This window comes from Solanum verrucosum, unplaced genomic scaffold (assembly GCF_900185275.1).
Source record: "Solanum verrucosum unplaced genomic scaffold, falcon-dt-bn FXZP01000042.1, whole genome shotgun sequence".
NCBI classification, from domain to species: Eukaryota; Viridiplantae; Streptophyta; class Magnoliopsida; order Solanales; family Solanaceae; genus Solanum; species Solanum verrucosum.
In genome coordinates this window covers 805,723-866,670 of record NW_026020230.1, presented here as the reverse complement: position 1 = coordinate 866,670, position 60,948 = coordinate 805,723, and the positions used below count along the sequence as shown (strand labels likewise).

The 60,948-nt window shown below is 30.2% G+C and overlaps 9 protein-coding genes and 1 non-coding gene across 10 annotated transcripts; 6 read left to right on the top strand and 4 right to left on the bottom strand.

Annotated features, from left to right (window-relative positions):
• Positions 1-10,798: 10,798 nt before the first annotated feature.
• Positions 10,799-11,499, top strand: LOC125831959 (zinc finger protein ZAT8-like). The gene has a single exon (XM_049511082.1). It carries the CDS (start codon positions 10,874-10,876, stop codon positions 11,378-11,380), a length of 507 nt encoding a protein of 168 aa, XP_049367039.1. The 5' UTR covers positions 10,799-10,873; the 3' UTR covers positions 11,381-11,499.
• A 2,549-nt stretch (positions 11,500-14,048) lies between these two features.
• LOC125831957 (zinc finger protein ZAT11-like) lies at positions 14,049-14,666 on the top strand. Its single transcript, XM_049511079.1, has one exon. The coding sequence runs from the start codon at positions 14,067-14,069 to the stop codon at positions 14,577-14,579; it is 513 nt and encodes a 170-aa protein (XP_049367036.1). The 5' UTR covers positions 14,049-14,066; the 3' UTR covers positions 14,580-14,666.
• Positions 14,667-15,897: 1,231 nt separating this feature from the next.
• Positions 15,898-20,224, bottom strand: LOC125831953 (ras-related protein RABE1c). The gene is made up of 9 exons (XM_049511076.1): positions 20,125-20,224; positions 19,850-19,942; positions 17,571-17,643; positions 17,348-17,448; positions 16,867-16,932; positions 16,588-16,685; positions 16,442-16,504; positions 16,274-16,366; positions 15,898-16,201 (listed from the first exon to the last, which is right to left on the bottom strand). Exons 2-9 carry the CDS (start codon positions 19,920-19,922, stop codon positions 16,118-16,120), a joined length of 651 nt encoding a protein of 216 aa, XP_049367033.1. The 5' UTR covers positions 19,923-19,942; positions 20,125-20,224; the 3' UTR covers positions 15,898-16,117.
• Positions 20,225-24,266: 4,042 nt separating this feature from the next.
• On the top strand, positions 24,267-24,905 carry LOC125831954 (kiwellin-like). The gene has a single exon (XM_049511077.1). It carries the CDS (start codon positions 24,267-24,269, stop codon positions 24,903-24,905), a length of 639 nt encoding a protein of 212 aa, XP_049367034.1.
• A 1,487-nt stretch (positions 24,906-26,392) lies between these two features.
• On the bottom strand, positions 26,393-27,172 carry LOC125831996 (uncharacterized). The gene is made up of 2 exons (XM_049511123.1): positions 26,617-27,172; positions 26,393-26,508 (listed from the first exon to the last, which is right to left on the bottom strand). The coding sequence occupies exons 1-2, from the start codon at positions 27,170-27,172 to the stop codon at positions 26,393-26,395; spliced, it is 672 nt and encodes a 223-aa protein (XP_049367080.1).
• A 5,523-nt stretch (positions 27,173-32,695) lies between these two features.
• Positions 32,696-35,986, bottom strand: LOC125831969 (NADH dehydrogenase [ubiquinone] 1 alpha subcomplex subunit 2-like). The gene is made up of 3 exons (XM_049511091.1): positions 35,865-35,986; positions 35,682-35,788; positions 32,696-33,170 (listed from the first exon to the last, which is right to left on the bottom strand). The coding sequence occupies exons 1-3, from the start codon at positions 35,948-35,950 to the stop codon at positions 33,067-33,069; spliced, it is 297 nt and encodes a 98-aa protein (XP_049367048.1). The 5' UTR covers positions 35,951-35,986; the 3' UTR covers positions 32,696-33,066.
• An 801-nt stretch (positions 35,987-36,787) lies between these two features.
• On the top strand, positions 36,788-37,762 carry LOC125831995 (dirigent protein 25-like). Its single transcript, XM_049511122.1, has one exon. The coding sequence runs from the start codon at positions 36,788-36,790 to the stop codon at positions 37,760-37,762; it is 975 nt and encodes a 324-aa protein (XP_049367079.1).
• Positions 37,763-46,782: 9,020 nt separating this feature from the next.
• LOC125831950 (protein SODIUM POTASSIUM ROOT DEFECTIVE 2-like) lies at positions 46,783-48,258 on the top strand. Its single transcript, XM_049511073.1, has 3 exons — positions 46,783-47,442; positions 47,773-47,848; positions 47,949-48,258. The coding sequence occupies exons 1-3, from the start codon at positions 46,915-46,917 to the stop codon at positions 48,128-48,130; spliced, it is 786 nt and encodes a 261-aa protein (XP_049367030.1). The 5' UTR covers positions 46,783-46,914; the 3' UTR covers positions 48,131-48,258.
• A 3,710-nt stretch (positions 48,259-51,968) lies between these two features.
• On the bottom strand, positions 51,969-52,042 carry TRNAR-UCG (transfer RNA arginine (anticodon UCG)). Its single transcript has one exon. It is a non-coding gene; the product is annotated as a tRNA-Arg (tRNA).
• Positions 52,043-58,606: 6,564 nt separating this feature from the next.
• On the top strand, positions 58,607-60,524 carry LOC125831939 (exocyst complex component EXO70H1-like). The gene has a single exon (XM_049511061.1). The coding sequence runs from the start codon at positions 58,620-58,622 to the stop codon at positions 60,522-60,524; it is 1,905 nt and encodes a 634-aa protein (XP_049367018.1). The 5' UTR covers positions 58,607-58,619.
• Positions 60,525-60,948: the final 424 nt, after the last annotated feature.

Here is a 60,948-nt window from a genome sequence, read left to right as displayed (position 1 = left end):
GGCTTTACACTGTCATAGGAAAAATTCAAACATATGGCCAAAGAAACCACAAGTGGTGCACTAATATAGTTTCCAACAATTATGGAGTTGGTGTATGATGGTCTATACATGTATGGGTCACAAGCAGGTTTACAACCAAGAAGAGGTAAATAAATGGTAAACATATAAAGTTTACATGTTTGACAATATGTGACTTTTCTATAGTTACCATTCAATTTGGTGATCAATCGGAGAATCTTTTCTCACTTATATATAATCTCATAGTCAGCTTAATGTTCTTTAGTGTAATAGCAGTAATAATGTACTTCTATTCCTGCTTCTTTCTTTTTATTATACTTTTGTCTCATTATCCTTGTTTAGGGGTTCATTATATTTGTTATATTTAAGTATTCACGTAGATGATGACATAAAACTATATGTTTGAGGGACATTCTTTGAAGTCATTGATATTTTGCTAACATAATCTATTAGGCCATCATGGCCAGCTTTGTCTGAGAATATGCGCTAAAATAACTTGTTAAAGCATGAATAACAAATATATAGACAGTGTATTCGTCATAGATTCATAAGACATAAACAATTTATTCATCACACGGCAAATTTCGTATACAAACAGGTTTACATGTATGGGTCACAAACAGGTTTACAACCAAGAGGAGGTAAATAAATGCTAAACATATAACGTTTACATGTTTGACAATATGTGATTTTTCTATAGATACCATTCAATTCGGTCATCAATTGGAGAATCTTTTCTCACTTATATATAATCTCATTGTCAGCTTGTTGGTTGAATATTTTGGTCATGATATATATATATATATATATATATATATATTACTACTACAAACAGATCTCTTTGTGCATTCCAAAAAAATACAAATAGTAACAATATATATTTTCTTTTCTGCATTTAAAATTCTATTATTAAGCAATTTGATAGTATTAAAAATTGCAGGTTGCACTATTGTGGAGAAAAATATTATTAAGATGTCAAATATTATTGAAGGGAGCACACAACACAAAAATAAATACAAGAAAAGCTCTTAGTTAGCCACCTCTAATATTTTTTCCCAAATTTTAGCTTACTTGTGGTTTTTCATAGAAAGTTTGTATGCCGACAATAACATATGATAGAGGAGATGACATAGGAAGAGTAGAAGACCGAAAACAAGTAATTAGATATGAAAATAAATGACAAGAGCGATATTCTATATATATATATACTTACAGCTTGTCCATGACAATGAACTCTTGAATTCGTTTTCCAGTTGCGGTCTTTGTTGAAGGACTACCATTAATGACAATGGCAAGTACATCTTGCATTAAACAAAAATAAAGAAAGAATAATTAGATCATGAGAAATATTCTATTATACTAACAATTAGATTTTATTTGAATAAATAATAATAATTAAATAAATTTATAAATACCAAATTCAAATTCTTTGGATTGATACTCAAAAGTGTGAAATGTGGTAAGAGTTAGTCGTGTTGGTGGTGGTAATGGATCCTCTGGAGGTTTGACCTCTTCAACTGGTTCAACAATGGTGTTTTTATCAAGTGTCCAAACGAATTTGTTAAGTGGATTTTCGTATCCAAGAGGTGGTAACTTTACATGTGCAACAGATACCAAGTAAGTCTTGAAAGGAGCAAATTCGTTTTCAAAATATGTTATATCGGTACTGAAAATAGTGGCCTGAACTTGATTCTCCTGTAAAAGAATTTGTAGAAAGTTTGATTAGTTGTGTAAAATTTAAAAGTTATCTTATTATTTTTCATATTATTAAAGTAAAACTATAAAATGATGGATTATTTAGTTAATGCAATTAAAGTTAGGTTTTTAAAATCAATAATATATTAATAAAAATAAATACCTCTTCATCTTGCAAAACTAAGACTTGGTATTTTATGGTTTTATCTTTGTTGTCCCTTGGTCGACTTTTATCAACAACTTGGACTTTACAGGTCCAATCTTTAGTGTCGGGAGTGATCATATTGATGGTATATCTTTGTGCCATGTTGAAATATCTGCAATTAAAATACATTATAAGAGGATAAATTAAAGGTAAATGTATAATGAAAGCAATATTATAATATACATAAACAAAAAAATAAAATATATATATGAGATTTACCATTGCAAATTAAAGCACAAAGTTCAAGAAAAGGCCTTCTCAATAATTTCATTATAGACAACATTATATGTTGAATGATCATCATTTTCATCAATTATAGGTGGTCTAATTAATACTTTAACATTGTGAGAACTTGTTGCTCTTGATAAAGCAACATACAATTGTCCATGAGAGAAGACAGGTTCTCGTAAATATATACCAACAAAATCTAATGTCTGTCCTTGAGCTTTATTTATAGTCATGGCAAAACATAATCGTACAGGAAATTGTGTTCTCTTAAAAGGAAGAGGCAATTTTTCATCTTCTGAAGTCATGAGTGGTATTCGTGGAATAAATACACGTGTATTTTTAAAATCACCGCTAGATATTGTTGCACTAATAACATGAGGTTTAAAATCATTACATATTAACCGCGTCCCATTGCATAAACCTTCAGAAGGATTTAAATTTCTTAATAACATAATTGGACAATTTTTCTTCAAAGTTAATTTGTATGGAGGTAATCCAGTAGGATTTAAAGTGTGTAAGAAATCTTCATATTCACTTTGATCCTTTGGATCAATAGTTTCATCTATAGCAATGTACACTTTTTCAGTGTTTGGAAATTGAGAGATCAACATGTCATTTATTTCATCAACAAAATCATTTTTAGTTGTTAGAATAGCACGAGAAGTAATAAACGAAGTTTTTGTACAACATGTGTATAAATCAGGATAAGTATTTCTAAAGAGAAGATTTAGAGATTCTTTTTCAGAAGTAAAAGGAATAATGAGGGAATGAGGAATTTCAATTTTTCCATGGTCATTTGTTTTTTCTTTTCCATCGCCAATTCTCATTAAATATTCACAAAATTCAGGATCTTTAGTTGCACGCATATTCTTCGATAACTGTAATTTTTCAAGTTGATTCCAAATTTCAGAACACAATAAACTTTCACGAATAAAATCTTCTTTTTTTCCACTACGAACGACAGGAAGAGTTTGTCTGAAATCACCACTAAAAACAACTATTTTACCACCAAATAACGTATTTGTTTCCATTAGATCTCTTAAAAGCAAGTCAAATGCTTCAACCATTTTCTTTTTTGCCATTGAAATTTCATCCCACACAATTAATCGTGCATCTCGTATTAAAGATGCTAGTGAACTTTGTTTACTAATATTGCAAGTAAAATTTTCATTGACATCAATAGGAATTTTAAATCGAGAATGAGCAGTTCGACCTCCGGGAAGAAGTGAAGCTGCAACACCAGAACTTGCAGTTGCTAAAGCTATAAATCCCTTGTGTCTTACTGTAGCTAATAAAGCACGATATAAAAAACTTTTACCAGTTCCACCAGGACCATCAATAAAGAATGCCCCAAATTTATTTGACAATACTCTATCAAGAATAATATTGTAAGCCATTCTCTGTTCAGTGTTTAATTTATTTTTTAATAATAAATCTTCCTCACTAACAATGATATTTCTTTCGTAATGAACTTCTTTAGCTTCTCTCGCTATTGATGAAGGTTTGATATATTCTGAAATTAGTTCAAATTCATTAATGTCACGACCCATTGAATGAAGAACATCATTAATGTAATTTAATACTTTATAACGTATTTCTCTTACATTTAAGTTTGAACTTTTTTTGAAATCTTCAGACATTGGATTTTCAAATCTTTCCCATAATTCTCTAGGATTTGTTGGATTACAATAAATCAATAACATAGCAAATAATTGTCTTAAACTGGATGACATTTGATAACTTGCTGCTTCAGACATGCATTCTACCAAATTATTAGCACAAAGTAATAGTTCTCTTTTTTCTGCAGCTTCTCTAAATGAATTATATTGTACTCCATTTACAGTTCGCAGATCTTCATATGATTTTGGCCCTCTTACGTTCATTAAAAGAAGTCTAAGATAGTATCTTTCTCCTTCGGTTGGATGGCATGTCACTACACGTCCAATAACATGACCTCGTTTACGACGTGTCCACATTTTATTTGTTGTTGACCATACAAAATGTTCTGGAAATTCACGATATAATAAATTTAGGTCCATAGCTTCTTTGTTTGATTTATTCATTAAAAAAAATTCAGTTAACATTGTTTTTCTTATCATGGGATTACTTGCAATTTTACTAATGTTGTCGGTACTTTTGAAGGAAACAAGTTGTTGTCCATCAAAATGTAGTTGTAGATGATATACACTTGGAGTCATTTCGCTAAGAGGAAAAGCGAATATTCTCCATGCAGCTTCAGGTGGTGATACCCACCTAGCAGATTGATATTCTTTTATTTCATCTATCTCTAGGTTTACATCATTAGTCTGTATATGAAATGCTATTTTATCATGTCCTTTACAAATGTATTTATAAATGTACTTAACAACTTTTATATCCGAACAAATCTCTACATTTATATGGCAGTTGAATTTACAAAGTAAATATGGATTGTAAGGAACAACCCATGAGTTATCAAGAAAGTGTCCTCTAATTTTCACACTTTTTCCTGTATTTCGCCTTCTATAAATTGGGTATGAATTTTTTCCTTTAATTGTTTGTTCTACAAACTCTTTAGGATACTTATTTTTACAACGTCCTTTTTTCTTCATACAAGAATTTGTTGGATTCAAATTACCACAAAGACCATGCATCATGTGTTGTGTAACAAGTGAGTATAAATAGGGATATATATTTTCATCTGGTATTTCAGCACATACAAATCGATCATATGCTTCTGGAGTTAGTAATTTGTAATTATCATTTAGTATAATAAGAAAATGAGCATGGGGAAGTCCTCGTTTTTGAAATTCTATTGTATACATAAATGCTGCAACTTTACCAAATATATGTCTTTTCATTATATCATTTTTTTAATTCTTCTACTTTTGCTCTAAACACTCTACTAACCAGATCAGGCCTATTTTGAACCTCATCAGTTGATATAAGTTTTTCTTCTATTTCAGGCCAAGAAGGATTACATGTTATAGTAAAAAATAATCAGGTTTTCCAAAACGTTGCACTAATGCAATAGCATCCATATATCGTCTACGCATATCTCTTGGACCTCCAGTAAAGCTAAGTGAAAGTATGTGTTGTTTTCCTATATGTGAAGCTTCTCTTTCCCCCTTACGTAAAACATCCAAAATTCCATCTAATACATCAGTTCTAATTAAATCTTGATTAAAAGAAGCAAAGTCTAATCGTTGGCTTTCAATTTTTATCCATTCATCTACTACATATTGTTGGAATAATCTTCCAGCATGTAAGACTATATTTTCATCATCTCTTATTTGAAGTTTGTAACAATAATATTCACGACAAGAAATAGTGCCTCGTTTGTGCTTTTCTTTTAGCATAACTTCGGCTTCCATGTTAAGCAGTCCATCTATTGAACACATATTTTGTATACTTGGTAGTTGTTCTTGTTCGCAATATACTTGTGTTGACGTTCTTGAAGAACACTTAATTTTCTTAATACCACAATGCCATCCACCTTGACCATATGGAAATAGCAATGGATATTGCAATGGATCATAACAACCGTAATAATAATTTACCAATTGACTTTTATCACTTTTTGTATATATTCGAATATGTGGTGTAGGAATAGAATTAGTAATATCTTGTTCTACCCATATTCCTGCAACTTCTGATACTGTTGGTAAGTTACATATACGCTGATCTAAGCCAGAATCACACTTAAGTGCAATATAAAAATCAGATAGTTGTGGAACATCTACTAAAGATTTTAAAAACATAGAGTATGGGTTAATTTTTAATATTTCCATCAGAGTTCTTACAACATACTCATTTAATTTATTTGAACATGCCATTCGATTTCTTAATTCATTTTCACTATCAAAGAAATATAATTGAAGATTTTTTCCTTTTTTATCGGTAGGAATCAAGTCATTGATGAAATGATACATCTGACCTTGAACCCGAAAAGTATAAATACCATTATTATTTTTTGCTAATTTTTTGTCATAAGTTACCCCAAGAGATGTGAAAGCAAATATATTATTGTACGTTCTAATATAAGTTCTAAAATGTTTTGATAGCTCTGTATTTTCCAAATAAAGGTTTTTTAATTCTATTGGAATCTCATGTGAAGTTAATTGAACAGAACCATTGCTACAACAAAATGCAGGCGGTTCATATTCAAATCTTATGGCTTTACAAAATTGACAATTTGATACTTCTTTTAATTTGATATAATTAGTTTTTGATGGCATAGTACTATCTATTTCTGATAGGAGCAACATGGGTTCTCTCATAAGATCAGAACTTTGTGCAACAGAAACCATGGTGGAATTAGAAGACGATGCAGTTGCCAAATTATTATTCATTGAACTTTTAGATAAGTTATGTTTTCTCATTTCAGCTCTCTTTGCTCGACGGCGAGCTAGAAGAATTTCTTTTTTCTCAGGTGGCATCAATCTGTATAGTTCACGTCTCCTAGCATTTCTATCCGCATTTGATTTTTGAAAAGCATGCACATTTTTATGGTTTATATTACTTAACATCTTTGGGATCAAAATAATTTTAGACAAAATAATTATCTGGTAAATAATAGTAATAATTTTAAATAAGGAATTAGTTGAGTAATACTTACCACACACTGAGAGAAAAGTGAAACACAGGTGGAAATTCTGTAAAGTTAAAATTTCAAACCATATATTAAATTAGATCTAATATAATAGACATGTATAATAGGAAAAACAAAATTTAAAAATGCTAAAAATGTAAGGCTGATTTAAATAGTAATGCAGTAGAGAATATGGAATTAGAATAGTAACAAACAACACATAGTTCTTTAGTTCCATTTAAGTCTAAATAATGGATAATTAGAGAATAGCAAACAAGAATTATTGTGAAATCCATGTACTGGAACCAAAGAACAAAGTTGCAAGGTTTCTATGACAACACTATATCAATTGGGAATTTCACTGCCCGAAAAATCACTTCCTGATTCATGCAACATTAAGAAAAAAAGAAAGTGCACCTTTTGCAACAATGTACTTTCAAACTATGTTGATTGAACTCTTCAAAAATGTCGGTGGGCGCATGTTAAATTCTCCAAATGTAGTATATTTTTGTAAAATCCGACATGTGTGCGACATTCAAAGTGAAGAGCCAATGCAACATAGCTTTCAACACACCGTAATATTGTTATTTTCTAACGTGGTTAATGAGGATTCATATAGCCGACCTTACTTGTTTGAGACTTGGGCATAATTGTTGTTATGTCCCTGCTGTATTGGTGTGTTAGGGTGTCTCCATAGATTTTCAGAGTGAAATGTCGTCTAGAAATGATGGATAATAATATGTTGCGGCAGAAATGTTGAAGTAGTATGTCAATTTTTTACTCTTCATTATTAAAAGAAAAATTAGTTAAGTTGTTTCCTCATTTAAATTTTAGTAGCTATATGAGTAAGAAGAAAAAAAAAAGGAAAAAAGATACATATATGAGAGAAGGACCAAAAAATTGATGAAGAACTTACCTAAAATTGGAAGGTCAGAAGACTAAACACACTTGATATACCAGGAAGATGAACTATCTGTGAGAAGAGAAGATGAATTATTTAAAGGTATGATGGAAATTTCTAGATACAAGATAATTTGTAATTGTGTGTTTAATATTCAGCCACGTGGAAGGGATTTAATGGACAAGTAAACTATTATTTTTTATACATAAAAAATAAATTAAATATCAAAGCAGAATGACAATTATACCCTTGAGATGTATCACTATTTCTTTACTATGAAGCATGTTGATCATATTTCTAAAGCTCATACTGAAATCAGGTTATTAAGTATCCTTTCAGGTTTATGCTCCAAGAATTTGATTTCTATTCTCCCATAGCATATATTAACAATGCATGTTGTAATTGACATTTCTGTAAGTTCACCATACTATCAAGTATTAACTCAACTCTTTTAAAAGTTCCCTTGAATTCAAGCCATATATCAGGCAATAAGAAAACAACTTACAACTCATTCAGCTATCTAACCTATGTCAAGATACCAGACGATGTGAATTAGAAACTAAGAACCAACGCCTTGCCTAAACTACCAGAAAAAACACTACACTCTTTTCTAGCTAAAAAGAAAAATATTAGTGCTAAACTCTTCCTTCATATACAACTTTTTCACCAACAATGAACTTCCCCATATTTGTAGCATGAGAAGAAAGAAGCATTCATTGTGCTTGTATATTCATATGCAGGTGTTTAACATTTGAATTGAAATATTTCTTGATATTACAGTTAAACAATTTGCACTTTTCTTTGGATTTATTTCAGCTTAGTATTGTATGTTTGTGTAAAGGTTAAATGTTTATCACTATGGTGCCTCCACCTTAAATGACCTTTGGAGCATCCAAAGAAAGGCAGAATTTATTTCTGCTCTTCATGGGCATGTTGCTACTCTTCTTAGGCATATGGTTGGTTCACTTGGTAAGATGACCTGTCCTATTGCTGTGAACTTGGTTTTGATTAATTTTTTGCCACAAATTTCGTTCTATTTTGCTCGATCCTACTTTTCTGTTTAAAAATCAGTTCATTAGCTGTTGCCAGCTGTAATTTTGGGAGAAAGGTTTCTTTCCAGTAATTCCCTTAATAAAACACTGGTTTTACTATTGCAGTTGTTGAACATGCTTATCAGTTGGGAAATGCAGCTCAGAAACAAACTTTTCTGATGGAGCTGTATTCCCTAGAGCTTCAGTTGTTCAAAGATTTGATCTCAGCGAAGGAAGCAAGGTAATTCCTAGCAGTTAGTGACAGCATGCTGCATGTGTACTTTAGACAATTTAAAAGTTTTCTAGGTTGTGATGTCAGGTTGGGACATGTTTTTTCTTCTTTAACAGGATATCCTTATGATATTTTTTTGTTTTACTCTGCTCGACATTTTCTCTTAAATATCGCCTTACTGTTGCTCCTTCATCTAATATTGTTCATTAAATTGCTAATCACCTTACTATGTGTATTGAAAGCAAAATTTGTTGTTAAAATTGATGCGTTCTTCAACAGGATATCCTTATGATATTTTTTTGTTTTACTCTGGTTGACATTTTCTCTTAAATATCGCCTTACTGTTGCTCCTTCATCTGATATTGTTCATTTAATTGCTAATCACCTTACTATGTGTAATGATAGCAAAATTTGGTGTTAAAATTGATGCGTTCATGTTGATTCTTTTTCGATAAATATACTTTACGTTGTATTCATATTTGTACTTAATGAATGCATTTATTTCCTAACTTAGCTGCCATTCACATTTTATGAACAGCTTCAAAAGGGTTCAGTTATACGGCACATGACCTCTGTACTTCAGCCTATTATGGAGAAAGGGATACTGGACCACTCAATTATACACTGGGCACTTGTGGAGTACTTAACTATTGCTGATAAGGTACCTCAGAAACCTTAATGAGGTATTAATGAGTTGGCTTATTGTGAACATCCCTTTATAAATTTAAGTCTGTTCCAAGACTTCTGCTGCATAAATAATCCAGCAGTTGTCAAGTCCAGACCTTGTTCGGATGATTCACACAAAGGATGGATCCAAGATTGGGATATTCTTTGTAAATAGAATAAAGAGAGCGATTAACAAAGGTTGACGAAGAGAACAAAAATAAATTTGAGCAAAATTTGAATGGAAATCATACCTGGAGTCACAGGGATGAAGAGAAGACGAAGAGAAAATTGTTGTTTGCCGTCGTCCGTCGAGTTTTATAAGTTATTAGCGTCTGTTTATTTGTTCTCTTGGGAGAAGAAAGAGAAACCGATACTTCTAGAGAGAAATGGATACTTCCAGAGTCCACTTTAATCTCATGCGTAATTACCTTTTTGCCCTTATATAAAGTCAAATTTGCTGAAGTGCCATTGATCAGGAGTAACAGGTTTTTTATATGAGGCAGCCACGTGGTATGCTTGAACAATTTGCCCTTTAAATGAACATATATTTACAGTTTTGCCACTGGTCGTCCTCTACTTCACATTTCTATATAATAGAAATAAAATAAAATAATATATAATATCGTGAACCAATTTTTTTAATCATTACTACAAAAAATAAAAAAATATATTGGCTATGCAATTAAAAACTTAAAAACTTGACTATCTAATCAGAAATATGCTACTCCCTTTGTCTTTGTTTATGACTCGCTTTTCTTTATAATCAGTCTAAAAAGAATGACATATTTCTATATTAAGTAATAATTTGATTTTAAAATCTCTTTTGTTGTCACACTAATATCTATCACTCATTTTAAAACACAGTGTCAAAAATCTTTCTTTTTTCTTAAAATCCGCATCAAGTTAAATTAATTCATATAAATTGAGATGGAGAAGGATATTGTTTTAGTGTAAGGTAAGCGTTTATGTCTTTTCTAGGCTACGTTTGCACATGCGCCTTGAAAGGAATGTGTCATGATTTAGAAACCTCATAGAAATTACTTGAAAAATACTATTCCCACTCATATTGTTTAAAAACGCGGCGACTCATTAATTTTTAAATATGTGACAAACTTAATCAACAAGAAAAAGAAAACAAAACTTGAATGACCCGTACTAATATTCAATTCCATATACAGCTTTTGCCTATATATATGTGAAATGAAACAAACACCAACAAAAGTATTATTTCCTACTTCTAAATTCTCTCATTTCTTCCAAAGTTTCAAAAACTTACTACTATACAAAAAAAAAATCCTTATATTTTGATTTTTGATTCCATATAAACATGACAACCATGAAAAGAAGCAGAGAAGATAATGGACAAGTGGAAGCAGAAGCCATGGCTAATTGCGCCTTAATGCTTTTGTCGCGTTTAAACAATAACAACAACAATAACAATGATTTTGCATGCAAGACTTGTAATAAACGATTTCCATCTTTCCAAGCCCTTGGTGGACATCGTACAAGTCATAATAAAAAGCCAAAATTACTCGGAGAATTTCTTGTTCAAACCAACAAAAAGAATAAGATGCATAAATGCTCTATATGTGGTACGGAGTTTTCATTGGGTCAAGCATTAGGCGGACATATGAGACGTCACCATGATGAAATTAATAAAATTACGTCTCATGAAAAGACGATGATTCCGATTTTGAAGAAGTCGAATAGCAGCAAGAGGATTAATATTTTCGGGGTTAACTTTAACATAAAACCTGATGATGATAATGTTGATGATTTGAAGTTATGGCCGATGGAAGAGGCTCCATCGCCCGTCTTGCGAATATTTATTTAAGTCAGCTTGTAATTCATTTTGATTAGGATTAGGCGAATAATTAGCTATTTATGGAATTATTTCCATTCATTTTGTTGTATATAATCCTTAATTAGTAATTATTCACTGATTATTTTGTATATGTTGAATCTTATTTATATATCACCCAGGATTAAGGTATTTACAAATCATGTGTTTGATTTTGTTGTTACCTTGAGAATATTGATTATTGGTATAATAACATCGAACTTATATATAATTCAATCAAATGTGATGCAAATGAAATAACTCAGATATGGGCGTATAACATACTCCCTCCGTTTCTCTTTACATATCGTCTTTATTAAAAATAAATACACCCTCTCCAATAATAACTATACTATTTTGAAATGTCCAACAATACTTATTCACTTTATAAAATCAATGGATAATTTTATACTTAATTTCTAATTTACTCTTATCATTAATTATAGTCATTTCTTTATTACATTTTTCAATTTATTGTAATTATTATATTTAAACGGTGATATGGTAAAATTGTCATTCGATAATTTCTTAATTAAGAAGTGTGCAAAGTCAATAACAGACAAGTATTATTGGACAAAGGGAGAATTTTTCATTTCACAATATCAACCTTGAAGGTATATATTTGACCAACATAGAAAAACTAAGTAAATTATCAATGTTCATTGGTCAAATTAGTTAATCAAAGTAAATTAATTCATGTTCATTTATTGAAAATATGAATTCAAGAGAAAATTAAATAAAGGTATAATGATAAACGTATCTATTTTATTAAGGAGCGTAAAACCTAAAATGGTGACAACTAAATAAAAACGAAGAGAGTAGAAGTTTAATTTTTTCCATTAAGTGGGTCCAGAATGTAACCATGGACATTAATGAAATTGCAGAATCACCACACCACATGTTACATTATTTACATTTGGAACGAAAATGTTCATATGTTTTGTACTTCCTCGATCCTTAATTACTTGTCCACTTTTGAATTGACACACTTATTAAAAAAATAAACTATTGATATAGTGAGTTTACCATTTTACCCTTGTTAATTATGAAAGTGGATGAATTAAAAACTTAAGATTTTCAAGAAGTTCTACATTTTTCAAAGTAATTAATTGAAGATATAATAGGTAAAATATAAATTGTACTTTCTTAATATGTTAAAATAGACAAGTAATTAGGGACAACTAAAAAAAGGAAAAGTCAACATATTTGTAGATAATATATACACAAAATAAACACACTATAGCTGCACCTAATAAACTAATAGTATGCCACATAGGAAAAGGAAAAAAAGAAACATATAATATAATCTATACCAAAGAATATTCTAAGTATTCCAACTGCTAATTGAAAATTACACACACTCTCTTAAATTATCTATCTTAAATTTTTTTACACGTTCCTTACGAAACATTCAATAGAAAAGCTAGTTTTTTACCATTCTACTATAATTTATGTCTTAATCTTTTGTTAATTTCACTCTGCCCTTAATCTTTTGTATTAGGTAAATAGTACCTTTTTTATGTTTTAAATGAGCTAATTAAATATTTTCCTCTTAACAGAAGTAATACTTGTTACAAATGAACTTACATTGAATGACAATTAAACTAGATCAATTTTTTTTAAAATAATAAATTTAATTCTTTTAAAAATATACACTAGAAAAAGTTAAATAAATAAATAATTTAAATAAATAGAGTAATTAATTATGAGATGAAAAATGATGTTGTTTCAAGCCTATAAAGAAACGTTTAATTGTCGTTATCGAGGCTTACATTTGCAAGTGTAACGAAAGCTCTTGGAAGTGTTCTAGAAACCTCAACGAACCCAAACTCATTAAACAACTTGGAAGTGCTCTAGAAGAAGCCAACATTAATATATTGGGGAAAATATTCACACATATATATTTTTTTTTCGTTCATCTTTACTTGTCCACTACATACTTAAAATACTTGTTCAATAATACTTGTCCAGTTTGAATTATTAAAAGATAATTTTATTCTCTTGTGTTTGTTTTACTTCAATAGCTAATACATTTCCCAAAACATAAAATTCAATATATTCAAAGGGTAATATAGTAATATTTCCTCTATTAATTATTGTTTCTTTAGAGCTTAGGTGTGTGTCAAGTCAATAGTAAACAACTATTATTGGACAAATGGAATAACTTTTATATACTTTGTTCATTTTTACTTATCTACTATATTGAAAAGAAATATTTATTTTTATTTATTCAGTTTAAAACATGAATTGTGGTGTAGAGGTGATATTATTTCACCCTTAACTAGATGTTTCGAGCGTCACCTCAAATTAGTCATGTAGTGCATGATCCAAATTTAATCGGGATAGAAGGTGAGAGAGTACTTCTTGTTTGTTGACCTAAAATATTGCCATTTCACACTATTGACTAACGCGTCAGCAACACCCAAGTGCTTATTTCAAATCAATTGGTTCCACTTGTAAACCAACTGTATTTCTTTGACTCACTCACTAACAAATTAACAAAGTCAAACAACATTACTTAATATGTCTCATGTTTCACACACGCAAACCTTGTTTTCCAACCTATTATATATGTGAAGCAACACCAGCCAAAGTGTATCATATTCTTAAACTTCAAACTTCAAATCTTTCTTTCAAACTTCTACATTTTATAATACAATTTGTAAAAATCTTCAATAATATGACATCCATGAAAAGAAGCAGAGAAGACAATATGCAAATTGAAGTAGAGGCCATGGCTAATTGTGCCTTAATGGCGCTTTTGTCTCGTTTCAATAACACTTCTTCATCATCAGATCATCATGAAATTAATGATTTTGAATGCAAGACTTGTAATAAACGGTTTCCGTCTTTCCAAGCCTTAGGCGGTCATCGTGCAAGTCATAATAAAAAGCCAAGATTACTCGGAGAGTTTCTTGTTCAAACTAACAAAAAGAATAAGATGCATAAATGTTCTATTTGTGGTATGGAGTTTTCTTTGGGTCAAGCATTAGGCGGTCACATGAGGCGTCATCGTGATGAAATTAATAAAATTACAGATGAAAAGACGATGATTCCGATTTTGAAGAAGTCAAATAGTAGCAAGAGGATATTTTGTTTGGATTTAAACTTAACCCCTCGTGATGATAATGTTGATTTCAAGTTATGGCCAACAACACCAATTGCATCTCCTGTTTTGCGATGCTTTTTTTAAATCCCTTTCCTTTAGAATTAGGAAATTTGCTACCAATTTGTTAATTCTTTTATGATGATATTTATGTCAAGATAAATTTACGATGAATTCTTTTTATCATCTGTTATTCAAAACTCACTAATTCAAATTTGTGTTCCTTTCTATATAAAAAAAATAATTCTAAACAAAGTTTTTTTGTAAAAAAAGGCTGAAGACCATTCGATTTTAATGTGCTTGATATGCCCTATATTGTTGCCCTATTATTGTCCAAAGATAGGTTTTTAGTTAATCTAAATAAATATGTTATTCATCGCTATGTCAAAATAAATTGGCAAGGCAAACTCTAACTGCACAAAGTTTAATTTAATTTGGTAATGAGATTTTCCTTTTTAAGATCACATATCTGAAACTTACTAATTCATATTTGCACTAAGGCCAAAGAAAAAGACTCCATGTCAAAAGTTTTTTTTTTTTTTTAAAAGCTCAGGAAGTCTCTAGTTAAGAGTGGACGGCTGGATCTCACTTATTTAGTAAATTGAAATCATGGATGGAGCTAGGTAGGATCGAGGGGTTCATATTCGATATTTCTTTGGTAAATAAAAAAATTATGTTGTTTATATATGATTAAAATTATTTTTTATGTATATATATAGTAGATATTTGAACCCCTTTGATTTCTTCAAGTGTTTGCTTTTTCATATTTTAAACAATTTAATGAAAATCTTGACTCCTTCAATGATAGAACTTTTAACTTAAACGTCTAATTTTGTGACATAACTATAAGAAGTAGGTAGATGATAACAAAAAGTTATACTAGGGAAAAGAGGTCAATAAAATCAAACTATAAGAAATTTTCTCTAACAATGTTTTACACAAAAACTAAAAGAGATTACTCTATAAGAAAACAAAACAAATAGTGAACTAACTACTTGTGTTGCACATATTTGAAGCCGTCAATTTTTCAAAAAAAGAAGTGGCATCTTGGAAAGTCATGTAGTGTTTGCGATAAGAAGTTGTGTCATTGTTGAGCTGGTTTGGGTTCCAATTCCATTATCGACCTGAAGAAAAGATACAAAAATTGGACTCCTCAAAGGTGTATAATCAGAATAGAATATTTCAGGTTGAAATATCTCTACATCATACACTCACGACATTCGCAGAATTCCGGCTCTATCCTCATATATTTCTACCATCAATTTGCTTTTCTACTGTCTCTACGTATATAACATATATAATAGAATAGTTATTGACTCCTATCTTACCTTTGCTTGGTCACTTTATCTTAGTGTTATAGTGTATTTACCTTTAATTGTTTATTATTGGTAATTATAGATTAAAGTTAGTAGTATCAAGTTTGAGGCCATAATAAAAGTTGTACACATAAACAGCTAGCTAGGTTACAGGTCCTTGAAAGCTAAATGAAGAAGGAAACTGGAAAGGTGTTAGCAACAAATAATAATAGTCAAACCTATGTTTCACACGTTAAAATTTCAAAAGAATGACCAATAAAGAAAGATATTACAAAGCTATCGCCCTCCAACTTCATATTCTAACCATTTTTATGAACCACAACAAGCTGATTTCTGGGCAGCTTGACCACCTCCAGCTCCTGCTTCTGGTTGATTAATCTTGAGCGTTGACGGCTGCAATGTCAACAATGAGCATACAGTATTTGGAATTTCCAAAAATATTTTAAGTATATTCAAGTTATTTACCTCGGCCTTGGAGTCTGTGTCTGCAAGCCTTTGTTTTATATCTCTTGCTATTGAGAAGAAAACTTGTTCCACGTTAAGATTTGTCTTTGCACTCTGCAGGTGCCAGAGTTATATTTAGTACAGGAAGACCTACCAGCATTTCTTTCTAGGCTGTTGAACCATACTTACAGTTTCAAAAAATTTAATTCCATACTCATCTGCAAGTGCTTGACCCTTTGCCGTAGGGACAGCCTACAAAAAAGTTCATATTGGCCAAATATTAGACAGGAGGAGGAAAAGTTACTGATAAAAGATCAGTCCAAACAAAAATCTACCCTCTTGCTTTCATCCATGTCAGCCTTGTTCCCTACAAGTATTTTGTTGACATTGTCTGAGGCATGCTGCTCGATGTTACGAATCCAGTTCCTAATGTCTGCACGTAGGATGAAACAATTATTAGAAACCATACACATGAGTATACTGCACAAATGACAGTAAACAGATAAAAGAGTTGTGGAATTATGCAATCCATTCACTTGAACCCTAAAAAGGGTGAGCATTCGCATATGAACTACACCTTGAGATTATAGGAGAATCAGGATAAAGAACCTTACTGTTAAAGGAGGATTCGTCAGTAACATCGTACACCAACAATATACCCATGGCTCCACGATAGTAAGCTGGAGAAATTTGTAATCAGAAAAAGAGAAGCTATAAGTACACAGGCAAACAAAACACAAGGATCTAAGGAGGATCATTTTTTTTCTTTTTAATACGAAAGCAATTTATTCATGAAGATGAGAAACAGGCACAAGGATAACAACTCGTAGATTTTGCAAAAATAATATGATAGAGAATATCAATTAAAACTGGCTCTCTTCATAGGGGGCAAGAGTATAAACGGTCACATGGAAACGCAGGGAAGAAACAAAAGGGGGAGAAAAACATCACAAGACCGAACTTCTCTAAAGAAGATTCAATTAAGAAAACAAAAATGGAATAGACTTCTCGCAGTCATACTGGCCAGACTCCTTTATAACAACATTGATGTAACACCATCAGAACTTTTATCAAGGAACAACCATGACAACATACCAGTAGTGATGGTCCGAAAACGTTCCTGACCAGCTGTATCCCATATCTGAAGCTTGATTCTTTTTCCATCAAGCTCAATGGTTCGAATTTTAAAATCAATTCTGACAAAATGAAATAGAAGCAAGCATTAAGAAATATTTGTACACAGAAAAACAAGGCACATGATTCTCAAGGGCATTCTGAAGCAATTACCATAGAAGTATAACTAAGAGAGAGAACTCACCCGATAGTTGTGATGAAGCTTGTGGTGAAGGAACCATCAGAGAAACGTAAAAGAAGACAACTCTTACCAACACCTGCAGTGCAGACATCAAAGAAACAATTGGTTATAAAAAACAATCCACAATCATTCTCTATAAAAGTCATGCAAAGACATTACATAACCTCCAAGTGCAATGAAGAGGATGCAGAATAAGAAGCTCAGAACTTCCAAGAGAAAAGGTGACTGAAAATAAGTTTACTGAAAAGGTACAAGGTAAGTTCCAATTCTTAACTAGCTTTAGGGTATACCCTAAAGAAAAGGAAAATAAATACCAAACAGAAGTTTTCATCCTACCTAGTACATAAAAGAAAAAGGTAAAAAGAAACATATGGAAGTGTTCCCGTCTTACCTAAACTTTAGGTGATAAACAGTCATCATGATTACCCCCACCTCACACACCACCACTACAGCACAAAAAATAGAAATGTTGTATGGACCAAGATCAACCAGCCAAGAATCCCAAAAGGAGAATAAAGGAGTTCTCTTGATCATAAGAGGAGAATATCATCTACTCCTACTGAGCACAGACATTACTAGTTATGTACAGAACAAACAGGACACCCAACAGATAAATTTGGCTACAGCATTCTGTCATACTTCAAAATCATGTTCTACCAATATGAAGATTTAAAACTCATATTTTATGTTTAATTTGAATGACCATAGAGTCATGGATGCAATAGATAAAGCAACATGGTGAAGTCTGATAGTTCTGCAGAAGATATTTGCTGGTAATGCAGATCATTTCTGAGCAGTTGAGGTAATCAGAATTTGGTTAGATACTTACGAAATAACTTTTTTAAGGTAAACGATTGTTAGTGAATAGCTAAAGTACCAACTCCTCAAGCTCAAAGGCCCACATATCAATTAACTTCAGAAACAACCACAAAAGCAAGCATTATTAAAGATTATAGCAACCAACTTAACCTGACAAGTATACACACTGACAGTATAAGGAGAGGATACCACATTTTCTCCATTAATCAGAGTCACAGTAACTGATGCAAACAAACGCCAATACCGTTGTTCCTGTTCTTATTATGCAGGCTGCTGACAGCCTAATCCTCCTCAAAGACATTGTTAATCTGTTCATAGTGTTATTTGCATCTATGGTACAAGAGAGACCTAGATAAAGACAAAGGTGATGGAGCAAGATGTAACTAAAAGAAAATTCCTTCGGCTTATCAAATCCACCAGCTTAGTCAGTCAGTGGACACTTTATAAGATGGCAAAAGCTAAAGAAAGAAGCTCATCCTGAGACTCTTTAAAACATGAATGATCCCAACCATTGCTTGATAATTCTTAATAACAAGCAATGAAGGAAAAACCTACCAAGTAAAATATATCCCTCGCCACGTCCACTAGATTGATAGACCCTGATAAATTGTCAATCGATCAACTACATCTAATTAGTTAATTTCCGTTGAGTCCTCAGTATCTATTCCATTCTATTCAGACAATTCATCATACTGAAATTATATTTAAGCTGGCATGCCTAGCACAACCCATGGCGAAGCCACAGCCAACTGGTGAAACATACTGTACAAACACAGCAAAAACATCTTTTTCCATATATATACATTATTAACGCTTGAATCTCCTTGTAGTTGCACAGGTAAGCCCACACATACAAATTATTTGAATGCACAACCCTCCTGGACTTAGGACCAGTTATGCAGTATGATGATTCAGCTGATTTCGACATGTAAAACAACAAATTCTATTCAGCAATAATCTGCTGTAATCACTGTTTCTCCAGTAATTATTTGTGTGGGCTCAAGAATACTGTTAACACTTAAAATACTGTTATAAATCCCTAGTCATGTCACAGGTACAAATATAACAAACCTACTAGTTAATTAACACCCAAATTCATTACCAAAAAATCTTTTTTTTTACAGAAATTCCTAAACCCGCTCATATGCAATAGCTCGCAAACCACGCAGAAAATGCAAATCGTACTAGGCAATCCCGGTGCAACAAGCTCAACTCAGACTCTTAGGAGTCATTACCGGAAGATCATTTGCAGAAAAATGAACCAAATCTAGAAAAAAACATAGACACATCGAAACCAAAATGCATTTTCTAAGAAGACGCTAGATCACAACATAAGTCAAATCACCGATCCGAGAAATGCAGCCATAGATCCACAAAAAATTAAATTACAAAAAAAAAAATGAAAATACAAATTTGTGATCTGTGAAAAGGGATTAGAAATGAAAATGTGTTACAATACTTACCACTATCGCCGATCAAAAGAAGCTTTATGAGATAATCATAGTCTGCTCTAGCCCTTGCCGGTGGTGCGGCCATTGAAGGATCAACAAAAGCTCCTAAAAGTGTTTTCCTTAAATAAATTCGTATATTATGAAAATTATATACACAAGAGCACCCTTCTGGATTCACAAAATTATTCAAATTTATAATGAAGAAAGAAAAACTGTAACGAAAATCAGATCAAAATCTACAGAACGAATCTAATCAATGATTTTTTTCAGAGAGATAAAGGGGTTACCAAACAGGTTCAGGATGCGATGAGGGTGGCTAATATGCGCACTTTGTGCTGCGTGCGCCAAGCAAATTGTTTGGGGGCGAGTGATCACGCGCTTTTTGATTATGTACCTCGTTGAGACCATTTGCTATGTAATGTGGTTGGTCGGGGATGTATATAAGTTTAGTTAGTCAAAAAATGAGTATTTTTAAGGTTGTTAATAGTTTGGGGAAAAAATTAATAATTTGTGTCAAGTTTAGAGGTGTTTCTAATACTTCTCTCTTAATCATATTGTTAAACAAGGTCATGTAAAACGTTGAAATTTAAAAAAAAAGTACGGTTATACTTGTTGAATCAAATAAAAAGAAAAATGAGACAAACAAATTTCGAAGGATTTTGGCATGGCGCATTTTGATTGGGTATTTGGAAAGTTAAATAAAACGACAAGGAATGTGTGCGTTGTGTATTAGAGGTGGAAAGTGTTTAATAAAGTAAAAAATGTAGAAAGATATTCGGTACAAGTGTTGTTTTGCCTTTTAATCTACAAGGAATAGTCGGCTCCATCTAATACAAACTACCTTCCACATGATTTGCCTTTTTAACTACTCTTAGTTTTAAATTCGAATATTCTTACTTAAACTATTAATCTTTCTTTTGTTTTATTTTTTATTGATTAACTTATCTACGTAATAGAGAATTTAAAAAATATAGTAGTTTGTATGCACAGAACAAGAGGTGGACATGTGGCACCAACAAAGGATGCTCAAGGATATTGGATCAGAATTTGGACTCGAGGATGTGTTCAGTGCAAATTGATTTTGATTAAATCTCTGAAATCACATAATAATCGTTATAAAGAAAGATGGAAAATCGTGACTCAAAGATGAAAAGAACTTGTGTTATGATAATATGACAAAAAGGACTGATACGTTAGATATAATCGTAATCATATAATTAATACCTTATTCGCAACAGAGAAATATTAGTTGGGCTCTATTAATGACATTTTCACATGGACAACAACCATTGTTCATAGTACTTTATGTTTTGAGTGAAACTTTCTTATTGGTTTATTATCTATAAAAACTTATAAATAGCATTTATAACACAATTATAAGTGGATCATTCTCTGAACAATACAAACCAATATACTACTTCCTCCGTCCACAATTGTTTGCAGGGTAAGGTCATGTACACCCCTCAAGAAAAATTTAATACAAGGTGTAATTTGACTAATATAACCCTACTATACCAAGAATATCAAAAGTCTACATAACTTTTCAATTGAACTACGTACACTATCATTAAGGGCAAAATTGGAAAAAAGTGACTAATTATTTCTTGATTGTTGAAATTGACAATTAATCTTGGACATCTATCTTTAGTATACCTGCCAAACAATTGTGGACGGAGGGAGTACTAGTTTTGTGCTTCAAGCCTTCTATATTTCATTAAGTATTTACTTCATAGCATTTACTATTTGAACGATCTCGAATTTGAGATCAACATCACCAGATTCAATGCAAACACTCATCATCGGAAATTTATTGTTCCATATAATTTTATTTATTTACTTATTTATCTTCGTTTTGTTCTTTATAAATATATTTAATTGTTAATAATCAAATGTAACAAGTTAAATCAAGACACTTATTTTTAACCTTACTACAAATTCAACTGTATCATTCTCCCGATAAACAAAAGTTATGAATGTTCAACTTATCGAAAATACAGACAGGAAAAGCTTCTTTCAATCTCTTGTCTCTTCAAAAGATTCTCAATTTTTGTATATACCCAACTAGCTACCATATTTTTATAAAAATTATACACCATTAAAAAAAGAAGAAGCTTGGCAGCAATATTAAAGACCATATAAGTTACGTCCTTATTACTATAAAATTAATTATGATGGTTGCAAACTTGCAATAAATAAAATGAGTTAAAGTAGTTGACTTTTGTATTACGAGTTTTGTGTGAAAAGTCAAAGGTTTTGCCTTGACAAGTTAATTAAGAAATTAATTAACTTGGGTAATTGATGCATCACTAATACAAATTAGATTGGGTGGATCTTGTTAATGTAATTATCTATTGCTCCCTAATGTATTTATTTACACCTTAGTATAACGTACTTTGCGTAGTTGAAAAGATTTTCTTACGAATGCATGCTTAAAAAAAAGATTTTTATACTAATAGCGATTGGATTGATTGTTTATTTATTCTAATATATATATTATATATGATTTATGCATATATTAGTGATGAATTTAAAATTTTCATTAAGAAATTTAAAATTTTAAAGAAGTAAATATACAAAAAAGTAGAAAATACAATAATAGTATGAAATATATTAAATGCGTATTATATAAATTGTTATTGTTTATCGAAGGAATTGAAATCATTCGAAACCTTTCGGACAGAAACTAAACATATAAATCAATCATAAAAACAGTTCTAAATAAATACACTTGTTTTTACTTAACTCCGCTCTTGACATATATTATATATTTATCGACTATTCTTAATTTAAGCGATTGCGGAAACAAGTGTTTAAATTATTTCCTCAAAAAATAATACGAGTAGTATTAAATAATGGACACATTCAACCATTTGTATGATTCAACGATTGGAAGGGGCAAATTGCTGTTTCCAATTATAAAACGACAGATTTTGACAAAACACACTTGTTTTTTTTGACGTTTTCTGGCAAAGGAAAAAAAACATGTAAAGCTAGTTGCCAGCAAATTCCATGTGGGGTTCATATATCAATAAGTCTCTGCTATTATTGACAAATTAAACTACACGATTTTGTATTCAAGAGGACTCGAACTTAAGACCTCTTAATTAAGGATGGAATGAGTGCTTACTACTCTACCACAATCCTTTAGGTATATTCTCTTCTTCTTTCTCCTTCAATTTAAATCGTGTGTTCATAGTCAATTAATTTATGGTATTACACAATGACAAATTCAAAATTTTAAGGTAGCGGATGTTCAACAACTATAAATGTAATAAGCTAAATATCATAAGAGCATACATATTTGAAACTTGACGATTAAAAATAATTTTATGAGCAAGTTATTGCTAATATTATCGTTACAAAAAATAAATAATCTATAATCATTGTCATGTTTTTATGGTATTTGTAAAATGATAAATAATATTATCATTATTATTTATAGAAATCTTACATTTTACGTAACAAACTAGACAAGTATTTAAAGAATCATGAAGTATGTACAAATTGGGTTTCCTTACAGAATATGTACACACTTGTCAAAATTGTTTATATATAGTAAAAGAAAAGGGAACTAATCAGTTTAGTACAAACAAGCATATTAACAACAGTAAAATAATAAAATGCGTAGCTAAGCAGGCATAGTGGTTCGACAAATAAATGACCTCAATAAAAAAAAAAAAAAAGCAATATAAAATAAACAAGGGGCATTATTATCTATATATATAAAATGAAACCAGGGAACTGGAATTTAGAACAGAACTTTGTGGTGACAAAGCATGGGATATATAACAAAAAACTTTGATTGGATGACAGCTTTTGTTATATAAGAATTAAAAAAAATACCAATAAAGGTACTCATGGTGAGATCGATAAGATCATTCTTTTAATATTCTTAATCATAAGTCTCAAGTTTGAGGTCTAACTATGTAAAAAGCCTCATTTGAGAGTGTTCCCCTTTAAATGTGTTTTACAAAACGCAATCAAATTCTACAAAAATATGTTACTTACTATTAGCAACACATGCCAGATAACTTTTTCACCAAAAGTTAAAATAAATATAAAGAAATTACTTAGCATTTTGTCTATGTTAGAATTTAAACTTGAGACCTCATGATGCTCGATCAATCCACTTCATTGAAGAATTTTCTTTTTAGAAAAAAAGAAAGAACGAGTAAAACTTATTCATTGTTGAACTTATCCAGATTCAGTTCATTTCAACTTAGAAAAAATTAATTTTGAACGAATAAATAACGTGCTTAGATTCAAGTCAATCCGTCCAATTGACACGTAGACATCTACTAGCCGAAATCACGACTAATCACAATATCATTTCTCCCTATATATATATTCATCCATTTAGACACTTTTCTTCACCCATCAACACTTTCTTACACATATAACCTTTTCAATTATTACAAAAGTAGCCACAATGTCCAATCTAGCCTTTCTTTCACTAATTTTCACCATTTTCATCTCCACTTCTAACGCCATTTCTCAATGTAACGGCCCTTGTAAAACATGGGACGATTGTGATGGTCAATTAATTTGCATAAACGGAAAATGTAACGATGATCCTAACGTTGGAACCAAAATTTGCAAAAGTAGCCCTCCTTCCGTCCCATCTCCAACTCCAACCAATACATGTCGTCCGTCTGGCACAATCAATTGCAACGGTGTACACCCAATATACCGTTGCTCGCCACCTGTCACCTCCTCAACGCCCGCTCAACTTACCTTCAACGACTTCAGTGAAGGCGGAGACGGGGGTGGTCCATCATCATGTGATGGGAAATATCATAACAATAATGAAAGAATAGTAGCATTGTCCACCGGATGGTTTGCAGGACGTTCGAGGTGTGGTAAAATGATACTAACTCGCGCTAATAACGGAAAGACCGTAACGGCTAAAGTGGTGGATGAATGTGATTCTACTATGGGTTGTGATGCGGAACATGCTTTTCAAAGTCCATGCAAAAATAACATAGTGGATGGTTCTATTGCTGTGTGGAGAGCTTTAGGGTTAAATACAGATTTAGGTATTGTTCCTGTCACTTGGTCCATGGTTTAGGCCAACATGGAGCGATCGTTACAGCTATGAATTCGATAGAATTCAGTAACTTTATATGTCTCAAATATATAATTCTTGAATAAGCGTGTCATCTTACATGTAATAAGATGTACATTAGAGTTTCTTAAAAATAATCAACTACGATATAATTTCAACTAATTGTATTTTTCTTTCATCTCAATTTATGTTGTGAAGTTTGACTTCTTCGTTTTTTAATATCATGGCATCACCCCCTTTGAATTTGCGAAACTACTTCCTCCGGTTGATAACCTAAGGAAGTCAACATATCCGCAACATGATTTGTTCCCGTAAAATAGTGCTTGATGAAAAGACTCTTGTCTTCAACCATCTATTTAATGTCTTTACTTTATTTCAATTTGTTTGACTAGTCGCTGAGTTTATAAAAGAAATAAATTCCCTTGAAATTTGTGGACTTAAACAAACCATAGATATTTTAGTGGTTATAGATAATCTTATTAAGATTAAAGTGAAAAGTTTAAAATTATATTAGTATTAAATATGAAAATGAGACATTTGTAGGGGGGGGGGGGGGGGGGGAGGGGGGACAAATTTATAAAAAGGAAAATATAATATGTCATTTAAATTAGAAGGGTGATATAGGGGATTGAATGAATTATGTTAATCACATAATTGTAATTCTTTTTGGTACTAATTAATTATGAGTATTGGTGATATAGGAGCTTTGAATCCTTTCAAATTAGGGAAGAGTAAGCCACTTTTTTTATCTTCCTCAGATTATTATGTACTTTTGAGTTAAGATGAACAAAATGCAGAAAGTTTGCTTGAATAAAAAAGGTTAGGTGATATAGCTTTGATTTTAACATTCCGCTACTTTAATTTTATTTTTATTCTAAATAAATCAGAAAAAATATTTATCTTTTTTTTATTATAAATTTCAAAAGTCTTTATGTCTATCTTAAATTATGCACCAATTATAGAAAGTTTGAAAATTGCAAAAATGCAAAAAAGGAGGACGGAGTGCAAGGTCATATTGTACTATCAAAAAATGGTATAATATTGAAATGTGTTCTTTAACTGACATTTATGCATTTTAATTTTGAATGTGCAAGGTACATAAATTTATATAGAATTGGACAATTAGACACATATGTCTAACGTGTTATGGAATGGAAGAAAGTAGAAAGAGAAATTAAAGAGAGAATGAATGATAACTCTTTGTATTGATTTTTTGTATTGATTCAAATAGAAGAGTACATCCCTATTTATAAACAATTAAGGAGAATCCTTATTAAAGGAGAATCCTCTAGATACTAAACTAAAATAAAACTAAATATTTTGCAATTAATGTAAACCCTAAACTTGAAAGGAAATTAAATACTATAAAATATTTTTAGACTAAAAAGAAAAAGTAAAAAGATTCTACCAAATTTCAACATTCCCCCTCAAACTCAAGTTGGTATATCTAACTTGAGTTTGAACACTTAATTATTCTTCAAAAATATCTTCTAATAAAATTCATCCTCACATTCTTCTTCTACTAGTAATGCTTGTGATTTATCTTGAGTGTCTTTGAACTTGCACATTTTTGTAACATGACATGTTTGTTTGCAACTTCCGTATACTGCATCAGATCTCCACCAACAGAATTTTTCCAAATGTGTTTTCTTTTTTCAATATTTGCAAGGAGGATAATCAACTTTTCTTTTTTGATAGTTTGCATAAAAGATACCTTCAACAATTTTATCTTGTCTGAAAGCTCTTCTTTGTTCTTGTGCTTGAAGAGCACTTATTTCAACAAGACAGATGGTAGAGAGATCTTTAGACTCTTCCAAAGCAGAGATTTTAGACTCAAATCTCTCGGGAATAGTTACAAGAATCTTTTCAACTATTCTATTATCTTTAAAATCCTCACCAAGCAACCTGATTCTGTTGACAATCAAGGAAATCCTATCAGAATAATTAGTGATAGTCTCACCCTCTTGCATCCTAAGAGATTCAAAATCTCTTTTCAAATTCAGAATTTGATTTTGTCTGCCTCGTTCACTTCCTCGGTACTCCTTCTCAAGTTTTTCCCAAGCTTCTTTTGCTGTCTCACATGCAATGATTTTAGAAAAGATTGAATCTGCAACTGAATTTTGAATTACAATTTTGGCTTTGTGTTTTTTGATTTTCTCTTCTGAGTGAAGTTTGATTTCAACATCAGAAGATTTTTCAGTGAGTTGTTGTATGGGTTTGTCTTCCATTACAACTTCCCACAAATCATAAGCCTCAAGATAAGACTTCATCTTAACTGCCAAATTTGATAATTTTCACCATTAAAGGTTTGTGGGGCATTGAAAGAAAGAGTATTGCTTGTCATGGTTTGAAAAATAAGGTTTAAAATAATATAGATTAAAAATTGGTTAAAAGTAGCCCTGCGTTAAAAATAAAAGCACGGGTTAAAATTGGCCCTGCGTTAAAAATAAAAGCACGGGTTAAAAGTGGGTTGAAAATAGATATGAATTAAAAGTGGTTGAAAGTTCTTCTTCAACGAATTCACAGATCCATTAAGATCAATGTAAGGCTCTGATACCACTGTTATGGAATGGAAGAAACTAGAAAGAGAAATTAAAGAGAGAATGAATGATAACTCTTTGTATTGATTTTTTGCATTGATTCAAATAGAAGAGTACATCCCTATTTATAAATAATTAAGGAGAATCCGTATTAAAGGAGAATCCTTCTAGATACTAAACTAAAATAAAACTAAATATTTTGCAATTAATGTAAACCCTAAACTTGAAAGGAAATTAAATACTATAAAATATTTTTAGACTAAAAAGAAAAAGTAAAAAGATTCTACCAAATTTCAACATAACGTAGCGTCTTACGTGTATTATATCATATAAGACACATGTATTACGCCACGCAAAAAATATATGCAGTATACACTTATTTTCTAGTTGTAATACAATGAATATGCACCAGTAACTATTTCAAGTTGATACATCTGAAGTACTATATAGCTGGATATTCTTGACGGATTGAAACTCATAAGAAAAACACGATAAATGATTTGAGACGAAGAGATCAGTATTTTCTCCTAAATAGGACTCCCATACCCTTTCTCCAAGAATAAAGATTAACCAGATATAAAATATTTATATTTATCTTATCGTAAAAGTAAACCCAATTATAATAAGTATGTTGTCGTTTTTTCCAAAACAATAAAACACCCAATTATGATTTAGAAATTAGGACAAATACCCAATAATATGTGAGTTTCTTAACAAATCAATTATATTCAAATCAAACTATGAAAATTGACAATTAAATTTGCAAGACATGGATTGGTTTAAAACGTGGACGATGGTTGTGTATCAATCGGTTCGGTTGGATTTATCGATTCAGTTTATCGATTTTCAGTTTTTAAATATGTTAAATCGATAACCAAATCAATAAGATATTTGTTATAGGTTTTCGATTTATCGATTTTGGTCTTTAACGGTTCGGTTTTCGGTTTAACCAATAAGAAAATGCTTTCAAAATAAATATATGACTTGTCCAACAATTTAACGCGAAATAAAAAGAGAAAAATCTAATTACTCATTGAGTGCAAAAATTCTTCTTAGTGTAGTAAAAGTATAGAAAATACTCACAATTCACAACCCTAGTCATTGCCTAACCCTTGCTGTCGTCGTTGCAAACCCTAGACAACGTCGTTCTTAGTTCTTTAGGTTTTTGACGTTGTGAACCTAAAGACTAAAGTAATACTAAAACCTAAAGGGTAAATACAGAGAGCAAGTTAATTAAGTAATGTTAATTGTGTAGGGTCATTAAAGTTATATTCTAATATAGTGATTATACTAATATTGTTTGTTTGATATTTATGTATGACTAAAAATTAAAATACTAAATTATTATATTCTTCATGGGTTATCGGTTAACCCAATAACCCAATATTAAAAAACCAATATCAAACCGATAACTCAATAAAAAAAAATTATAATCGTCATAAAGAAATCACATAATAATTGTCATAAAGAAAGATGGAAAATCGTGACTCAAAAATGAAAAGAACTTGTGTTATGATAATATGACAAAAAAGACTGATACGTTAGATATAATCATAATCATATAATTAATACCTTATTCGCAATAGAAAAATATTAGTTGGGCTCTATTAATGACATTTTCACATGGACAACAACCATTGTTCATAGTACTTTATGTTTTGAGTGAAACTTTCTTATTGGTTTATTATCTATAAAAACTTATAAATAGCATTTATAACACAATTATAAGTGGATCATTCTCTGAACAATACAAAGCAATATACTACTAGTTTTGTGCTTCAAGCCTTCTATATTTCATTAAGTATTTACTTCATAGCATTTACTATTGGAACGATCTCGAATTTGAGATCAACATCACCAGAATCAATGCAAACACTCATCATCGGAAATTTATTGTTCCATATAATTTTATTTATTTACTTATTTATCTTCGTTTTGTTCTTTATAAATTTATAAATATATTTAATTGTTAATAATCAAATGTAACAAGTTAAATCAAGACACTTATTTTTAACCTTATTACAAATTCAACTGTATCATTCTCTCGATAAACAAAAGTTATGAATGTTCAACTTATCGAAAATACAGACGGGGAAAGCTTCTTTCAATCTCTTGTCTCTTCAAAAGATTCTCAATTTTTGTATATACCCAACTAGCTACCATATTTTTATAAAAATTATACACCATTAAAAAAAGAAGAAGCTTGGCAACAATATTAAAGACCATATAAGTTACGTCCTTATTACTATAAAATTAATTATGATGGTTGCAAACTTGCAATAAATAAAATGAGTTAAAGTAGTTGACTTTTGCATTACGAGTTTTGTGTGAAAAGTCAAAGGTTTTGCCTTGACAAGTTAATTAAGAAATTAATTAACTTGGATAATTGATGGATCACTAATACAAATTAGATTGGGTGGATCTTGTTAATGTAATTATCTATTGCTCCCTAATGTATTTATTTACACCTTAGTATAACGTACTTTGCGTAGTTGAAAAGATTTTCTTACGAATGCATGCTTAAAAAAAAGATTTTTATACTAATAGCGATTGGATTGATTGTTTATTTATTCTAATATATATATTATATATGATTTATGCATATATTAGTGATGAATTTAAAATTTTCATTAAGAAATTTAAAATTTTAAAGAAGTAAATATACAAAAAAGTAGAAAATACAATAATAGTATGAAATATATTAAATGCGTATTATATAAATTGTTATCGTTTATCGAAGGAATTGAAATCATTCGAGACCTTTCGGACAGAAACTAAACATATAAATCAATCATAAAAACCGTTCTAAATAAATACACTTGTTTTTACTTAACTCCGCTCTTGACATATATTATATATTTATCGACTATTCTTAATTTAAGCGATTGCGGAAACAAGTGTTTAAATTATTTCCTCAAAAAATAATACGAGTAGGGGCAAATTGCTGTTTCCAATTATAAAACGACAGATTTTGACAAAACACACTTGTTTTTTTTGACGTTTTCTGGCAAAGGAAAAAAAACATGTAAAGCTAGTTGCCAGCAAATTCCATGTGGGGTTCATATATCAATAAGTCTCTGCTATTATTGACAAATTAAACTACACGATTTTGTATTCAAGAGGACTCGAACTTAAGACCTCTTAATTAAGGATGGAATGAGTGCTTACTACTCTACCACAATCCTTTAGGTATATTCTCTTCTTCTTTCTCCTTCAATTTAAATCGTGTGTTCATAGTCAATTAATTTATGGTATTACACAATGACAAATTCAAAATTTTAAGGTAGCGGATGTTCAACAACTATAAATGTAATAAGCTAAATATCATAAGAGCATACATATTTGAAACTTGACGATTAAAAATAATTTTATGAGCAAGTTATTGCTAATATTATCGTTACAAAAAATAAATAATCTATAATCATTGTCATGTTTTTATGGTATTTGTAAAATGATAAATAATATTATCATTATTATTTATAGAAATCTTACATTTTACGTAACAAACTAGACAAGTATTTAAAGAATCATGAAGTATGTACAAATTGGGTTTCCTTACAGAATATGTACACACTTGTCAAAATTGTTTATATATAGTAAAAGAAAAGGGAACTAATCAGTTTAGTACAAACAAGCATATTAACAACAGTAAAATAATAAAATGCGTAGCTAAGCAGGCATAGTGGTTCGACAAATAAATGACCTCAATAAAAAAAAAAAAAAAAGCAATATAAAATAAACAAGGGGAATTATTATCTATATATATAAAATGAAACCAGGGAACTGGAATTTAGAACAGAACTTTGTGGTGACAAAGCATGGGATATATAACAAAAAACTTTGATTGGATGACAGCTTTTGTTATATAAGAATTAAAAAAAATACCAATAAAGGTACTCATGGTGAGATCGATAAGATCATTCTTTTAATATTCTTAATCATAAGTCTCAAGTTTGAGGTCTAACTATGTAAAAAGCCTCATTTGAGAGTGTTCCCCTTTAAATGTGTTTTACAAAACACGAATTCATATTAATCGAAGTCCAATATGAATACCAGACACTGAATAAACAAGAACTAAATAGAAAGAAAGAAAAAGATGTGGAAAGACAAGTTAATGGTTGAAGCATATGCTTAGAAGATCCTCCCTCTACCAACCTTTTTCTATAGTTAAATTAAACCATCCATACCAATCCTTCTCTCTCTCTTTGAATATCACTCTTCTTCTTCTTCTTTTTTTCCCCTTAATCCTTCTATCTTCTTTCAAAAATGGAGGATCACAATGATGATGAAGATGTTGATGATCACATATTATTATCATGAAGTGACATTTTCTTTTGGGCAACTACATATCCTTTGGCAAATTTAAGCACCATGCTTAAGATCGATTCAAGACTATTTATTTAATTTAGAGATATATTTGTGTTTTTGTTAAGAGGAATTTTCTTTTCTCCTTTTCTTGAAGTTTTCCAAATATAAATGCACATCATGTTATTCAAATACTGTTCTCTAAGGTGCAAGTCTTTAATTAGTTATTTTCCTTGGTTTTTATGTATCTTGTTTGATGTATCATTTACAATAGACTTAGTAATAAAAGGAAATTAATATGTCTCAAGTCTCAATACTTAAATCTCCAATAATGTTTTAGATAGATAGATATATACTGTCTTATATTAAAAAAAACAAAAAAACTCGTGTCTAATTTTAGTCGTACATGATTAAAGTATATGTGAAAATTATCTTAAATCTCAATCACGTGTGTCTTCTTCAAATTTCAACAATTCAACACTCAAATTCATTTCAAATATAGCCCAAATTTGAAACATAAGTTTCATATAACATTAAGTATAAACTCCAATTATTAATTCGTCAAAACAACAAATCTAACAAACTCATCTAGCACCATTTAAATTATATGCCTAGATTTCAATTATACATGACCAAAACAGACGTTAAAATTTGCTAAAAATTCAGACACGTGCATATGGAAAAAGTAAGTAGTTAATTCTATTTCGATTTTGTATTGCAATTCCCAGCTGCCAAAAAAAAAAACTAAAACAGAGAAATGGATATGTAAACACAAAGCTAAAGGAACAAACATTCCTTCCATGTCAACATTCTTGAACTCAGACTGTATATTAACACTTTAGCTTCTGGAAATGAAAAAAACAAAGATCAATTTCATTTCCCTGGAAGAAAGTTTCTGTGCATCCCTACCAAAAGATAGCGGTCACAGACAGTATGTTCAAAATTGCCTGGGATAGGAAAGCAAGTGTATGTATTGCAACAGAGTCAGTTTCGGGAGCAAGAGTTTCGTGTCATGGACAGCAAACACTGACCAAGTATGCAACTGATGGAATCTCAATCTCATTGGATCAAATGCGCAACAACACAAAAAATGATGCTAAAAGGCTGAGAACATCAAACGCTTCGTTTTCCAAATAGTGAAACCACAGTAAACAAAATCCAAATATCTGATGTTGCATTTGGTGCTTGGACAGCAACGATGACCAAGTTGGTAAATGTTAATGTATATTCTAGTTAACTCATAATAACGGAGTGAACTAAGATTATTTTGAAAGTACTATGCTGAGGATACTCAAGACTGTTGTACAGATTTTATGTCATCATGATTTAAGTGATGCCCCTACTTTCACGAGGTCTTCAAGTGCCTTGGAGATCTGCTCCTCTGTCAATCCCTCCAGTCGGATGCCCCTTTCAACTCCGAGGTCTGTTACATATCAGAAGGTCCATAAGTATGTGAAGAATATGAGAGTACGAAATGGGAATAAACATCTCTTAGGATAACTTAGCAATTATAAGATGAGAATAAGAAATGTGAATAAACATCAGTTTGGATAACTTAGCACTCGAAGGTGAAATGAAATTTGTCTTAGAAAAATCGAATTTGAACTTCATCAACTTTGTCAAAAATTGGAAATCTGAAGGCCAAATACATAGATAGCCCCATAAAGTTGTCACCTTTATTTCATTTAGACACCTTAATTACGATCCTTATTTTTGAAACTGACACCTAAGTATATCTAAAATGCATCTATTGAACACCTCAATGATGTTTCCTACCAAAAAGAACACACAACAGATGTGGAAAAAATACCCAATTAAAGGACGACATGTGACTCTACTCATTTTACTCTCTTTTTTTCCCTATATTTTTCTTTCTTCTCCACTTGACACCCTTCCATTTTTTTTATGTTTGTCATTTTCATTTTCAAACTCTGCTTACTATTTCCGACCTCTTCTTTATCTTACTACTTCTCCACAAATTTTCTTTTCTTCCAAATAAATCTGGTCTTTCTTCAATTTCTTTTTCGTTGTTACCTCTTTACCGAAGATAAAAATGAGTTTACAAATTTTCATCTACACGTGTAAACAATGTAGAAGTACATTGACCAATTTTGCTTCCTTTTTAAATTTTTTTGCAGATAGTTCATTTTGCTTATTTTGATATAATCAGTTTAAGAAGTGGAAATAACCTAAGTCACTGCAAATGGGTTATTTATGTCTATAGTGGGGAACCATTAGAATTTAGAGGTATACAATGACGACTTGATATACCTTATCAATAAGCAGAACCTATTTTTTGTTCCTAGGTTCCAAAGTAATTAATTGTGATTCTAGGATCAAGTTTCGGTTATAAAGTTTGTTTCGAGAAGTTGCAAGCAAGATTCATGTAGGTGGGCTTGTCCATCAGGCTTGCGGACTTTTGCGGTTCTATTCCTGAACTTTAAACTCTGGCTTAAATATAATGAACCCGGAGATCAGAAACTAATTAATGAGAACCAACTGAATTTAAACCGATATAAATTTTCATTAAAAAAATTGTTTCATAAAAACTGGCAACACTGCTTTGTATTTTACTGTTTCCATGTCCGTTGATGGAGTTCTGGCAAGTAACTCAAATAAGAGAAAAGAAGAAAGAAAATTGCATTACACCTATTCATGTGCTAGACTCCAAGTGAAAACCCTCTTGTGCCACATTAGCGTAAGGTATTCAATAGACACATTTTAAACATAGTTTAGGTGTTTAATAGGTAACTATCTTAGTAGAAGTGTCTAAATGAAAGTATGAGACAACTTTAAGGGGTTGTGTATGTACAACAAGAACATACCCAATGTAATCCCATAAGTGTAGTATGAGGATGGTAGGATGTACATAGACCTTATCCCTACCTTTGTGGGGGTAGAGAGGTTGACAATGTATTTGGTCAAATCTAAGACTTCATCAGCTTTGCTTTTACAACTTAAAATTTTAAAGTATTACTGAAAGGATAAAGGATTAATGGCAAACACCTAAAAGACCAAACCACTAGCGAATTTTATCTACAATACTCAAATTTTGATCATTACCACTACTTTCTCCTTTCTTTCATTCTCTTCCACAAAGACCACCACTTCACCACCAAACACCGACTTTATGAAACCCAACTGAAACGTTTTCCAAAATTTAGCTATGAATCAGCCGCTTTTTCCAAGAAAAAAGTCTCCAAATTGGTGACTGTGTCTGCAAGTTTGACTTAGCCTGAGAAAACGTTGCATCTTCCCAAAAAATCAGCTTCTTCCCCTAAAGGAAATAGGTCGTGATTTTTCTTGGGACTTTTTGAGGAGAAAACGCGTATCGGCACCAGTCCATGACAAATTCTGGTTGTGACAATTCATTAAGGGATACTACTTCCACTTCAAACAAGAATAGCGAGGTGATAGGTTGTATGTAAATGACTTTTCCAGACAATTTTAGAGGGCAACTTATGTATTTTCTCTTAAACTTTTCATGTGTGAAATTTAACATCAATGTCCTAACCAGATCATATGTTAAAGACTGTTAGCCATGTACTAATCCATATACAAGTTATGAGTTTTAAGTAAAACAGCAACTTACTGAGATATAAAAATGCATAAAATAGGACAATTTTTCCTCATAATTGAACGAAAAAAATGTCTAATACCAATCATATACAATGAATCAAAGACTCATTTTTTTTAAACAAGAACTCAAAGACCTGCTTCATTTACCCCATTCAAGGCCTAAATACGAAAAATGAAAAACATAAACTAAGTAAATCTTACTCCCTCCGTTTCAATTAGAAACCTCTAATTCCAATTTTGGTATATTCTACGCAACTTTAATCTAAGACCACAAAACTCAAAAGTATTCACTATTTTCATAAACTCCGAGTCAAGTCAAAACCAGACAAATAAATTGAAGTCGGAGGAGAATTACCATATCTGGCCCAAAGCTGGGGCTGGATGGAAGTAGCCTCACGAATCAAAATAGGCAATTTGGGGTTATGAGTCTTGAGATCTGTGTAATTCTTCTCAATAAACGACCTGTTGAATATCAAACAAATTAGATAAAAAAAAATGTTGTGAAATAGGAAAAACAATAGAGAAATTAAGCAGAAACCTAGTTGCAGCGCTTTCAGCAGATGACGGAGAAAAAAGAACACGAAGCTCCTTCAGATTACGAGATAGATTTGCTCTCCACGCCATTTTTTCTTCTTAATTTTAAACTTTCCCTTCAACTATTTTGTATTGTTCTTAAAATGTTAGTTTTGGGCCATATCAGTTGGACTAATTTATAATGGGCCTTTTTCATTACATAAGGACCATATAACATGACAAACTTTTTTAGATATGGACCTTCGTCGCTCGTCAGGCATAAGTGCTAACTTAATTTTAATGTATACATAAATTAGTTTTGCTTATGGGACGAGAGTTTGGAATATTGAGCACGTTTGTTGTACTAATTTGAATTTACAACTTATGCTTGACAGACAATAGAGATCAATTTTATAAGTTTTGTCAATCGATAGGTAGACACAAAATCGAAGACCATAAGATGTAAGTCATTTTTGTAAATCACTCGAAAATTTCCCTGTCTAATCATAGCAATTTGTAGCTATGGTCGGAGTATACTCATTGTATATAAGTGTGTATAAAAACGCACGGATTATACACACATTATAACGCATAATGCAGATTTTTAGTCATCCTTATTTACTGATTTTCATACTTGACCCAAAAACACCAAAAAATGAAACTCTGCTACACCTAATCCACATTTGTAAAACGAAAAATAGTTTTGTAATCTTCAACAAATGCACTTGAAAAAGTGTGGAATGGTTATAATACCTAATCCTTATGATCGATCATTCATCAACTCCCTTTATCCTAATCATACTAAAAGTGTTCAAATCTCCTCCATTTTTTTTTGCATATATAAATTCACAATCAATTCATTGTTTTCATCAAATTCAAAAGAATCATTTTTGAAGCATCAAACCCCAAAAACATCTCTCTTCCATATCATTAATCTTTGTACACCAAATGACAACCTCGAATTTCAACCCTTTTCAACCCAAATCCATATTCACATTCCTTATCATTCTAGCTCTCACAATCCCCTCCACCACCTCAGCACGTAGAATCCTCGATGAGGAGCCCATCGTTGCACCAGACGCTCCTGATGATACTAATGAGAGTACCCCAGCTTCAGGAATATCTACCGGTGCTGGTGCTGGTATTCCAGCACCAGCAGTTGCAGCACCTGCAGTACATGCAGGTGCTGACCATCCTGCTACGGCTGGTGCAGCAGCAGTTGTAGCAGGTGAAGATGATCATATCTTTTCATTCTTCATGCACGACATTCTAGGAGGATCAAATCCATCAGCAATAGCGGTGACGGGTATAGCAACCAACCCATCACTAAGCGGACAAGTCCCATTCGCTAAGCCAAACGGTGCAGTTCTAGCAGTAGGCAACGGTGTTCCTGTCAACAACGGAAACAGCGGAATCATCAGCAACAACAACATTCCTTTTCTCACTGGCCTAAGCGGGACAACTCCCAACGTAGTCCAAAACAACGGTAACAATAACAACATCATCGGTGGAGGAAACGGATACCCTGCCTTAAACATGGCTCAATTAGGATCAGGAGTAACATTCCAAAAACTCATGTTCGGTACACTGACTGTATTTGACGACGAATTAACAGAAGGTCATGAACTCAACTCAGGGTTAGTTGGAAAATCTCAAGGATTTTACATTTCTAGTTCAGAAGATGGAACTAGTCAAACAATGGCATTTACAGTAATGTTTCATAGTGGAAGTTATAGTGATAGTTTGAGCTTTTTTGGGGTTCACAGAGTTAGAGTTTCAGAATCACATCTTGCTATTATGGGTGGAACTGGAAAGTATGTAAATGCTAAGGGATTTGCTACTGTCAAGACATTTCCAGCTGCAAATCAAGAGACAGATGGTGTGGAGACTTTGTTACATATTACTGTTTATCTTGCTTATTAATTTGTTTGTAATAATTTATTGCTTTTGTATTAATTGTTGTGTTTTGCTTACATGTTTTATTGTATGAATTTTGTTATTGAGCAAGCGTGTATTGGTGATGGTATTGACGGAGCTAGTGTGTATGTTATGGTTTCGATGAAAAATTGGTAATTTTAATTCAAAAGTTTGTATCTAGACTCAATAAAATTATAATCCCAAATACATAAGATTCGAATTTTGACTACATCGGATGTGCTAAACCAAAACCACCAAATTACTAGCTTCTACAATTTTTTGAGTCCAATATCAACTTGTCTTACAAAAGCCATGTTTTTGTACGGATTCTCTTTATTATTCTTTATTATTTTAGGGTGAAGTTTAGTTTTTATCCCTCAAATTAGTGGGGTTTTGGTTTTTTTTTTTTTCTTGTTTCTCATCTAGTGAAGAATTGTCCGTCAAAGTACTCTTAATTATGACATAATTTTACAAGGCAAAAAGGTTTAAGAATTCTTATCCGACATAAGTTGTGTAGTATCTAAATCATAATGCATAAGTATAGAAAACGTTGTCTTGTCTTGTATAAGTTTAGGAAGACATAACTTTGTGGATTGTGAAACTCAACTTACGTCTTGCAAGGCATAACTATTTGTGGGTAATGAACTTCTTAAGACATATTATTTTAAAATCGAACTTATGTCTTATAAGGCATAATTTGTATCTTACTTAAAATATTAAAGAACAAAAATTAAAAACAATCGAAGAGGTTTCGTGCGAATGAACATACAAAAGTTGCTTAAGAATTTAGATGGGCTATTCATAAATATTGCCCAAAACGCCAAAACAACTATGGAAACTTATGTGTATATATATATATTGTATATTAGATAACTTAAATGCTTGAAATGTAATTATAATGTGATAAAAGATATATTTTGATTAAAAAGAATATTGAACCGAAATTTGTATTTAATGTAGAGTTTAGTATTAAGCCTTTTTTCAACTATAAATCTGACCTCTGCTATTGTTTTTTTTTTTTTTGCTATATAATTCTCTCTTTTTGATTGGTTTAGTTACTGCAAAGTAAAGGTGTGAAAATGGTGGAAATAGAAATTTGGTATGAAAATGAAATATAAGAGAATGAAATTGGAGAATTTGATATGAAAGTCAAAGAGTAGCAATGTTAGGAGAATTTGGTGAGAAAATAAAGCTTAAGAGAGGTAATAGAGAGTTTGATTGTGTTATTCCAAGTAACAATCAAACCTTTTTCAAGTCTTCGTGTTCGTTCACACTATTTTTTTAAAATTAAAATAATTGCAGGGTCATTTTTACATATTGTTCATTACAATGTGTTTTAACGGCGGTTGAAAAAAACATTACAATCTTATTATAACGGTTTTTAAAAATAGTAATATTTTCATCATTAGTAAATACGATCTTTTTTATTGTATAAAGTGGTGGTTCTATAATATAACTCATACATTCATATTTAAACTTTGTCCTAATTTTACACATATATGTGATTTCTTGAAAGTTGTGGAAGTGATTAATCTCAAAATAAAAAGAGTATGATACGAAATTAATTAGTTAAGGGTACGTGGTGCTTAAGCAGTAGAAAGAGTAGGTCATAGGGGAACGGTTGGGAAGTTCTTGGTGGAGTTAAGAGTTCAATATTGGCCTACTCTTATTTATTAATTATGATTAGGAAATAAATAAAGGTAGGTCAAGTTATATATCTCATCGGTCAGTTAAAAATAATAATTATATTTATCAGTTAAATATATAAAAATGTATATTTTATTTATATTAAAAATTTATTGTTTATGTATATCATTTACTAATATATAAAAACATAAATTTATTATTATCGATTTTTTAGCTTATGTATTGTCAATTTGTAATCACTAACGTGCAATTCTACTTCAAAAAAAGTCAGGTGTTTGGTATGTTAAATCTCTGGAATCTTCTACCTTCTTCTCAGTATTTATAGGTTACATTATTAGGCTAAGATAATTTAAATATGTTGTTAATATGATGATGCCTTTCAAAACTTATTATAACTTTTTGATCTAATTTATTCGTTTTATTTTTCTTTTTAGTCTATTTTTAAAAAAAATATCTATTTTTGTATGGTCACTCTTAGTTTCCAATTTTTACATGTTATATTTAAGATTACAAAATTAAAGACCATTTTAGTACATTCTATATATTTTAGTTTTTGATTATAAAAATTTAAAAAGTCTTATTTATTTTTCTAAACTCTATACCAAATCAAAATCAAATAAATTAATTAAAATGAATAGATCTAGTATATCTTTATTGCAATTTGTACAACTTACATGTGTCATCTATTTTTGTTTTTTTAGTTATCAATATAGAATTTTTATGAAACTCACCTCAAATTCCCATAATCATCCAAGTATTGTTACTTCATATATTGTCCAAGGTCTTAAAGTTTATGTTAGGGGTGTGCACTAATCGGATTAAATTGAATATCCAAATTAAATTAAACCAAATTTTTATTGGGATTGGTTTTTGGTTTTTGGTTTTTCAGATTGGTTTTGGATTAATAAATTACTTTGTTTGATTTTTTGGTTTGGTTTCGGATTTTAAAAAATAAAAACCAAAATACCAAAAAAAACCGAATTATATATATATATATATATAATGTTTAGGTTTAGAATTAAGTTGGAGTTAACCACTTTTGTCCCTTTTTAGTTACTGTCTTTCATGATGATTATGTTTATATTTTATGTTTTAATTACATCTATAATAGGTATATTTATAAGTATTGTGTTTTAAGTTTTACTTATGATTTATTTTAGAAAGAATATTTAAGGGATTAAATATTATTACTTTAGTTATATATGTTATTAAGTATTGACATAACTGAATAACCAAATCGAAAAACGCCGAACCAAATAGAGAAAAACCAAACCAAACCAAATTTATTTTGGATCGGATTGCGTTATACTTTTACAAAACTAAAAATCCAAACCGAATAGTATAAAATCAAACCGAAAAATCAAATGCACACCCTAGTTTAAGCTGACAAAAAAAATTAAAAGAAACAGGTAACCATCGAATTCGACCTAGCTATTAAATATGGTCAAAAAACAAATGACTTTTTAAAAATAAATCAAATATAAATATAATATATTCATCTCATCAATACTTATTTGTCTACTTACCATTTTTGACTGAGTTTTTTTTAAAAAAAAATCTGAACTTGCTTTGACTTTTTAGCTTATCATTTTATTTGACTATATAAATAAAATAATATGAATATTTATATTATTCGTCGATCAACTTATTTTTTATCCTTATTAAATTTAGGTGAATAAATAATTTATTATTCACTTATATTTAATTTGATCCGCTAGATCTTTTACCACTCCTAAGTCCTAATCATAACTACTCATTTTTGTGTTTAACAAAAATGCATGTTTGTTAATTTGATATCATTTCTTCTGTATAATAATAATAATTACAGTTACACTGTAAATAATCAACCACCATAATGTAAAAGAAACAAAAAATAAGAGGTGAAACACTAAGTCATGAAATTAATAAACCAAAAGAAATGTAAAAAAGGTGGAAAAAGAAAGGCCCCATAGCTTTATTAGCGTGCTCAAACATCAAATTATTTCAGTACGACCCACGTATTAATGCATATTATTTATATGTACTAATATTATCTTATTTTAATTAGAAGTTGGATATAAAAATTTACTAATGAAATATTAGCTTATATCAATAAATTATAAATTATGATGGAATAGTTGTGATTCTTTCGCATAAATGATCAGGTTTGAGCCTTCATAAATGAAAACAAATCTTATTAAAAGTACCATCTTCAAAAAAAGAAAAAACTTATAATACTTAAATTTCAAATTTTATCAAATTTCAATACGAATATTGAATATCGAATAAGAAAATCGAGCACTTTCCGTCGAGAGGGGCAAAGGGATAAGAAAAATTTCAAGGACAAGAAATTCCTTTCTAGGTTGTTAGTTGGATATATGTCTGTATTTGTGACCCTACCAAAATATTTACGAGAAAACTAATAAAGCAAAGTTGATTATTTGAAGATTAACTATATTTATATGTTTTCCAATATATATTCGAGTACTTATTATTTTCTGTCGATACTATTTTCTTGCTCCATTATTTTAACATGATTTCTTTATTATTTTATTTGTTTTTCATACCTATTTTATTATTTTGATATGTTTTATTTGAGCCAGAGATTCATCGGAAATAACATATCTACCTTCAGGCTTCAAAAGGTAGGGTTAAGGTTGCTTACATTAGTGGCAGAGCCCTTATTTTCATTAAACATGTTCGAAATATGAAGAACTAAAGACACAAAAAGACCATGAAAATTTAACATCTATTGAATTTTTATATATATATATATATATATATAATTTATACTTTATATATACGACCTATTTTTTTGTCAAAATTAAAGGAATGAACCCCTTGCTTTCATTTGTCTCTTTCATAGCGTACACACCCAGCCACCCTCTCAGGTCTCATTTATGAAATTTCCATTGAATATATTATTGTTATCGCATAGCTTTAAACCTAACTCTACCTTACACTTTTTGTTTTCCAATAGTTAAATTTTTGTTTTTCACTTTCTGATGAAGGAAAGGAAAGAAAAATCTTATACTTTTTGACAAGTACAAAACTTTATATAATTAATCATAACTGTGTGGACCCAAAATCAAGAAAATTTTAACACAAAATCAGTTAAAGGATTGTGTTTAGTGAAAAAAAATGGATCACACAGTCAACTTTGATAAAATTATTGTAATGCTAATCACTAAGCAATCTCAGAATGTAATTATGATGCCAACCTTTAATATCCACTTAAATATTTAATTACTTAAAAGAAATTGGCCCTACCAAAGGAGAACACATTATCCCCATTTTTGCAAGTATAATCATTACAACCATTTGCTAAAACCATAAAGTTAAGGGTATATTAGCAGTATTTCCCTTTTTAAAGATAGTTAATTACTTTCTCCGATCTATTTTAGCTATCGTGCTTGCTAAATATTATGATCTAAATAATTAAAATATTAAAAAATTAAGATATAATTAATTATTATGAAAATAGATTAATGTGGTAAAGAAAGAGTAGTATTGATAACAAAATAAAAAAGGATATTTTGATCAAAGTTTTATTTTTTACTTTTTTTAATGGACATACAAATAAAAAATATGATAAGTAAAATAAACCGAGGAAGTAGGTCCACAAGTAACTATTCTGGATAAACTGCATGTGGTCTAGCACTAATGGAATTAATTAACTCCAAAATCTTGACTCAAAGTTGTGCATTTGACATTTTGATCCAAAATTATGTGTTTGGTTGTTGGAAAAGCTTTTCTAGTTGATTTGTGGAAAAAAGAGTTGATAATACAAAAATTTTAACTACTTTTGAATGATTTATTTACTCATTATTTCAAACTTTTTGAATATTTTTTTCACTTTTCGAATTAAGTAGGTATTTGTAGAAATACGTAATTGATATGTGAATTATTGAATTTGTATGCTTATGAGAAAACATGCGATGTTTAGTTTGTCTAAGCTTTGCTACTTTATTTTAGACACTTCAATTAATTATTTTCGAGAAATATTTCAAAGACTTATGTGTATTCAAATGTCAATTAAAGGTTCATGACTTGATAATTAATTTTAAACTTAGCAATATTATATGTCAAAAATGTTCCTCTTCAATTTTGGGGAGTGACAATAATATTGTAGAAATAAACTTTTTTTTCCTCCCAAATAAAATGTCAGTATGATGCAAAAAGTTGCAAAAACAATTTAATATTGAAGATTAAATATATGGTGTACATAGCTGTGTGATTCTGCAGCAGAATAATTTTGGTATCAATATTCAGACCCCAGAAAAATAATGAATATTTCTACTTTTAAAGAAGACTTTGAAAATAATCAAAAAGGATAATATTTTTTAAATAAATAAAATGTAAGGTATGAGGAGGGTAGAGTGTACTTAGACCTTACGCCTAGAAATGTCATTTTTGATAGGCCTTTGATTTAGAAAAAACAATCCACAGTCATAATCCAGAAAAAAAATAAACGGAAATGAAAGCGTATAACAAAATATTTTGAACAGTAAGTATAACAAAATGATATAATAATCGAAGTATAAGAAACAACATATAGAAAATAAATTCGAAGGGCAGATAACAACAGAAGCAATACTACAATTAGTTGTATGGACGGGTAGCAAGACAACACACTATTACCTACTAAACTTCTACTTTAATCCGTGTCCCAACAACCCCTATCTAAGGTGTCATGCATGTCCTCGCGATAAGTTAGAGCTATGTTATATCCTGTCAAATCACCTTTATCTTAATTAATATTCTCTTACAAAACATGTAAAAGAGAAATACAACAAATAAGTTGAAACAAATGGAATATAAATTACGCCTTCCGTTTAGTTTTATGTATCACTGTTTGACTTGGCACACCCATTAAGAAAATAATTATATATATAGGTACCCAATTAAATGATCGATGTTTAGTATTAAGTCTTGGAAACTGATTTGTACAATAAATATTTAATCCTGAAGGTAAAACATGGAAAAAAATAATTGTCTTTTCTTGATATGTCAAAAGTGACAAATAAAAATGAAAAATTTATTTTAGGAATAAGTGATAAATAAAAATGAACCGAGAGAGTACTAAAACCAACGAGGTCGAATAATTAATTAATTTAATTAGAGAGAATTCTTGAAACGAACACTTTATCACGTGAACCCAACTTATTTTGTTATCACTTGTATTAAATCCTAAATTAACTCATCTTTGTTTGTCTTAATCTTTAACTTTCTCCGTAATTAATTGACTAATACTTTGTCTTCATCCAATTATACTCCACAAATTTGGGTCCCAAATCAAGGTCTTTATTTAGTCTTTACGAAGCTTTTTTTCTTTCAAAAATTTACTCATATAATATAATTATATCAACTTTTCCCATTACAGGACACTATAATTTATATATTTAGCTCATTTTCTGAGGCAGAAAATCGGAATGTTTGAACTTGGAGAAAAACTATGCTAGAGGAATCTTTGATAATAGTAGAGTATTAAATTCCACGTGTTCAGTGTATAATATTTTCAAAAACTATTGAACTGCACCATTATAATCTCCTAATTAAGATGGCCAAGAATAAGAGAGTTACAATTTTAACAATTACCTGAAGATATACTTAAGTATATAAATTTTTTCCATTAGACGATACATTAAAATATGGAGAAAGGTGAATGAGATGGGGAGGTCGGAGACGAGCGAGATGGTATGTATCTGATGCGATTCACATATATCTAAGATACAAGATACATAGGCGAGAGTCGAGAGAAATGACAGAGATGCGAGCCAGATTTGTTATGCATCTAGATACATGCGAATCTCTACTTGGATATATATACGGTATCTAGAACAAATTACACCTAATTTTGATTCCATGTATTCCAAGATCAATCATATGTATCTGGACGTATCTGGACACACTAAATCCTGATAAGATTCGTAATATTGTAAACTAGAGCATATCTAAGTAATTAGCTCCCTTAAACTAGTAGGATTTTTGTAAGTTTCCCAAAAAATTATTTATACTGAATATGTATATTAAATCATATCAGTTGATTATCACAAAATAATTTAATAAAATAATAATGTGTATTAATTAATTATGACTTAAGTGAAAAAATGGATGTACAAAAATCAACAAACTTTTAAGAGTGGAACAAATATGAAAATAGACAAAGGAAAGGCTACTTTCGGTTAGCCTTCTCATATGATCTTCCTAAGAGTCAAATCTTGTGGGCAATGATATGGTAATAATATGGTCTACTAATTAATTAGTCTTCACATTTTCCTACATTTGCTGCTATTAATGATCCTAATCATTCACATCCAAAGCTCACAAAAGTAGAAAAAGATTAATTTACTTTAATTATAAGTGTATCAAGGAAGCGAGGTACTGAATTTAATATCAATATAATAATAATAAATTTTATTATCGAATAATAAGGAAGACAATCAAAATATCAGTCTCAATATCAATAGAAGAAAAGGATTAATTCGACCATCATTCAAGAAATATTGCGAAGGCTTGAACTTTTTGCTAGTTTCGAAGGTAAGAAAAAACCAAACTCAGTTGAAAAGAGTACACTAGCAGCGCAACTCAAGACAACTTAAAAAGCCTCTATAAGCAATCAATGTACTTGAGTGCCCGTTTGAATTGACTTATTTTAGGTGCTTTTAAAGCCAAAATAGCTTTTAAGTAGTTTTGAAGTGTTTGGATAAAGTTAAAAAGTGCTTATAAGCACTTATTTTTAAGTCAAAATAACAAAAATAAGTCAAAAGTCATAAGTTAGAAATCCTAACTTATGGCTTTTGGCATAAGCCAAAAGCCAATCCAAACAGGCGATTAATAATTTTAATACGTATTTCTCTATTCATTTTAATTATCTATTAAATTTATTTTATTTTTACTTGTCAATTTTAACATATTACGAGAAAGAAACATTTTCTTTAATTATACTTCAAATCAAACACATAAATTAAAATGAAAAAAGTATAGTCATTTTTTAAGATTACTTAATAATGCAAATATTCTTTTACAATGTAATAAAAGTTAAAATTCAAACAATAACCTTGTCTAGTCTCCACCCCACCCACCCCTTACCCACTTAAAACATAAAAGTAAAACAAAAAGAAAAATGCAGACACGACTTTAAAGGTCCAGATAAATCCTGTGTCCCCTAAGGTTTACATTATTCATCAATTCTTATGGGGCCTTAGTTGCCATCTTTTTCTTTTTCCCTATTTTCTACTTATTTTTCGCCGCATAGTTAGAATTCAAAATTTTATCTTTTTCCTATATTATTGAGTTTTAAATCGATATAAAGTTCGGATCATCATCAATAAAATTATTAAGTTCTGCTGAATTCATAACATACACACTTTCCTACTCTAGTCTACCACTACTTTATAAGTTCACCCCCTTCCCTCATTTTGAAAAAAAATCTTTCCTATATTACTCTCCCTTCCATCTTTTTTCCTACTATAACTTATGCTATATTATAACTAGCTTATTAATTTCATCATCTTCTTGGTCCCAAAAAAATGAAATCCATAGATCTTTTTTGTGCTTCTCCTGCTTCCACAGCCATATGTTCAAGTATGGATCAATATACTATGGTTCGTCGTGGAATTAGGCATCAAATTGATCGTAAAATCGATCGATTAGGCGATCCTCGTACACCAAAAATCAAAACTCCAATCCCATGTTCATCTCATCAACTTCCATTCGATCCCAAAACTTACTACCATCAAAATAAAAATCGAAAGAGTCATGATGAAAAATTACGTCGTAAAAGCTCAGCTGATGTTACTGACTTAGGTAACTCTTCTAGGTACTTGTTAAGTGATAGTACTACTAATACTCCATTTATAGATTTCTTATCATCATCTGGAGATACATCAAAAGCTTTGATTCCTAGCAAACCTTTAAGAGCTAAAAGCACAAATGAACGACTCATGTATCGATCTTCATCGACTCGTTTACTCGAATCTCCGGTCTATAAACCTTCATCAGCTTACTCAAATGATTTGTGTGTCTATAAATCAACTCGTTCATGCCCTGGTGAACAGGTTAGTTATCAATTTTCTCTGGTTACCGTTTATACTTATTATAAAAGATTTATTTTATAAGTAACCTAATTGCGTAAATATTTTTTAAACTGACGGACAATATAGAACTTAAATTTTAGTTAATTTCTTAACCAGCTTTATTTAGTGTAAAGTTTTTTTTTTTCACATGATGAGCATATTATAGCAAATTAGTTGTCGATTATTTAGTAGTATTTATCATAAAACATTTACTTATGGTTATCTTATAAATGACCTAATTAGATAAATATAATTTAAACAGATCAATGCTAGTGCATAAAACTTAAATTTTGTTATTCGTATGTTCGATAGGTTGTGGAATTGAGGGTGTCAATCCATTGCAAAGGTTGTGAAGGGAAAGTAAGAAAACATATCTCCAGAATGGAAGGCAAGTTAATTACACCTATATGGTTTTATTAGTATAATTATGGATATGCTATATATTATCCAATTAATATAAATTAATGTTTTTGGATTAAATTATGCAGGAGTAAAATCATTTAATATCGATTTGGCTTCGAAAAAAGTTACAGTCATCGGCGATGTGACACCATTAGGAGTATTGACAAGCGTTTCTAAGGTGAAAAATGCACAATTTTGGCCATTTCCAACAGCTTCTTCGTCCTCGTCTTCATCCTCCTCCTCGTCCTGGTCTTCTCCGATGATCTAAAGAAAGTTGCTCTTAAATTACTGATGTAACACTATTAATTAATTTTGAAATATCTATAATGCAGATGATCGAGTGTGCTTTCTTTTTTCTTTTTGGTTTAAATTAATGACTAAATATTTCAAAATTAGTCGTTAATATGGTGTATTTCATACATTATTATATGTGTGGTGGGGCTTGTAAATATTGTTTTATTTTACTTACTAGTATCTTTTTAATTAAATGTTTATATTTAAAAAATAAAAGAATAGAAAGTTTAAAAGAGTTTGTTTGGTTCTCTTGTGTTCTGTGAGGATAATAATATCTTGGAATAAACAAAAACAACAATCAAGATTTTGAATATTTTTTTCTTTTTTTCTCTCTTACTTTTTGTATACTAATTGAAAATTTTGATAATTACTAAGGCTGGCATGTTTGTCTTTAGGAATGTCCTGTTTTTTTTCTTTTTTTTAACAACTTTCCAGATCTCTCAACTTACGATTGTCGAGCAGTTGCAGAACATTTGACCAGGATAAGATTTAAAAAAAGACTGAAAATTTTAAATCAAAAAAGAAGAGTTACTCTGCGTTTGGTACGAGAGCTGAGAAATAACTAATTCTGAAATTAGTTTTAAGATGGATTTATTCTAGTACTATTTTTAATCCACATCAAAGGTGGGATAAACAATATTGGGATAACTTATTCCCCACCCACACAAGCTATACTAGTTCTAGGTTATATCTACTAAAGCGATTCGATGCACTAAACTCTCATTATGTGCCAAGCTACAACAATAAGATGAAGTAAAATGTATTTTACACAATTATGTCATTAAAAAAGTAGTTGCAGGTCCATATGATGTTGTAAAAACCTTATTATAATCAATGGATTTTACTGATACGATCTAACTAATAAGTAATTTGACTATGTAAATATTTTTTACAATATTTAAAACGTCAACTCAAACATACATAATTATTGTGCCTCCCAATTCATGAGGAGTAATATGATAGACAAATGAAACATATTATCATTTATAAGAAACGCACGCTGTCAAATGATGGTTCACGCTTTGAAAAAAAAAAACACGTCAAAATTATAAGGTTTTTTAAGCATGGATGTTCATAAGTGAAAATGGTGTGGGGTAATATTGTTGTCTGAATGTCTAATAATGAGTCACGATGAAATTCGAATTTAATTTTTTTATATTAATATCATGTTTAATGTAACATAATATATATATGGTAGCTTAGTTGCATATAGACTATAGCAATTCACCGTTGAGCTAAATATTAACCACGTATATTTCAATTCTAAGTGCATATATAGTAGCTTCAATTCAATCCAAATTCAATGTAATTAATTACTAGTATTGGGATATTGATTTGATTTGACCTACCAACTACATATTCATATCGATGCAAAAACATATTTATTGTCCAATATCGTGACACCCCTCACTATCTAAATTTTCCTTTTGTTCCTTTACTTTCTTAGCATATTCGATGTGATCATGCATATGCCATAAAAATCGATGATAAGACCTCCTATAGTTGGATCCAAATGGTAGTGCTAAATTAGTGAAAATGAAATTCCATTTTGAAGAAGAAAAAGAAGTGCTTTCTCTTCTTTGGAGTGGATATATTGAGGCCTTAAATGTTGAGTCATAATCATGGCTTCTTCTTTTTGGGGTTGTCTTATTGTACATTACTACTACATACCAGCAAAGCACCACTTTCTATGTTGCTTTTAAAAAAATTGGAACCACATGCAAGTAGTTTTAATTGGTATTATAGTCGAGCCGGTCCTGATAGCTATATGCTTTAAGTGTAAGATAATATTTAATTATTTATCGCTTAGATTTGACTTACTAACTACAAGTCCAGATGCAAAACACATATTACGCATTGTGTTATACCTCACCAATATTTTCCTTTCTAATTACTAAGATATATTTAATGAGTCACGGTAAAAAACTATATGATAAATTCACCGTTATAATGAATTAAATGTTAAAAACACATATATTCCAATTCCAAATGCATATATAGTAATACCTTCAATTCAATTATTTGGATAGTGCTTTGATCGACTTATCAACTAAAGGCCTAGATGTTGGATCAATATTTATTGCTTAGATTTGACCTACCAACAACATGCATAGATCGATGTAGAAATGATATTCATTGTCTGATATCGTGCTACCTCTCATTATCATCGATTTCGATATCTAGCATATTCAACGTGATCATTTATGCAATAAAATGAATATTTCCATTCGAATTTAGGCCTTGAATTAATGTTGAGTCATAATCATGGCTTCTTCTTTTTGGGATTGTCTGTTAGTACATTACTACAAGGCACCACTTTATCTGTTACTTTGTTTTCAATTTTGTATTAGGTGGCCTTATTTGCTTTTTTTCCTTTTTTTGGGACTTTAATTACCTCTCTTTATATCATCAATTGATTGAAAACTTTTGTACACAAAAGTGTGGAATTTTATACTTTTTTTGTCAAGTACTTGTTTGAATCAAGAAATATTCTGAATCGTTACTTGCGCAGATGGATCATGCTTTAGTTTAAATTTGAACTTTTATTGTATCTTTTTTTTTGTCTATTTGAACTTTATTTCTTCGACTTTCGAATCTAGACTTCCATTTGATCATAGATTTTGAATTGAAATTTGAACTTTTATTATATCCTTTTATTTTTCTTTTTCAATTTGAACTTTATTTCCTTTACTATCGAATCTAGACTCCCGTTTGATCATAGATTTTAAAATTGAAATTAAAATTTTGAGATTAAGATTTTTAAATTTGAAGTTGTAGTTGGCCTAGCATTTTACTCGGAAAAAAAATCTAAAGTTTTGTAATTGAAAGTACTAGTTCAGAGAACTTAAAAATATTTGAACTTTTTGTTGCCATCTTCTATATATAAATTTATGTTTCATCATAAAAATATCAAATTCAGATGACTCAATACCATAATTCAACATCCGCCTAATCTTTGGTCGGCAGGAAATAAAAATAGAAAATTGCATGAAAAAGAAGGGGAGAATTTTGGTCCATACAATAAGGGATTATATATATAGTAAGTACTCTAATTTATAAATATGGAGCGGCGCACCATTAATGGCTTAAGATACAACTTCAATCCAATTTGTCTTCCATGCTTTTTTGATATGTCTTTCTTAGTTTTACTTTAATTTAATTTGATTTTTTTTATTTATTTATTTTGGTTTTCTTATGGCTTTAGGGCCTGTTTGGTTAGTTGGTACTTGGTGTTGTAAAATATTGGAAATCACAAAAAAAATTGTAGTTTAAAGTATATCTATGATACTATCTTTAAGAAAGAGATCTTAAGTTGTAGACTAGAAAGAGATCATTATTTTCTTTCTCAGTAGTTGAAATGCACATTTCGAAGTCATAGCATCCAAAATGTATATATTTTTAAAGTAAGGCCAATACGCATGTATTTGGTTAAAATTAATTATTATATTGACATAATACATAAAATTGTTACTTAGCTTCAATTAATATTTATGTTTCTACAACTTTGAATCCGCACAAGAAGACATTCAAAATTATATAAAGTTGAACAAGTAAACATACACGTAAATTTGTATACGCGTTCTACATATCTGACATAATACATAAACTGTTACTTGGCTTCGATTAATATTTATGTTCCTTCAACTTTGAATCCGCACAAGAAGACATTCAAAATTATATAAAGTTGAACAAGTAAACATACACGTAAATTTGTATACGCGTTCTACATATCAATGTATAAAGTTGAACAAGTAGGCACACGCATCGTGTAGCCTATCCAAATTGCAAAAGAAAACAAAAAATAAATAAAGCGACCACAGTGGGAGTCGAACCCACGACCTTTTGATCCGAAGTCAAACGCGCTAATCCACTGCGCTATGCGGTCTTGGACGAACTTTAAAAGCAAGCTAAACTTAATTCTTCAATAAAGTGAAAGGAGCAGACTTCTAAGACTAAATTTTAGTTAGATCTATTTACTTTTTTTGTTTTCTCTGATTAGGTAATATTAACTAATTTAATGAATGATCAACATAAATTCATACAAGAAAGTATTATGTGGAATTTGAGTAGGGTGGTGTGTACGCAATTTTACTCTATCTTGTGAAAATAGAAAAGTTGTTTTCGATGGACCCACTGCTCAAATAATGCATATCAAAAATCATGTATGTAAAACAAATACAGTAGTGAAGAAGTCATACTGAAAAACAATGTAGAAGAACACAATCACAACAACAAAATAATACGATAATCGAAACAAAGAAAAAATAAGATTATTAAAATCGAAGGATAAGGGTAATAATAATAATTATATTGATAAGGAAATTAGACAACGTTGGAATACCTACTGACCTTCTATGCTAATCTCCAACCTCCATATCCTCCTATTTAAGGTCAAACATACTATATAGAACCTACTACTCCGGTCCTAATTTATGTTGCATAATTGGAATTTTGAGAATCAATTAAAATTATTTTTTTATCAGATTTCTTTATATGTCTTCAAAATATTTTAAATTGTGATTTATAGTACTTTTTACATAATTTTTAAATATAAAATTTAGTTCAAAAAAATAAAGGTTAAAGCTTCTATGTTCGAATTTTCAATTAAAATTTAAAATTTTGAATGGCAAAATTTCAACAAAACCATGTAAATTTGAAAAAAAAACAAATATAAAAAATCTATCGGTTACTTAAGAAAGGAAAATCAGCGCATGTTAAACTTGCTTTTTATCCATCTAGCCAAAGTTGTTTGTAGGAGTTATTGACGTTTACTCAATATATAATAAATATTTATATCATTGATCCATATATTATATACTAATTACACATTAATTATTGTTGCATAAAATTTATTAATGAAAAAGTCTCTGCTTAAATAATTAAACTTTCAGTAGAAGTCTATCAAATGATTTGATGGTCATTTGACGGACGTGCTTACAACATTCGAACAATCATAAAAAGTAGTAATAAACTTTCTGTTTAATTTATATAGCATCATTTAATTTAACACAAAATATTTTAAAGAAATATTTTTTTTATAAAGAAAAAGAATTGTTATCTAAAACACGATTGAACCATTTACATAGATATAACTTTCAGAAAATTCTTGTTTTTTAAAAAATAATAATTCTATTCTCAAATATTGTTTGCTTTAAAGTACATTATTGGATGCACGACTCTTTCCAATACAATAATTATCATTTTCTTATTAAAATCCTTCTGTTTTTCTTCTCAAAAACTAATTCCTAGACGTGCACTATTCAACAATTTGAAGTGGACCTTCTATTTTATTTTTATTTTTAAAATGGTTTGACCATACACTTCACAAAAGTTAGACGGTTACAAATGTTATTTGATTTTCTATCAAGATCATAGAGGTTTTAATACCATATTATTAAAGATGTGAAAATAAATAATAAGAAATGAACTTTTGGGGAAAAATTCCTCTTTCTTCTTCTCTCTTTTTTTCTTCAATATTCACAATATCACCTCTTTTACAGCATGGACTCAACTTTTCTGTCTCAATAGAATTAAAAATAATTCTTTTTCTGTTCTAATAGGACTACAATTATAATTTTTCTCCTAATTATTACAATTACATACTTATCATAAATACAATTTTTCATAATTTACTTCATTATTAGTATTTTTTATAAATATTGTTGTTTGATAGAATTAGTCCTTTATATTTAATAAAAATTTAAAATATTTGTTGAATCTAAAAGACTCACTTTTAACAATTAGTCCTTTATATTCATATTTTTTAAATTTTAAAAAAGTAATAAGTTTATAATTATATCCGTAAATGCTTGACCTTGGAATGATTCTAGAAAAGAAAGATATGAATACTTTTATCCCTATATAAGTTATACATAGACTTTAAGCGCATGATAATAAAAATGATAATACTTTTGGTTTTGTCCTTCAAAGATATAATGTTTTTTATTAATAGATATGATATAGTGAATATGTTCCTTCGTTAATTAGATATCTGATTTTTAGATTAAAAAGTTTATGCCAAAAAATACTATTATGACCATGAATCCTGTTCAACTAAATTTAAATTGATTAGATTTTAATACAAATACTAACATCCAATAAAAAAAAAGACAAACCACATGAACACATTTCAAATTATTTATTATGTCATGCTATTCCCGTCGTTTTTCTCCCATTACCAATTTCAAGTCAAATAGGAAAAGAAGGCTATGTCAAAGGAAGAAAATTTTGACTTTTTTTTTGAAATTTGACTTTCTTTCTTAAAAAGGGGCTGTGCTTCATGCCATTTATGATTTATTGAATGTTACTCTTTTGTGGTAACAACCAAATAAGCTAATAAAGTTGTTTCTTTCCTAATTAGATATTTCGAATGTTAAAGAAATTTTCATTTTGAATTTTAAATATGTTGTTGTTGTTATTATTATTATTATTCCTGCATTTTCTTTTTGACTTTATAAAACTTGATAATAATTCAGCATTCAACATGCCCATATTAATTAATTATTACTCGTCTAACATTGAAAATTGCATGAAACTAAATAATGTTGGAGGTCAAGTGTATTCATTTATCATGATATATTATTTCTAATAAGTATTAGAGATTATTAGCAACTTGTAATAACAATGCAGAGTAATTTAATTATCATTTTGATACGAGCTATCATCAAGCAACTAATTATACGTAAGCAAATATTAATGTTTCATACTCATACATGTTCTTTTTTATTCATGAATTAATATGCCTATCAAATTGGTAAAAAGAAAGAAAGGAAGAAATAAAAAAATAGAAAATTCGATTTCTAGATATATTCTTATTGGTGGATGCAACTCTTTGGCACAAGTTCTTTCATTTCAAATTCAAAGACTTTCAACGTGGAACATAATTATATGTGCGCGTTAGCATGAAAACATATTAAAATTTTAATAAATATTATTTGAATACGTATGTATAATAATTCAACACACACACACATATATATATATCGTTTGTTATTGGTATTATTGTTGTTATTTTTGTTGACTTGTTTTATATAAGAATTAAGAGTGTCTATCGTTTGGTCAGTTAAAACTTGATTCTAATCGATTAAATAATTGTTAATTAAAATTTGATTCAACCGAATAAATAAATCATTAGAATCTTTCTCTTCTAAACACAATTGAGACCAACATTTGTGATAGTATTGAAAGATTAAACAACTTCACTGGTAAGTCTAAGGAAGCTTGAACAATAATAAATGGTCTTGTGAATTTATAAAATTAATTTAAAATTATGTTAGAGATTTGTTGGATTTGTGTTTATCAAAATAGTATTAAATTAATTTAGTTTTGACCAAAAATTGAACCGTTAACACCCCTTCATTGTATATGAATAATAATTCACTTAACTAAAGGGGTGGGTCTAGTATGGACGAACATATTTTTCAATTTTCTTATATTTGTTATCAAATTATTTTGAAAAATATTTTAAAATTCCTCATAAATGAAAAAAAATGATTTTCATTATAAAAGCACGATTTTTTTTTTATAAATAATATTTCTAATTTATTATAGCATCCCTACTCATCCAACTCGTCCTAATTCCAATGTCAACAATTAGGAATAGTAAGAAACAAATTTAATTTGAAATTTGGTCCAATGCGTTTGTAGTTTTTAAGTGGAAAAAGTTTCACCTTTTGAATTTCAATATTAATTATTTGAGCAAAAGCTCATTTTGAAATGGTCTTATAACTAACGTTATGTATTAAGATTCTATTAGTATAGTTTAATATTAAGTAAGTATATATTGTATTTGGAGAAAAAGACTTGACTCATTCTCTGGCGTGGAGAGTCCAATTTATGTGCGTAGTCATGACAACAAGATATATTATTATAAGATTTAGAGATTATTAATACTTTTGAACTATTATCATCACCTAGATACGAAAAAGGAAATAATCAATAGTTAAAATATATTTTAATACATAGATGAAAACAATTCAAGTAGTAAAAGAAAAAAAATTTGATAGTTAAAATATGAAACTCAGAAAATAATTAAAACAATTCAAAATATACTTTTGACTGCTATCTCTTATTACATATAACATATAGTACCAAAGAACCAATAATGTGGGAAATATAATATGGAATTGTTTAACAATAGAACCAAAACGATTTGAGGTGAAAATATTTTCTGGGGAAGTTGCTTATTCGGAATACTTTTTAAATTTAACCAATGGTACGTAATATTTGACCATGAGAGTCAAATGTCAATCAAGACTTTTTATCACTTGTGCTGGAGTATTTTAATTAATCTAATACTACTATTTTCTTATTAATTTGTTTTTAAAATATATGTTTTTAATATTTAAGGGTGTGCTAAAACCAAAAGGGATAATATGTCATGTTATTACTGAATGTTGTATACTGAATTTTTTATTAGCCGTCATGTTTTCTTCTTTGTTCCTTTTTCTTTTTTAATTTTGTTATACTTGAATCGAAGATCCTTAATAAACAATTTTTTTACCTCCATAAAATAGAAATAAAATTTGTATACATTCTATGCTCTTCAGACCTCAATAATATCGTTGTTATTGTTGGATTATGCTATGCCTTGTGTTAGGTAAAGTGTCGTTAAATAGAAAAAGGCCGGCCTGCCGGTTAATTTCGATGAGATCACTTTCTCATTTTTTAACAAAGTTGTAGTAGCTTTTTATGCAATTATCCCAGCAAGAAACAGCTGCGGCAATTTATTTATTTTTGAAAAAAAAATTCTTTCAAACATTCCACATTATAATTCACAATTTGGTTATTTATTTATTATTTAAGTCAGAAATACTTTCAGCTGATCAATATATACAACGACTTACATAAAAAATAATAATCAAATAAAAAAAAAAGACAAAAGAATTTGTAACAAATTACAATTCAAATAAGTTTTTAGGTTCAATTTTGAATAATTAATCAAGTTGGATATTTCAATTTTTGGTTGACTTTTAACCCTTTAAGATACGCTTATTAAGAAGGACAGTAATTTCCGAGAACAAAGTAACTTTCTTTTACCACCAATCACAAATCATCTACTATTTTCATATTCGTTGTCATTTTTAGGAGAAACGAAAGTCACCAAATTAATGTATAACGAGTACTCCAGCCGTCCCATATTATAAGTCATTCTTTTCTAAAAATAATTGAACCACAATATATGTCATTTTATAAAATTTATGCATAAATTATCATATTTTACCCATTATACTCTTGATTGATTAATTAATTAATCTTGAAAATGTAACCTAGGAAATCTACAAGTAATTAATTTTATTGGGAGAGTACTTCCTTCATTAATTAACTATTTTCTTTATTCACTACTTATTCTATAAAATCTGATTTTGAAAAAAAATATCAACAAACAAATTAAAAATAAAAAATGAAAAAAAATTCAAAAATAATCTTGAAAGTTGAAGCTTCAACAGATTTTATCAAGGAAGATGACATTTCAAAAAGTTCAAAAGATGCAAAAATAGAAGGCTCAACCAAAACATGTGAAGGCCAAATTGAGAAAAATCAAGATCCAAATAAAGGAGTTATGCACCATTTAAATAAAAAAACAAATGATTTATCGAACTAGAACTAAAATTCATTTGTCGTCTAATTTCATTATCAATAACATCAGATTCAGCAGGAAAATTTAGATCAATTTGAATTAATGGAATTTGAATATTTTGTGATGTTGTCATGTTTGCCTTAAGAATTTATATATAAAAATATAAAAAACGTTTTACACAAAATATATAGAAAAATTGAGGTGGGAAAAACTTGATTTTCTAAAATTTTTGGATCAATTGGTAAAAAAAATTGGCTCCAAAAAGTAAAATTTAAATAGTCATCCAAATCATTTATATTTTTGAAATCTAACATTTCTCATTTATTACAAAGTTGTCATAAGCAAACATTAAATAAGGGCATAAGGGTAAATTTACCTTATTTCCTTGAAGCAAGTGCAAATGGAAAAGGTGACTTATATTATGGGATGGAGAGAGTAGTTTTTAAGAAAATGAGAAATGAGATTACGAAGTGAGAAATTAAATTCTCACCAATCAGCAATAACATTAGAATTCAGAAAATCAACTAATTGAGCTACTAAATTTTTCCATAAAACGAGTAGGGTACTTTGGACCTTTGAGTTAGCCAAACTATGGCAAACCCCTATATGGCTATATCAAAGTACGCAAGTGGAAGAGCTTTGTGACCTTCGCTAAAAAGGCCACTTCGATTACCTCGACAGTTGAATAAATCGAAAACACAAAAAGTCGCACCGCGTCACTTCAATTTTTTCAACCATTTCTATGTCAATTATTATTAGCCTTCCCTTCTATAAATACCCCATTCTCTTTCAAATCCTAATTAAGCTCCTTCACCAAATAAAAAGACAAAACTTGCCTATTCTCTCTTTTGAAAACTCGAAATCTTTGATTACGAAATAAACAATGAGAACCGGACATTTCTCTCCATCGCGGCCTAGTTCACCTTTACATTCTTCTACTACTTCTAACGACTCCCCTTCACGTCATACCTTTTCCCAAACTTTAATGGAGGATACAATTAACGAAGCTGGAGTAATCATAAAAAAATGGGATCTGGATACTTCCTCGTCTACTTCATACAATAGAGTCGCTAATCTTTTCAGAGATTATCGCGAAGAAGCACTAAAATTTCTGGATGCTGTTACCAACTTGCAACATGGTATGCATTTCGTTATTAAAGAGTGTTCCAGCTCGGAACTTCTTGTTCAGGCTCAAAATCTCATGCAAATTGCAATGAAGAGACTTCAAAAGGAAATGTACACCATTTTATCAGGGAATCGCTATTTCCTAGACTCTGAAACTCTGTCAACTCGATCCTCAAGACAATCAACACGGTCCAGTGTTTCCGATGAGGATGAACATGAGGATGAGATAACTAATACCGAGGTATCACCTCGAGCTTCTGAGGTTGAGATAGTTTCTGAACTTGTGATGGCGAATTTGAAAGCTATAGCAGATTGTATGATTGGTGCTGGTTATGGAAAAGAGTGCGTTAAGATTTATAATCTCAATCGAAAATCAGTGATCGATGAAACGTTGTATTATTTGGGCGTTGAAAAGTTAACCTCCTCACAAATTCAGAAAATGGATTGGGAAATGTTGGAGAAGAAGACGAAGAATTGGTTAGGTTCTGTGAAAATAGCAGTGAGTACTCTGTTCCATGGCGAGAAGATTCTGTGCGATCATGTTTTCTCCGCCTCTGATGCAATAAAAGAAACTTGTTTCTCCGAAATTGCTAGAGAAAGTGCTATCACTCTTTTTGCATTCCCAGAAATGGTAGCAAAGTATAAGAAATTATCTCTTGAGAAAATGTTCACTGTGCTCGATCTCTACAACTCAATTTCCGAGCTATGGGATGAAATCGAGTTGATTTTCAGCTTCAGTTCGTTTGAGATTGTTAAATCTCAGGCGATGGCGTCACTGGTGAAACTCGGGGAAGCCGCTCGATTAATGCTTTCGGAGTTCGAATCGGCGATTCAGAAAGATACATCGAAAGCAAAGGCGGGAGGCGGTGTCCATCCTCTAACCCGCTACGTCATGAACTACCTCGTTTTCCTCGGCGATTACAGCGGTGCTTTTGCCGAAATCATCGGGGATTTGCCGCTTTCAGTTCAATCGCCGTTGCCGGAATCTTACTTCATGAGTCCAATTCCCGACGAAGATGACTCACCGTCCTCCGCCGTCTCCGTCAGGCTAGCGTGGCTCGTCCTCATCCTCCTCTGTAAACTCGACGGAAAAGCTCAGCTCTATAAGGACGTTTCGTTATCCTATCTGTTCTTAGCGAACAACTTAAACTACGTCGTTTCGAAGGTGAAGAAATCAAATCTGAAGTTTCTACTTGGATCAGATTGGTTATCAAAGCACGAAATGAAGATTAGACAGTACATATCAAACTACGAGAGGATGGGATGGAACAAAGTGCTGACGTCATTGCCGGAGAATTCAACGGCGGAGATGTCTTCGCCGGAAGCAAGAGAATGGTTTTTCAAATTCAATTCGGGTTTTGAAGAAGCACACCGAGTACAGAGTTCATGGGTTATACCCGACCCGAAACTCCGAGACGAAGTTAAGATATCATTGTCTAGAAAGATTGTTTCGGGTTATCGGATCTTTTACGAGAAGTACAGGGAATCACTGAGAAGTGGCGGAGTGAAGTCGGTTGTCAGATTTGCCCCTGACGATTTGCAAAATTACTTGTCGGATTTATTCTATGGCACTGGGCAGTCGGAGCAAGGGACGACGGCGTACGGCTCAGCTTCGCCGTCGGTATCAATTTCAACGGCGTCATCTCCGTCACATGGCCGCTAAAAATTAACGGAAGATATTGTGTATAAGCAAAAACATATTTTTCTTTAATTATTTTGTATAATAGAATTTTGTGACTGATTACAGGAGAATCTTATTCTTTTATTTGAATGAAAATGAAACACTTTGTGCATAATTTTTTGTTTATATTCATTATTAACTATAATTATTTTTCAAATCATTTATGAATTTATCATTCTATTATAGTCCTTTAAAAAATGTATCAAGTTAATATTTACTTCGTTCTATATTATTTGTTTACTTTAATCTTTACACATCTCTAAATAAATCATAAATAAAGAGAATAATTTTTACTATTGTCCTTTTAATACATTCTATTTATATGTCTTGTTGTGAATTGAAGCATAATATTTATTGCTTTCAAGAAAAAATAATTTTACAAATAAAATGAAAAATATTTAATTAA

Excerpts from the sequence above, each read along its gene's own strand:
- LOC125831954 (XM_049511077.1), top strand. The coding sequence starts at position 24,267 with ATGTCCAATCTAGCCTTTCTTTCACTAATTTTCACCATTTTCATCTCC.
- LOC125831957 (XM_049511079.1), top strand. The coding sequence starts at position 14,067 with ATGACATCCATGAAAAGAAGCAGAGAAGACAATATGCAAATTGAAGTA.
- LOC125831969 (XM_049511091.1), bottom strand. The coding sequence starts at position 35,950 with ATGGCGTGGAGAGCAAATCTATCTCGTAATCTGAAGGAGCTTCGTGTT. Across the intron at positions 35,789-35,864 it reads GCTGAAAGCGCTGCAACTAG|GTCGTTTATTGAGAAGAATT; the intron begins GTTTCTGCTTAA and ends GATATTCAACAG. Across the intron at positions 33,171-35,681 it reads CCAGCTTTGGGCCAGATATG|ACCTCGGAGTTGAAAGGGGC; the intron begins GTAATTCTCCTC and ends GATATGTAACAG.
- LOC125831959 (XM_049511082.1), top strand. The coding sequence starts at position 10,874 with ATGACAACCATGAAAAGAAGCAGAGAAGATAATGGACAAGTGGAAGCA.
- LOC125831996 (XM_049511123.1), bottom strand. The coding sequence starts at position 27,172 with ATGAAGTCTTATCTTGAGGCTTATGATTTGTGGGAAGTTGTAATGGAA. Across the intron at positions 26,509-26,616 it reads ACAAGATAAAATTGTTGAAG|TATACGGAAGTTGCAAACAA; the intron begins GTATCTTTTATG and ends GATCTGATGCAG.
- LOC125831939 (XM_049511061.1), top strand. The coding sequence starts at position 58,620 with ATGAGAACCGGACATTTCTCTCCATCGCGGCCTAGTTCACCTTTACAT.
- LOC125831995 (XM_049511122.1), top strand. The coding sequence starts at position 36,788 with ATGACAACCTCGAATTTCAACCCTTTTCAACCCAAATCCATATTCACA.
- LOC125831950 (XM_049511073.1), top strand. The coding sequence starts at position 46,915 with ATGAAATCCATAGATCTTTTTTGTGCTTCTCCTGCTTCCACAGCCATA. Across the intron at positions 47,443-47,772 it reads GTTCATGCCCTGGTGAACAG|GTTGTGGAATTGAGGGTGTC; the intron begins GTTAGTTATCAA and ends TATGTTCGATAG. Across the intron at positions 47,849-47,948 it reads ACATATCTCCAGAATGGAAG|GAGTAAAATCATTTAATATC; the intron begins GCAAGTTAATTA and ends TAAATTATGCAG.
- LOC125831953 (XM_049511076.1), bottom strand. The coding sequence starts at position 19,922 with ATGGCCGCACCACCGGCAAGGGCTAGAGCAGACTATGATTATCTCATA. Across the intron at positions 17,644-19,849 it reads TCTTTTGATCGGCGATAGTG|GTGTTGGTAAGAGTTGTCTT; the intron begins GTAAGTATTGTA and ends TCTGCACTGCAG. Across the intron at positions 16,505-16,587 it reads ACATGGATGAAAGCAAGAGG|GCTGTCCCTACGGCAAAGGG; the intron begins GTAGATTTTTGT and ends ACTTTTTTGTAG.